General features: G+C 34.4%; 1 protein-coding gene across 1 annotated transcript; it reads left to right on the plus strand.

Moving 5' to 3' along the window:
* The first annotated feature begins 936 nt into the window (after nucleotides 1-936).
* On the plus strand, nucleotides 937-33,797 carry LOC149807740 (P-selectin-like). The gene is made up of 7 exons (XM_089969970.1): nucleotides 937-1,051; nucleotides 1,500-1,619; nucleotides 5,200-5,391; nucleotides 11,226-11,417; nucleotides 20,648-20,839; nucleotides 27,724-27,912; nucleotides 29,371-33,797. The coding sequence occupies exons 3-7, from the start codon at nucleotides 5,211-5,213 to the stop codon at nucleotides 29,448-29,450; spliced, it is 834 nt and encodes a 277-aa protein (XP_089826096.1). The 5' UTR covers nucleotides 937-1,051; nucleotides 1,500-1,619; nucleotides 5,200-5,210; the 3' UTR covers nucleotides 29,451-33,797.
* Nucleotides 33,798-72,089: the final 38,292 nt, after the last annotated feature.

Raw genomic sequence — 72,089 nt, forward strand, 5'->3', positions numbered from 1 at the left:
ATAAACCTGACATTATCGTTCAATTAGGCCAGTTATGGCAACCTTCGAAACTGTGTTTCGGCACGTTTGTTACATATAACTGAAATCGATTTAAGAGATAAGAAACTATATGACCCATTTCCATAGCAGCTCAATCCATGCTATCTACCAATATATCCTCCAAGAAGCTAGTTAGGGCTAACATAATAATGATGACGCAGTGGTTGAAAAATAGGTCCCTACAATCCATATTAAGGAAGATAAAGATGCCTTATAATTGCAGGTTTACAAATTGTAGCATATAATGAAATACTGACACAAGATGTTAATGTCCGTTAGCATAATGTATTGAATCATGGCCTCTCATGAAAACCGATGATATTAAGCTGAAAACTCGTTGCACTGAGCAACGTCTGTGTACAAAAATAATACTGATAGTTTGTGAAATCACACTCTTACAAAAGATAGAATATGGGCTGTCGGAGGTCAAAATAAAAAACTTTCAATCGACATCTGAATAATATCGCTAAACAATTTAGATTTTAACTACTAAAGGAAGTCTGCAAAGCTTCGTTGTAATTATAAACATTGATATATGTGTGGTCATTAAAAATTAAAAACTAGCATGACCAGCACTTTATGGTGATATCATTGTATTATAATATATATTAATATTGCCACAAAGATAGAAATTTATATTTATTTTTAATAAATGTTAAGCAATACTTACTCATATGACGCTCCTAACATGGATTAAGGCAAGAAAGGATTGGGTCGAAGTACAAATAAGCAACTTAGCAGCTTTATTTACCAAGTTCAAAAATATATTAATTTCTATGGATACCATTAATTACTACTAATACTTTACAAGTATACAGCACTCTCAAGGAATAAGACAGAAAATATAGTTTGAGGACAGAAAATGAAGCTGTATTCATATTTGTTTTTCCAGACGTAGATGAATGCAGACATGGAAACAGTTTTTGTAACAACAGCGGAAAATGCCATAATACTCCAGGAAGTTTCAGATGCGATTGCTATAGAGGTTTCACTGGAATAAATTGTGAAACAGGTATTACTTTGTCTTCGTGCAAATCTATCTGAGTTAGTTCGAACTAGTTTCTTGTTAAAGAAAATACATCACAGTTGACTTACAGACGTATAAATATTAAATATATAGACATATGAATTGAAATTAATTAAATCGATATAAACCATGTGATAAGAAAGACAATATTTATTCTAGATCTTTAATCAATTACAAAGAATTCACATTAGAGAATTTACGATATCACCTCATATATGACTTATACGTTAGTAGTGAAGAAATTTAGAGCTTTATATTTACAAAATAATGTTTACGATGAAAGTACATTGTTTGTCGGGCACGACATTTGCAAGGTATGTAAATTTGTATTAATTATCTGAGTGAAACTGCAGAAAATATCAGAGAAGACACACATGATGGATTGTATACAAAATATTAATATCACAATCAAAACTTCTCTTTCGTTTTCCAGACATAGATGAGTGCAACGGTCGTAGGAATATCTGTAGCGGACGCGGAAGATGTATCAACAGTGTCGGAAGTTTTACATGCCAGTGCCATGATGGATACACCGGACAAATATGCAACACAGGTATCATTTGTGCAAGTGCCAGTATAAGTTTGGGAGACATTCATTCATTTATAAATCAGAAAAAGACATGAAAAAAGAGTTTTGACATATCTCCCCTGCTCAAGAGTAAAATGACAATCAGAGCCCTTAACATGAAATATAATCAATAAGAAATCGAGCAAAACAATCGAATTCCTATCAAGATCACAATGTTCCAAAACCATTTTGAAAACGAATACAGTGTTTGAAATCAAATATGTATTATATTTTGAAAATGAAACATATTAACGTGATTCTACTCAGTAAACCAACCGCGCAATCTTAGTTTCGTTTTCCAAATTCAACGGTCCAATCCTCATCCAACCAATCCGAAAAAATAATCATACTTCTGTACTCGTTTACAAACCCATTAGAAGCAAAAAGTAGCATATGTGACATCAGACTACTCTCTGTCATACAGAGAAAAAGCAACACTGTAACCTAAACGCCAGCAATGCAACTATATTTCTTCTTTTAACAAGCAAAGGATCCTAACTCACACAAAGCAAATGATGTTAAATGGTCTGGTTGGAGAATCAGCAGCAAAATTCCTCATTTTAATTTTGCAGTTACATAGCTCCCACCCTACACCTTAGGAGTAACGAAGTACCTTGCTTCTTCTCTTATCAGTGGCATATCTTTATCATCACTAAATTAGAGCCTGGTTGCATAGAACTTAAAAAGTCATACTCAGCATTACATACAATGTACAATTTGTTACTACTTTATAGGTTTAAACTAAACAACAAACAAAAAGAGGGAAAACGAACATATTTAACAAATAACTTATTTACCTTGAATGCAATTTATACTTTACATAAAACTTACACTGTTCTAAATAAATATAAAATAGTTCTAACAGTTCTGGAGCAATTGCAACACTATAGGTTAATCCGATTGAATTCAACCGGAATTCCGAAGTATTTTCATGATATAATGCTTTTATGTGCGAATAATGTGATATAGTATCCACGCATAAATAGTGCTGACGTATTTTAATGGAACAATCCAAAACGTCCTTGAATACGTTCAAACTTAATCTAAAATATTGGTTTAGTCCTAAAATCTAAGAACACATTGTTATTCCAGTGAATAATTCAAATAAATAAATCATCTCAAATTAAAACTGAGACAACTAAAATTGATCCCACTTAGACTGAAGAAAAGATATGGAATAAGTAACTCTGTCTTTGACTACCTTAATATACAAAATAACATATAATAACAGCAACAGGGAGAGAGTAATTTTCCCATTAAATTTATTTGCAGAACATTTTACGTTGTAAACACGGTCAGATCCCTTAGTAAATATTTAGTAAAGAAATTATTTAACATCAGGAAGAGCAGGTATTTCCTATGGATATCACCCATTTCCTTGACTAGGATCCAAGTAAAAATGTTTAACTTCGAGTAATATTCTTAATACATAATCAACAATCAACAATTACGGACAATTATTAGCTATGCAACATATTCCTTGCAAAAAAGACATTGGTCAGGAAGTCAAAAACTTATATATATATATATATATATATATATATATATATATATATATATATATATATATATATATATATATATATATATATATATATATATATATATATATATGTGTGTGTGTGTGTGTGTGTGTGTGTGTGCATCTATATATCCTAAGACTTGGACGAACGCCAAGACACAATACAGATTGGTTATAATTCTCTTTCTTCTGCCTCTGTAAATCCTATATCCAAATATCAAATGTAATAAGTGTCATTACAGTGACAAATGACAACTAAAGGCATGATGCAGCTATTTGCAAAATGGAATGGAGATTTAGAACGATAACATGTAGTTCACTTACCCTTGTGCAACGCATTTCAGCTCCCCAATTAGCATATGAATTACAAACTCATACAAGGAAAAGAAAGAAATTGAAAAACGCATTTATTTGAATTTGATCCATGCCTGTTGATTTAATGATCACGTCTAAACAACATATGGCATAGCTAAATTTTGCCCATGATTGAAGATTGCATTTTAATATAGTTATGCCTGACATAGATTTCTAAATCAGATTTCATTTCGAAACCCAGTCTCGATAATGGTCTTGGCTACAGTTTATGTTAATTTTCCATTGGTGTGTTTGTATTGCGTAGGAAAGTCAGGTAGGAGGGTTTTGCGAAGTAGATTCGTAACAAAATCCTGGGAATTTATATAATTCGGAAGAAGTGTACAAGTATCCAGTTTTATCTATATTAATGGTCTTATTTTGTTTTCACTCTGCGTGAATATGTAATGTTATGCGGTATTAAATCTGAGATGAATCACTATTTAAATTATGTATTGAAATTTCAGAGTGCTCATGTAACTGTCTGACGTAAACCTATTTTAGCATTATTGTGAATTGATTCAAAAGAATAATGGACAATGTTATTAGGATACTTCAAGACTGTAGATATCTCATCACATTAAATACCAATGTTACATAATAGACAATAATAATGTGGACTTGGTACAGCATCTATTCTTTAGAAGCTATATGCGCGTTACAATATTAGATAACACGTAAAACGTATAGAACTACACGATTACAAAAGAAAGCTTTATGAAATTACAAAATCAAAAACATGCTAACAATAATAAGGGAAGTATACAGTATTAAGTTGAAATGCTTATTATAGCAGCATTTTCAAGAACCGGAATGTAGTAGGAACGATCATTCTTTAGGACGTGTGATCAAAGTTTCAGGATTACTTTGGATTTAACTCACAATATTTGAAATGCCTCTTAATTTCTTTATTTTATCACTTAGAAAATGAATTTATTTGTTACATCTTACTAAATTTGTTCGTGTTTCTTATTCTGGTTATTTATTTTGTTAATATAGGGTTATAACAACGGGAAGATATTTTCTTTGATAAATATTGTTTAAACGAAATGCTGTTAAAACTTTGATGTAAGCTTACACTAGTCGGACTTCATTTTGTTGGCATTAACGGATAAATAATCTATTACTGGACATTTTATAATCTTCGAAGTCGGATATGATTGGAATATTATTTTAAATGTACTTAATAGCGTGATCATTTGAACAGAAAACACGTATAACAACCACTTGAAGACTATAATTATTATATAACGTCAAAGTTGAACAAATGGATTGTTCATAATATAGACGTTAACGAAGGTAATACTAACGCCATGTAAATTATGCATTTTCAGATGCACACGTCTGTTGTTAGAATACCCGACAAAATCGTTATCAACATGTCCACTGAACCTTTGGAACCAACACTTAAAATTAAATAGGAGTAAGATACGACTCTAATCATAATGATTGCAATGAATACATCCAGATTAGTGCAAATATCGCAACTGCTAAGAAATGGTAATATTTTTTCCATTAGGTAGGTCTTGACATTGTTTCATATTCATATTTATTTCATCCATATTCGTATATTTGTTGAACATTATGTGCACCAATGTCAATGTCTCCACCAAGTGTCATACAGAAGTCAAACTAATCTAATACCCGTGGTATAGATTTCATTTAATGAATATATGCCTAAAACAATTTCAGCAATACAGTGTATGGATCTTGTACCACCAACCCATGGCAATCTAAGATATGAAAACGGGATTGAATATAGGACAAAAACATTCAATTCGACGGTTTTTATGACATGTGCTAAGGGATACCAATCATTTGGAGACACACTTCTGCATTGCCTTGAGTCTGGACTATGGAGCGGATCTTTTGGACATTGCATTGGTAAATACAGCCTTTTATCCCTGATGGGTAGTTTAAACTGTTGCCAAGTTATTATATAACAGAACGTATAATTTAATAAAGCTTCCTTAAATTTGTATTTGCACGAAGTTTATTGTATTTCGATATAGCACATTTTCATATTAAACTTCGTAGAGTATGTTTGGCGTAAACTATTTTTTTTACGTTCAATTTATTGCCACAGTAATTAATTAGCGTTTTTATATGTCTCCTTAAGGGTTTGATATCTGATTCCTATGTAGCTCGTTGTTTGTCTGGGGACTTGCTGTTCTTTTCTACGTCTTAGATCATGTAAAGGTTGACGCTTTGTCGTTGATGGTGTATTATATTTAGGCCGTGGAGGGTTTGATACCTTTTTCCATAATGAACATCATCAAATATGGTTAGTTGTTACATATCCATCGTCGATCGTTTAATAATATTTCACATTTAGGGCAGGCCTTCTGTGATACGTTGATTGCATACAAGGCATTATATATGAACAGCAGCCGACACATCTACTTTAATATAGATAAAAGTACATGCATGCATACACACATACATACATACATACATACATACATACATTCATAGGTCAGTTCATTTTATTTTACAATTATAAAGTTTTGCTTTGAAGATGGTACTGTCTTTATTTGTATAGATCTAGTAAGGTATACCTTTCATTTTACGCGCATAGTTTCGACAAAAGTCATCCTCTATTCGTAAATGAAACTTCCAGTGTCTGGATTTTATTTCCTGGGTATTATTTGGCAATAATTAATTAAAACTCGTGCAATTTGACACTCATGAGAGAAAGATGTACACAAGAGGAGTATTAACGCATGTTGCTTATATACCGCGCATGATATTGTGTACAATAAAAATACAAGGATATAAACTATTAATCATCTCCGCTGGATAAAAGGCCATTTCATGGAATCATATTCATAAAACCAACCATTCTGATATCGCAACGATGGGTGCGCATATGTTCAGTACATTACTATAATCATCTTGTCCATTTAATGGTATATATAATGCTAAGCACGATTCAAAATGAATTCGTGTCTTTATTAAAGGATATCCGTGAATTACCCGCTTAACACTGATGGCTCGAAGCAATGTGAAGCACAAGGAAGCGATAAGAAGAATATGATTTGTGTCCTTAGGCCTGATTAAAATGCATATTAAGCTCTCACCATGAAACGTAATTCGCCAACTTATGTGCTACTTACAGATTGAAATGTAGACAGGTTCTACTCAGGTTCTTACAAGCATTACATCATATTCACCGTTACAACGATATGATGTAACTGTGTTCTGATCTTGATGGTCAGGCGTGATGGCATATGGAACAATGTGCTTCGTGAATTATTGCAAGTCATATGATGTTGATATAATAGTTAATGCTACATCAGTTTCTTTTGCGTCTTTGTTTAAATTACCATCGATATTAACCGACCGAATGGTGAATGTCCAATGAAACACTGGGTGCTGATTCCTTTGAAACAAATATTGAATAAGAGATCAGTTTTCATGACTGTGGTATAGTAGCTTTGAATTGCATTTTATCGATGTTTTTGAAGCATACTATAAAGTTTGAACAGATACCCAATTTCAACCCCGTGAATTGATATGCAAAGTCTAAGCCTGTTATCAATTTCGTGTCGGTTTAGAATTTTCTGGTAGCAATAACAGTCAACTTTTTTTTTTAAGTGTAAGTTGCATGGAAAGTGCAAATTAAAATTTCGTTAATGATCTTTTCTGGGTAAGAATACGCTGTATTGTAAATTTCCCATTTGCTTATTTTCGTAAATCACTACCGCATTGTGGTGTAAATCAATTGTTCTCTTTGTATAAACCGTATGCCAACATATCCTGACCAGTATGCTTGAGAAATAAGCCTACATTACGTCTGTATAAAGTTTTAGTATATTATACATTGACATGTAAAATTTTTTATATAAAGAACATGCTGTTTACTTGAGAAGTTAAAAGGTTCCTTATTAAATAAACTGAGTGATAAAAGAGGAAATTTAAACCTGACGTATTTGATAACGGAGGGTAGTAATAAAACAATTGCACTAAACAATCTTGAATCTTTGATATCTGAAATAGATTTACATGGGGTTAGAAAAGACAAATAACGCTGAGGCTACTAAAAGCATTTTGTTTTATATTTGGTGTTGCTGACTCTTTGCTTCTGACAAACGCTTCATTCCGTCCAATCGTCATTTTTTTGGTAATCTGAACCCATTGTATACTTATTGAGGGAAGAGTGATCACATTAGTCTATTATACATCTTGCCTATTTCGTAGAGGCTATAAATATGACTTTTAAGTATTTTAGTACAATGATTCATATGAGAAAGAATGCCTCAAACGAAAAGGAAAGGTTTGGGTAAAACATAAACAAAGCAGATCCATTATCATTGAGTGAATCAGGAAGAGAACATGCAGGGCAGTGCTACTGGTTCTTTTTTCTCCTTTATCAGTTGATTCATATTTCTTTCATTACAGATGAGCCATATTGCTGAAGTTTTATTAGAATCTATATTTCGTCTAAATATTTATGTTAAAAACGTTGGACATAATTTTATATTTGTTTTAAACATTGTGTAAAAATTGGAATACAATTATGCAAACTATGGCGACGTACAAACATTTGTCTTTCTATACAGCTATATTGGCCACAAAGATCGTATTTGCCAAAATTTCTATATTATCTGATAATGTAAGGGAGGGTAGTACACAAGTCACGAAAGAAAATCTTCTCATGAAGAGGATCCCTTATTTCGAGCAGCACTTAAATTTTTTATGAAATGCTTGATGATCAATATTACACTAAATAAATACCCAAAAACCAAAAGGTAAATAAACAGACAGCAGCGGCTACAGATGCGAACCTATATATGGAGGCAAGAAATATAATATAATGTTTTCCAGTGTAAATTTATCATAATACAACATGGAGTTGTAAATTAACATAAATTTGTGCGATTTTCGCATTTCATATTATACGTATACCTATAATCAGGCAAAAAAATATTGTAGAATCCATCCAAGCTGTTTCATATTCCAAACTAAGAGGAAAACTAATTTCCTTTATTGTTTTAAGTAGCCACGTATCTCTCATATACCATGGCTAATGAGTTCTGTTTTATTCTTGTTTTGCATCCTAGCATGAACGTAAATCTCCCATTGCACTTTGTACACCTTTGTACCAGGGAGATGGGGGATGAGAGATGGAATAAAAGAGCCATGTCGCAGTTGATTCTAATTTTCCTCAAGGATATTCTGACACCTTGTCTGGGATCGGTCACATAAATGCCCTACCTCGTGTAAGCAACAGCACGTGCCCCAAACAATGATTTCGTTTTAATGAAATAATGAGCTCTGAGTATTCGGCGCCTTGAAATCAGGAATGACAAACTGAAATAGAAATTCATTTGCATTTCCTTGTACTATTGGACCCAAATTAAAATTGCACCGGATGGTGCTTGCAAATATGCAAGATGCGCTGGCCTTAAATGTTATTGCACGTGATAGTTCTCGTCCAATGCCTTCTATTCAGAGTTTTGTTTCAGACTATCAGAGACATCAGATGTTTGCTTTCAGAACTGCATCCCACTGACTTATCATACCACACTTATCTTCATGAGGCAGTTCAATAATTAAGACAATTCGCAGTATGAGCAAATACAGTATAGCAAATGAACTTGTTAAATGACCTCACTGAAATCTTCTTTACTTTTGAACTATGGACATATACAACATTTATGCAGCCAAGGCAGAGTTGGTTAATTTTAAGTAATATTGTTTCCCTTTGTACAACCTATGGTTTCGATCTCTGTAGAATGGATGAAACTGAATTGAGTAGCATGTCATACATACCTTGTTAAATAAACATTTTGTGAAGGTTACATTTCATAAAGAAACAATTAGTTTTCAACTGTATTTAATGGCTTTATTTGACAGGTGACTCCCAATATGTCTGTCCAATCAAGCACTGCAAATATATGCATGCTTTATAAGTGTACCTATATATTCATGTATGTGACTGTTCTTGTGTGTGTTTGTTTGTGTGCGTTCGCGTGTGTGTGTAAGAATGAGTGCTTTTAATGGCATTTTTGTTGATAAAGTATATGCATTAAACTTTGTTACAAAAGGAAATTTAAAACATTAATTTGAATACAATGCAATTATGATTTCGTCCTGAAATGAGAGACCATATTTTGTCGATCAGTATTGACGATATTTAGTGTACAATTGTAACACAGCATCAAGTCTATATTTCAACTTTAAATACATTACATCACACTAACTGTATGCCAAGTTATCTAGTATATAATGTCAGACACTCGCAACATCTAAGCATGTTCCAATAGATTGTACTTGTATCTATTTCGCTTTATTACACTTTTCTTGCCTCATACACATTATTAGTACCACATTCATCGTGCAATCACCATTTTATATATGCTGTTTCATGTCTTCTCTTGATATCGAGTACCTGCAATGGAAAACAGGCTCAAAATAATAAAATTCATAATGTTAATGCAACACTTCATAATTTAGTATATAATCTCCACCGTGGAATTGAATCATCATTGTTTGCCTTTAAGTGGTAAAGGAACGAAAATAAGAGTCACAAACGTGTTTCAAAAATGTTTTGTTTAAGCCATTGATTGCAGTTTCTGTCTTGCCATACATCAACATTATTCCATTCGTGTCACTGACCTCACTCTTTTTAAACATGTTGGGGATTTAGATAATACCCTTAACCTAGCTAGGATAATAAAATATTTTGACATCATGTATGTATTAGGAACATCCAGGAAAAACATGATTACTTCTAAAGTATTGAACTGTCTCAGTTTAATGTTTTGGCGAAACACATCTGAAGTCTAGAATCCATATGTTTAATTTAAACCGTTTAATATACACATAAATTGTCCACCATGGCATAGTAATGTGATAAACTAAGAAACAAATGTCCGATTTATTTGAGCTTTCTCGGACATAAGATTGAACCTATGTGGATTCAGACTATGTTAGCTTGTTATAATGTAGCCGATGGTGTAGTATATAGGTCAAATTACTTTGCTTCTGAGAAGAGTTGGAAACTTCAAAGTGACACGGCTTCTTTGTTGCTAATTTAACTGAAATAATCTCAAGATACTGTCTAAGAAATAGTACAATACATTCTAAACGTAATAACTTTTAATACCAAAGCCTTCATTAATCCAGTATTTTCAAGTCGTGGTGTAACTATATTAGGAACTGACATTTGAAAAATTGACAAATACTTTTGTGACCATGAAGCTCCTAGTGCATGAATCAGTATTAATGGCATCATCCAGGCGGCCATTAAGTACTGTGTCTAGATTTATAACAATTCTTCTAAAGTACCTTAATGAAAATAAATCTCCAGATGAAATGGACCGTTGAATCACAAGAACATTTAATTAAATTCATGATATACAGGAATATTTAATCACATAATCACATTCATGACCGCTTAACTATTAAATACATAACAGATTTAATACAAAACGGGGCAGCAATACAGTCAATTATATATTGCCTTTAAAACTTCGGCGTTGAATATTATTTTGTACCTTATGTAATTAGACATTCTATAATCATTTTCATATCAACATATTTATGATTAAAAACTATTGTATCTGAGTTTTAGTCAATGTTGTTGTAGCAAATGTATGGCTGAAAGTTTGAATTTATAAATAATAACGAACATATGTATTGTATATTTTACATAAGAAAGTGAAATATGTATTACAAAAAAGTGTTATATCTGAATAAGTCGTTTATTTCAGTGATACATTGTACCGAACAGCTTGCTCAACCAGACCACAGTGAACTCATTTACATTGGGGGCATTGAGGGCAGTAGAACTTACAATACTGTGGTAACAGCCAGATGCAAGGAAGGTTATAATTTGACCGACATATTCCAGATTCGTTGTAATGAACAGGGGGAATGGGAAGGACCAAGCGGAACTTGCTCGGGTAAATACAATTTATACGCATTTGTACACATATCATTCGAGCAACAATTGTTACATGAAAAGAAAAGAAAAACATATCTTATAACTATTGAGGAAACTACAATAACTAGTTTTTCGTGCCTTTGTAGAAAGTTAATTACAGTTTCCCTAACAATGTCACGATTGCATATGTGCGTAGGTATATATATATATATATATATATATATATATATATATATATATATATATATATATATATATATATATATATATATATATATATATATATGTATATATATACTTTTTGTTTAATAGATATAAGTATAACAATTATGGTTCGGTACGCAAACAACACGTGTTACTTTTAGGCCATTTAAACCGCTGAGATCTGAATATGATGGTGGTACGAGACCGTTTTCGAGTACTCGAAGAAACTCTAATAGAATGGGTATTGTCGTGAATGAGTTATTTAGATTCCAAAATGTCGTCGACTTTAAGCTTACTGAAGTTCTCATACAACTCATTGACAACGCCGAAAAATATCACAACATTTTTTGCTTGTATTATTCATACCGGTCCGTTCATCAACGCGGTATACATTTTGGTGTCCGGATTAGCAATATAGTCTAAACAGAGTAGCACAAGCAAGCATACCGTTGAGATCTTGGTGTATTACTCGGCGAAATTTTTCAAATTTACGAAGTCAACCTGGCGTTTTTCCACCTATAGATTTATCAGAATCGTCTCCGTCGTGTTGAATCAAATAATTGAAAACGTTTTATTTTGGATCGAAAATACAAATACTTCACGTCAGCGACGTGTTGGTGGTGTCTGTAAATCGTAGCGCAAAGGCCTCAATTGTTTAATTAATATCATATATAACGACGATGAATCCCACAATTTTACAGATATAATCAAGCACGTGCGTGTAAGGCATCGCATACAAAATAATAGACGAGTACACGACAAAACAAAGAGGTACAGCAGACGATAATCATCATCGACAATATTGTACATGCGGTGCCTTTACTGGTAGTTGGTGCAACGAAGTTAATATGTACATTATCAGCTACGCCCGTGAAATCGCCTGAGATTGGAATCGGTGTCGCTGTTTTGTCAGTGTTGACTGTGTCCTTAATATTAAGACGAAAAAGCAATGAACATGTGCTCGTTAGAATTTAAATGAACGCACAGAAATATCGTAGGTGACGATGCACGCATGTAAAAATATATCATCGATACACTCAACGGGTTTAAACGATGGTGTAATATTAAAGAGTGAATTTGCTGGAACTGGTTATACTTATTATCTGTATCACAACATAGACGTTAGCGAAAATGTCTTCAAGGAGACAACGTTGCCATATTTAGAATACGTAAGAATAAAATCATGACCGCAGACATAACTAAGCGACTGGAGTAGATTATCGCTAATACAACAAAACCGAGAACCACGATTATATCAGTGACGTAAATGCAGCCGGAATTCGATACTGGTTTCCAGCCCCGATAGAGGAACATAGTTGTCGGTCTTTGAGATCGCACCGGCATAAGTATGACTATTATAGTTGACCAAATATCAGATCAAACTCAATTGGCGTATTAGACGCTTATAATTCACTGGCGTTTGTTTACAAGAGTTGAGAGGGATCCGATTATCCACCGGATTTGAATATCGTGTGAATTTCAACATGATTATATCCAACTGAACAAATCAGTGAGGAATTTAAGCATAGAATTAAATCTATGATGGGAAGATAATCAAAGGACTCTGTCAAAGTACATAAGACAACGCTAAGCTCCCCCATTGAAATATCAGCGCCGGAATCCTATAATTCCCACTGGGTTGTTTACATATATAGGTCGTCGATTCGAACTGTCTTTGGGAGGCCGATGGTAGCACCGGCTTTTGTTGGACCACCACAACCAGAACGATCTGATTTAATTATCGGGCAAGCAAATGAGCATAAGAATTTCAGAGTATATAAGACGACATCTGCAGTGGATAACTAGGGAGAACCGTGATATGTGGGTGATGGTTATATCACAATGTAAGAATGACGGAATCAGAATTAGGTGAAACACATATGTTAGCGGTTTCTAATAAAATACTTATCGATACAATAATTCAAGAGCAAACAAAAACACAAGATGATCTGAAATCTATGGCGTAGCAGTATATACATCACCATTCGAACGATGATTTTAAACCAAACATCATTAAGACAGCACAATATCTGAACCTAGTGAAATCTGATGCAGAATTCGTTAATGCATTTTTGCTAGACATAATAATTCACAAGGGTAATGTTAGGATAGTAAGAAACATAGTATGACATAGAAAGTTATTTCTTGACTTTTCACCAAAATTCAACTGCTTACGTTCAAACTACCCCATCTGGATATAGATAAAATGCAGCAGGATCTCAACAACATAATTCACGAATATTGTCTGAAGATCTTTGAGGTATTGGTTAAAATAAGAGGCCCTACATATATTCTCCGACAACGATCCAACAAGTCGCCGGGCATAGTTATTATCCCGTCGATGATTTATGAAAAGCATGGTTGTGATGCTATAGTTGGTAACTATACCGTCGGTGGGGGGCTCGCCCAGCACGGATATGTTCCTTATAGCTTTTTTTCCAGAGAACCCACCCCGAGGCATTTGATTGTATCGGTATTTACTAAACTTGTTTATTTACGATGTCATTATCCATCGTTGTCACGAATATGATTTAGCTTGACAGACCAGGTTTTCAACTGATTGACATCCTCGGGAAGATACAGAACGTCAATTTGTATTTGAGTAACAGACTGTGAAAAAATAATATATAATGTATCTTGTTTTTATATCCCATCGTATTTTTGACGTAGTGATCGCTTGATATGGATGCCTAATTCAAGCAATCCAAAACAGGTGGTCTTAGTTTTCATGCACTTTCGCCTACCGCCGTTCGATGTTTATATTGACGAGACATATCAAATCTGATTCTCGTAATGGCTCTAGCCATTGGAACAAATTTAGCAATCTCGCTATCATTGTTGACACTGGCGGGTAAACCAGCCAGGAACAATACCATTTCGCGCTGAAGTAATTTGGTAATTATATATTCTGCCGCTAGTGTATATCAACCCTCTTCCATTCGCTGCTGTATCTTTTCAAAGTCGTCGTTAATTTTGCTAGCAATAACTTCACGAGCGAGACCGACTTGTAATTTCACACTCGTGGAGATATTTGTGTTAATATTGTCTTGAATCTTTTTATAGTAAAATATTTTGTTAATAATAGGAGACTCCACCACGGCGGGCTTAGACAAATATTATAAAGTTACTCTACGATAAACGTATTGTTGGATCATGTAAATTGGTTGTAATGAATCCATGTGGCGTTTTCTGAGCGTGTGCAAATAAGTTTTTAAACTTATTAGTGTCCATGTCGCCGGGACAACAAGTTTGATGAATATTTCGCAGTTTAAGTTCATAAACGCCGTTGAAGATAACCACACAGGTGCAGTTATCTCTGTTCAGTTTCGGAATCTGTGCGTACCGCTGTGTAACTTAAATGATAGCTGTGTTTCTATTCTGCCTGGTGAAAACATTCTTGCTGGATTTCTTTGTTAAGCATGGCATCATCAAAATCCATAGGATTAGTAATGCTAGCATTAAGATCTTTGATCGATGGTACGACATTGATGCCGGTGATAAATTCGACAGTACCTGAATTCTCCGCGTCTTCATTGAATTTCTTAAGATTATCATAACATCACTGGTCGTCTGTGGAAATCGCTACTAATTAAAGTGTGTCCCGTTTGAACCACCCCATTATCACGTCCAGCAGAAATGGACTTTTAACAGGCCTTGACGGACCAATGATAATGACTTGAATACAGTTTGGAAACGACGGATCATGTTTGAAGGGTGCTTGCTTCAAAGGTCAATTACGTTCATATTGGAGGAATATATATTATTAATGGTCATAAGGATATATTGTGTCCCATACAAGGCTGTCACGGATACGACTACCTTAATTAAGAGCAACATCGACGAGGAATAACAGGCAAGCTCTTACAGGCAAGTGTGTTCAATGTGACTTAAAAATATAAGTTTGTACGAGGCGATGAATGACCACCGGTACCAGTGGGTGATATCTCCGCGACACTCGGAAAATTGCCAGGAACTGCATGGTTTTCTATCCTGGTGAGAAACATGTTCCGGGAGATAATTGCTATGATCCTGGAACCCGACTTCACATCAGACTTGACCAAAATAATCAGCCAAACACGAGCAAATTTCCAGTAAATGCGATTGATCAAGCGCGTCATACTCATAATATCGCGTAAAAAAAACAAGGTCTCCAACAATGAAATATAGCTGATGTCAATAATAAATCATGCGAATATAGGTCACTAACTGGTGGATGATATCAGCTATTTCCTCAGAGGCAGGGAAATAATTGTCCGATAATTTTACTAATGGAATTGATTTGTTATAGACCAGACAGAAAAAGGATGATGGAAAGTTACAGTAGCGATTATCAAACTCACCGTTGCCTCAGGCCTCTCGATTGATTGTCTCGACAAGCAATATGGCAAAAGCACATTCCGCCGTCTATGAGGATTCAACATAGTTTTATGTGAATACTCCCAACGAAGTTACTCAGACAGAAATTGTGTTTTTACTACATGTCACTATTACCGGCACATCACGCAAACGACAGAATCGTACATCCAAATTCGCGTTGACAGTCATTGACGTTGCAGTCAGATACAAACTAGCTGAACCGCTATCGACTAATGCATCAAGTGAATTCTCCACTGCGTTTAAACAAATGTATTACCGTTCATTCGGGCTTCCTGTCAGACTTCTGGTCATGATTGCTGCAGGTTGATCAGGGCAAAAACTTTATTGGTGCAGCATGATCGCTGATGCAACAACATAACGTGGCAATCAGAGGCGGAAACGCCACTGGACATCTTGATCAGGCAAATGGTGAACGATTTAAGCGAGCACCTTTTGAAAGATTGTTTGGAAATCAATACGCTCAGGAATTACTGAGCAACGGAAGATATCTTGAATGTGTTGCGAGACTGCCTCGCTTTATAGCCGCGTAAGCCAACGAAGTCACGTAAGGAACTGCAATGGAATAATCGATGCAATCGCGTCAAGAAACACATACCGGCTAAGCGTGAGCTACTCGGGGATGATATCTGTGCTTGGCAGCAATGTTACAATGCGATATTTATGCGAATTTTGTAAAGTTGCAGGTGGTTGAAAAGAGGAATCGATCTTATTTGGAGATTAACCACACATAAAATTTCCAGCCTGGTAATAACTTCGGTAGCCCCACAATCGACAGACTAGATTCGGTTGATCCTCATGGTGGATTTGACATTGAACGATTGCAGATAATTCCTGAAAACATACTATTACCCCATACTGTATTCACGATAGCAACAAAGGACACTATCTAATCCACGTCGGTTACACGGATGGTGCTTGCAAATATGCAAGATGCACTGACCTTAAATGTTGTTGCACGTGATAGTTCTCGTCCAATGCCTTTTGTGCAGGGTTTTCTTTCAGACGATCAGAGAAATCAGATGCTTGTACGACTCCAAAAGCTTTTCGGAGTTCGTTTGGAAAGGCTTTCAGAACTGCTTCCTACTGACTTATCATACCACATTTATCTTCTTGAGGCAGTTCAATAATTTAGACAATTCGTAGCATGAGCAAATACAGTATAGCAAATGAAGTTATTAAATGACCTCACTGCAACCTTATTTACTTTTGAAATATGGATATATACAGCATTCATGCCGCCAAGGAAGCGTTGGTTAATTTTAAATAATATTGTTTTCCTTTGTACAACCTATGGTTTCGATCTCTGTAGTATGGATGAAATTGAATTGAGTAACACATCATACATTCCTTGTTAAATACACTTATTTGTGAAGGTTCCATTTCATAAAGAAACAATTAGTTTTCAACTGTATTTAATGGCTTTATTTGACAGGTGACTCCCAATATGTCTGTCCAATCAAGCACTGCAAATATATGCATGCTTTATAAGTGTACCTATATATTCATGTATGTGACTGTTCTTGTGTGTGTTTGTTTGTGTGCGTTCGCGTGTGTGTGTAAGAATGAGTGCTTTTAATGGCATTTTTGTTGATAAAGTATATGCATTAAACTTTGTTACAAAAGGAAAGTTAAAACATTAATTTAAATACAATGCAATTATGATTTCGTCCTGAAATGAGAGACCATATTTTGTCGATCAGTATTGACGATATGTAGTGTACAATTTGAAACACCGCATCAAGTTTATATTTCAACTTTAAATACATTACATCAACCTAACTGTATGCAACGATATCTAGTAAATAATGTAAATCACTCGCAACATCTAAGCATGTTCAAATAAATTGTACTGTCATCTATTTCGCTTTATTGCTTTTTTTTGCCTCATACACATTATCAGTACCACGTTCATCATGCAATCACCATTTTATATATGATGTTTCATGTCTTGTCTTCATATCGAGTACCTGCAATGGAGAACAGGCTCAAAATAATAAAATTCATAATGTTAATGCAACACTTCATAATTTAGTATATAATCTCCACCGTGGAATTGAATCATCATTGTTTGCCTTTAAGTGGTAAATGGACGAAAATAAGAGTCACAAACGTGTTTCAAAAATGTTTTATTAAAGCCATTGATTGCAGTTTCTGTCTTGCCATACATCAACATTATTCCATTCGTGTCATTGACCTCACGCTTTTTAAACATGTTGGGGATTTAGATAATACCATTGACCTTTTCAGGATAATAAAATATTTTGACATCATGTATGTATTAGGAGGATCCAAGAAAAAACATGATTACTTCTAAAGTATTGAACTGTCTCAGTTTAATGTTTTGGCGAAACACATCTGAAGTCTAGAATCCATGTGTTTAATTTAAACAGTTTAATATACACAGAAATTGTCCACCATGACAAAGTAGTTTGATAAACTAAGAAACAAATGTCCGATTTATTTGAGCTTTTTCGGACATAAGATTGAACCTATGTGGATTCAAACTATGTTAGCTTGGTATAATGTAGCCGATGGTGTAGTATATAGGTCAAATTACTTTGCTTCTGAGGAGAGTTGGAAACTTCAAAGTGACACGGCTTCTTTGTTGCTAATTTAACTGAAATAATCTCAAGATACTGTCTAAGAAATATTACAATACATTCTAAACGTAATAACTTTTAATACCAAAGCCTTCATTAATCCAGTATTTTCAAGTCGTGGTGTAACTATATTAGGAACTGATATTTGAGAAATTGACAAATAATTTCTGATATTTGAAAAATTGACAAATAATTTTGTGACCATGGAGCTCCTAGTGCATGAATCAGTATTAATGGCATCATCCAGGCGGCCATTAAGTACTGTGTCTAGATTTATAACAATTCTTCTAAAGTACCTTAATGAAAATAAATCTCCAGATGAAATGGACCATTGAATCACAAGAACATTTAATTAAATTCATGACATACAGGAATATGTGATCAAATAATCACCTTAATGACTGCTTAACTATTAAATACATAACAGATTTAATACAAAACGGGGCAGCAATACAATCAGTTATATATTGCCTTTAAAACGTCTGCGTTGAATATTATTTTGTACCTTATGTAATTAGACATTCTATAATCATTTTCATATCAACATATTTATGATTAAAAACTATTGTATCTGAGTTTTAATCAAAGTTGTTGTAGCAAATGCATGGCTGAAAGTTTGCATTTATCAATAATTGTATGATGGCATCCGTTAGTCTCGAGAGACGATGGAACTAGGCCCATGAGAAATGTCCCGGTTAGTGGTTGTTCAGCGTCCGCTGTGGCTATGTAGTCCATTGCGGGAGTGGCAGTCCCGGCTGCACTTGCTGCACTTGACGGTTGCGTCTGGTGTTGGTTGGAACTGCTTCTTCTTCCTCTACGATCGTCTTTCATCATCTAGCAAGCGTTGCTTGTCCTCTCCGGCTTTCAGACCAGTGATCATAGCATGTCGCCAGCTTGATCTGTCTAGAGTGAGCTCTTCCCAGGTGTTGACATCGATATCAAGGGCTTTCATGTCGTGCTTACAGATATCCTTGAATCGGAGATGTGGCCGTCTGATCGACATTTTGCCAAAGGCGAGTTCCGACTAAAGGATGTCTTGGGGATCCGTCCGTCATCCATCCGAGATACATGGCCCAGCCATCTGATGCGGCGTTGGCGGAGGAGTGTGATCATTCTGGGAATCTTGGCACGCTCAAGCACCCCGTTGTTTGTTACTCGATCGCTCCAGGTGATCCCGAGTATGCGTCGGAGGCAGCGCATGTGAAAGGATCTCAGTCTTTTCTCTTATAAGGCGTACAGAGTCCAGGTTTCAATGGCGTACATAAGAGTGCTTAGTACCCATGCAAGTACACGGTGATCTTAGTGTTCAAGGTCAGCATGCTATTGTTCCACACTCTCTGCGACAACCTGGAGAGAGTTGTTGATGCCTTGTTGAGCTCAGCATCGAGCGAGAGGTTGTTGGTGATGGTAGAGCCGAGGTACATGAACTGACTCACCACCTCAAGTTCGTAATTTTTGATGAAGATGCTTGGGGGTTCCGCGTACTGAAGCATCACGTTTGTTTTCTTTAGGCTTATGGTTAACCCAAGCTCATCGCATGCTTTAGCAAATCGGGCCATTAGGCGCTGAAGCTCAACTTATGTGTGCGTGGCTAGAGCAGCATCGTCTGCGAAGAGCATGTCCCTGATGGTTACTTCACGCACTTTGCTCTTTGCCTTCAATCGTGGCAGGTTAAAGAGTCTACCATCTGATCGTGTGTGCAGGTAAATCCCTTCTGTGGACGTCCCAAAGGCGTGCTTGAGCAGGACTTCGGAGAAGATGCCGAAGAGCGTGGGGGCAAGGACACAGCCCTGTTTAACTCCACTGCGGATGTCAAAGGGGTCGGATATTGAGCCATCGTACTGCACTGTGCCTTTCATGTCATCGTGGAAGGACTGGATCATGCTTAGCAGCTTTGGAGGGCAACCAATTTTCGCCACGATTGTGAAAAGTCCGTGTTTGCTGACCAGATCGCGCTAATCTCTGCGCTTTGCAATAATGACCAACATATTTATTGTATATTTTACATACGAAAGTGTAACATTTATTACAAAAAAAGTGTTATATCTGCATAAGTCGTTTATTTCAGTGATACATTGTACCAAACAGCTTGCTCAACCGGACCACGGTGAACTCACTTACATTGGAGGTATTGAGGGCAGTAGAACTTACAATACGGTAGTAACAGCCAGATGCAAGGAAGGATATAATCTAACCGAAGTATCCCAGATTCGTTGCAATGAACAGGGGAAATGGGAGGGAGCAAGCGGAACATGCTCGGGTAAATACAATTTATTCGCATTTGTACACATATCATTTGAGCAACAGTTGTTAAATGAAAAGAAAAGACAAACAGATTTTATAACTATTGAGGAAACTACAATAACTAATTTTCTAATTTTTCCTGCCTTAGTAGGAAGTTAATTCCAGTTTCCGTATCAATGTCATATATATATATATATATATATATATATATATATATATATATATATATATATATATATATATATATATATATATATATATATATACTTTTTGTTTAATATATATAAGTATTACAAATATGGTCCGGTACGCTAATAACACGTGTTATGTATTGGCCATTTCAACAGAAATACGTCACTAGGTATTTACATGTTGTATGAATCATTGCACCGAAGGGTTACGGTACGTCGTAGTGGTTAAAATGTACGGTACATTACTATATATACTGAAATAATGTATATCCAATGACCCGTGATGCGTAATTAAATCATTCTTGTGCTAATAATATAATGACTTGTTCTGCGCTAACAATGAAAGTTTGAACATCCAAGATAGCACATTAATTAGAGTAACTTAAAAAATATGACCCCGATTCACGCTTCTGTCAAACTAACTTCAACTGCAACAACATCACGAATCTCAAATGGAATTTACAGAAGGTATAGATCAGTCATTTTAACCAATTGTTGAGCCAACCCCAATAATTCTTGCAACAATCAAGGCAACACAAAAAGGTCTTACGTTACCCTGGAAAAGTGCTGATGGTCTACAAATCAGGCTATAATGGATGTAATTACCGACGATTACGAAAGCGATTGATCAATTAGATCGACGATAAGAAAATAACATGCTTTTACACAATGTTCAACTTGGACCTGAAACAGTCAAGAAGATCATTTCACGATTGCCAGTATATACAATTATCTACGGAGATGAGATTGGTAATGAGTGTTGTTCAAGGTTTATTTCGAAGGCGCCCCAAAAGAGATCACGATTGCAAAACAATTAGACTGTTGGTCGAACTAAGGGTTTTGGCGATTTTGGTGATACCACTGATAAAGCATTCTAGTCGATCCGAGAGAGTCTTATGCGATTAATACGACGAAAGATTAATACGACGAAAGGTTAATGCGACGAAAGGTTAATACGACGAAAAAATCAGTCCCAGCACCAAAGTGCTACGAGCAAGTGTCAGTAAAATAATAAGTCAAGCCGCAAATGAGCGGCTGAAAGAATTAGTTGGCGTACTGTCACTCAGGTTGCCGCTGACAAAACAAGCTGCTGATATATAAAAAACTATACGTGTTCAATTTTGTCTTAGATGATTTCAATATTATTGCAACTATGACACCATCATCCACTAGAGTACAACGTCGCCGCTATTTCATGGATAGCGGTGGTAAGTCGACATGGTTGACAATTACCAATGACTCAGTTACAAGCACATCACATTTATTTGCATGGCACAAAGCAGCTGAACAGGTAATTTCTGCGCCACGACATACATTCGTTGCATTTCAAGCGAACGCAATATTGGAATATCAAATATGAAACCCCAGGTGTTTTTGAGGTTTAAGGGTGTCTACGATTTCACTAGGGATAAACGGAAACCAGCAACACATCCGAAGACAAAATATTGAATTTCGAACATAACAAAGTAGCTTTTGCGTGCAATAGTTAGATGCCATGTATTTGGTGTTATCAAAAAATTGATACTGGTCTGCATATATATTAGCGTGATTCCTCATCTTTGTATCCATTCTATCATTTATGACAGGAACATTTCGATATTTTCAGACAATCTGTCGTTGACATACACGTGCGAGATACTGTTGATAATATACCGCTTGGTCTTGGTGGTTATAGCGCAATCGCTGTCATATTATCAGACAACACAATAAACAATATAGTTCGAAATGGTTGGTGGACGAAAGAGGGTCGTAGATGCACTAGTATAGAATATGAGTTCACCGTCGACATTGTAATTCAATAATTCATACTATTATTACTGATAGTATTAAGTCATGTAAACAAGTCAATATAACCCTAACACTTGGTCAGATTTAAAAAGCTACAATCGGCATTAAAGAGAACTGTGGAACAATTAAATCAACGGAGTTGCTAAGCCCTAATGTAATGTCGCTTACCTGACGTCAGCTCAGAAACTACATTGACTCAAAAAATTAATGGATGGCGTGCGATCTGTGATACAGCAAAGATTGGTGGTATATTTTCAGTTCTGTCGCGATATCGGCGCTGATAACTGCTAAAGCCTCACCTGTAAATAAAGCAGCCTCACTCGGTTCACTTGGAACGACTGCCAGCATAGCATTGAAAAAGCGACTGGAAACGGGTTAAAAAATCAAAACCAAGAACGGGATTTTAGATTACCATGAACACGGTACGGCCAATTTCCATGACTGCCAGGACAGTTTCGCTAAAACTCCCCATGTCTAATTTTGATTTACTTGATGCAGCTCGGCTAATAAACATAAAAATCTTCAGAGGTATTTCATGCCTGATGAGAGGTAGAAACAACTAAACCGTGTTGTTGCTGAAATAATGAATCTCGACGGCCGTCCTGGTCCAGGTACTCAGTTGGTTGAAGACGCGGTTTATCCATGTGGTGTAGCTTATTTCGATTCGGATATGTCAGTGGTACTGCCCTTTCCCCCAACTGGTATTCAATATTACTAACGCATACATTAACGGATCCACCCACATGCGGTCCAGAAGTATTTACTGTACTTACCGCCCTGTCAATGTCATCAGCGCCGCAGTATAATCTCGTGCATGAGTACCCCAGCGGTCGTTTGAAACAGACTAGGAGTTTATAATGATAAATATTTAGGGAAGATCTGATAAAAGCAAGGTCTCCGGTGACATTGATTTGTCAGGGTATGAAACACGAGATGAACTTCCTGATCTTATGACCGGAGTTGATCAATGTGATGTTGCGGAGTTTCAGTTTCAACATGGGCAGATAAAGACGGGCAGTATTACGTGGTACGACCAGCGATAATTTCCCGGTGTAGACTGATAGTGGACATTTCAGAGTCTCAAACATCAATCAAATGATGTCACTAAAAGCTTTGCTAAACCATGCGATACAATGACTGGTGAATTCAACATGAAAGGAAACATAATTGTTATTCTAAGAGTACCAACATCATACTATGACGCTGTTACGAAGACATACGTAATCACTACCATCTTAACTACAACGAGTGATACAAATAACTACGCTGAGATCTGAATATGATGGTGGTACGAGATCGTTTTCGTTTCTGAATGCAACTATCAGATCATTAGGGTGCCATGAGTTCCAGAAGTCATTGGTCGATGTCTATGGAATTACACTGCGGATTATCTCACACTGAATCTTTTCGGCTGAATTCTAATTAACGCTTTTAGTTCTCGTAATGTTTCATCACTTGTTCGGTGATCTATCAACATTTCCTCGTAATAATTGATATGTCTTGATTAGCCAGCTGTGTGGTGATTCTCCCGTAAACGGAGGAGGTCGCCCATTATCGCCGCACATGATAGCACAATTTTGTTTCGTTTCTAAATAAGCAATAAAATATTTCTAACATTTCTTTGCACACAAACATATTTCGTCCCAAATGATGATTTTGGGAATGTTTCTCCTCTCTCATCCGAATTGGCGTCTACGCATCTCCCTTCCAGCTGAAGGAGCTGTGATACATGTGAGATTTAACACCTCTATGTTTCATCTCCCTGCCAAACCGGTGAGCTGGTGTTAGCATTATCATATCGGAATTTATAAATGATTTTAACACACTCTTTGTTTTACCAGAACCACTAGGACCATTAATGTGTATCTATTTATGTCGTGAAATGCGAACATGACGGTTGTGGTAATTTACGGCTACAGTAATACTCAAGATGAAGTTTATAATCTGCAAATTTATAAACATTACGTGTAACCGGACGAATGTTTGCTGCAAACTCAAATGATTCAGTCTCGGCAAATCCATTAAGATCCGTTGACGGCAACTCTGGTCATTTCATGTTTTAGATGACCAAACCGTGAGAAATACGGCTCACATTCATCAACTCCAGGAAAAGTAGCGGGCACATAACATCAACGCAAAGTGCATCAATGAGATTATATTTTTGTTCCAAAGGCCTCTTTGCCAAAATTAAATATATGAACCCGATTTATCATCATGTAATCTCCGCGCTGTTTAGCGGCATGAATTGTTTTTCTTCGGCCACACAAGCAACCATAGACGAAATTGTAAAATAATTATTCAGCAAAACATCTGCGACATTTATGTCGTCGGTGTATTTTAGAACCACCTGTTTAATTTGAGCAGGGAGAGATTCTTCGCGATAAAGTTTACTTGACGAAACAGGAATTGATAAAACCAAGATGTGAATCCTGATTCCGATTCTGGATCAATCTGAAACCAGCCAGACTGATACAGTATCTTGCTGACTAATATTAAAAATTTATTCAAAACTATTACCACGTGGTAAATTCTAGCCGTTTATTTTTCGACGAATATTTTGGTACGTTTGCCGTCCACGCATGGGCGGTCTGGTCAACTAACACTATCTGGGATCCTGTTTTGCGATAGTTATCGGAAACTGTAATCGCTTTTCCAAAATGTCGATGTCTTCCATGCTGGCGTCATTGTCTTTAACACGATGTGTCCATTTGGTTATATTTTCGTGTTTCTGTCAGTCCATTTCCATGTCATCGTAAGGCGTTCATAAAATGTTGTGATCATTTGAGCCACATAATTTAAGAAGTTCGTATCGGTTGAAGAGCATTAATATCCAGCTCGTTTCAACAATAAAGTGCGTAAACAACAGTAGTCGCACGAAATGAGTTTTCATAACATGGCTAGTCAATGTCTTTCAGCATTCTCGGTTCATAATTTTTATCTGCGAAAGTGATATGCTGGACACGTGCTAGTAATTATTGAACAAAGGCTAGTTTATCCCGGATATTACATGTTGGCTATCCTGGCTGCCATCTCGTTCGACAATATATTTAATTAACTAAATCCCTTTCATCATCATCTAAACGGTCAATAATCAGCTCTGCCCATCGGTAATTTATCGCAGCATCAATGAACATACCGTCATAATCTGTTCGTGTAATTGTAAATCAAACCGTGGGTGTTTTTTCTTATTGGCTACTCGATCGAAACGAAACCTGACCGCCGTTGGTTTAATCATGGATAATCTTATATAGTCTTTCCCGGTAGTTTCAAACGATTTAACCTGATTTCGAAAATAATTCTAGGTCCGTTTTTGACTTAACAAAGGGTTGCCTATTACCGGTGAGATTATGATACTGTTCATGCCATCTGTTTCTGCTACAGTGCACCTGCCCATTGTATAATTAAGGCAAGTTTTCTCCAAAATTGATCATTATCACCGAATATTTTTTCATAATGTTACGAGCCAAAAATACGTGTAAGCGGCTTATGATTGTATTGAAAACAACTTGCTTAAAAGATGCTTTAATGCGTTTTGTATATCTCATTTAGCGAGTGTCGGGCGAGTAGGTTAAGGGAAACAACCATGAGCGGAATGCGGAATGGGGGTGAGGTGCAAATTCAAACATTGTTTTCCTTGTAGTGGTAGAAAATACAGATAGCTAAAACGATACTATGAACGACGACGAACCACAACAAAAGAAGTTAAAGATTATCTAAGTTGAAACTCATAGATTTTTCATGCTTGAAAACCGGTCTTATTTAGTACCAAGAAAATTCGGATCTATCGAAACGGTATAATAAAAAACGTCTGTTTTCAGTATAGATATGTAATATACCGTATTTGTTTACCTACTAAACGACCCACTGGAACATCTTGCGGATAAATTTATATGACACTTCCAATAATAACAAGAAATTACCCAGATGTGCGTATCCGGTTCAATGTCCTCTCGAGGCTAACAATAGCACACGTCATTATCAGAACAGTGGTATAGTCCGATACAAACAGATGTACTGATAAAAGCCGGGCTAGAAAAACACTAATAAATCACAGTGATATATACACATATGTGTTCGAATGATATCTTAATTAAGTGCATCACGTTTGAAACATGCATATTGTGTTAATGACGCAGTAGGTGTCTATATGAATCTCAAAATATATTTCTTACAACTAGCTAGTTTAGCAAGGTTGGAAGTTTTTTCAGAGGCCCGTTGGTCGCCAAGTGGAAACTGTGTTTGTGTTCGAGTCAAGCGACGGATAATTTGTCAGCGTTTCTCAAAATAAATATTATAATTGGGTGGACGGCAGCGTTCGGCTGAGAAGGTGTTAAAATATCAATGGGCGGGTAATTGAAAAACTCATAATTTAGTCCAGGTGAAACTTGCTTCGGTCTCCCCCAACCCAATAGGGTGTTCATTTCGCACCCTTGGTTCACTTAAGCGGATGCTTGATTACAAATTAATAATTATAGCTATTAACAATAAATGTAACAATTACTCGTGAAATAGATTATGAAACCACATTCAGATGGGGGTGGTCATTTTGTTTTGCCAATTAATTATTTGTTTTTGTTTTGTAGCCAGCCAAGCTTACATACGAGACCAAGAGTGACTAATAGCAATGAAAAAATTAACATATCCCATGGAACGGATGGGGGGGGGGACGAACTTTGGCCCGGGATCAGTAGATTTTCGCCCCGATAAAAGGTCGGTGGACACACCTTATAAACCCCTGCTGCTCGTGTGCATGCTTTAACATTTCTAACGTTTGAGCTTCTTTACGTTTTTTCAACTTAAAGGTTTGACGAAGGTAAATTAAAGGCTCCAACCAGTCGTTAATGCAGTCAAATATTCTGTTTTAATTCCGCATAGAATGTGTATTGTACGATATATTAGTAATTTTGGAATCTTATTTCAGTGATATTTTGCCAAGGGCTTATACGGCCAAATAATAGCATACTCTCCATAGATGCAGGTATTGAAGGCAACTGGACATATAATACAACCGCTACTATTGCGTGCGACCAAGGTTATACTCTGATCGGAAACAAAACGGTTGGTTGTGCCCATTCCAGTCAGTGGAATGGGTCTATCGGCTACTGTGTAGGTACGTATGTTGTATTGTTTGACAGCGTATTGCATGCATACTATAATATTGGTGCTGCTATTGTAAACCACTAAATAGGGATCAGGATATATCGTTTGTTTTTACAAATGTTTATACTTCGTTCTAACCATATCTACTTACTTATTATCTATGCTTGATATCATGGTGATTGTAGTTTAATTATGACAAGAAAGCCGAGCGAAAAGCAGAACCGCATAATAGTTTTTTTAAGTCCATTGCTATCTGACGCTTTGCTTAATTTAAAGTCTCACACAACATATATTCGTCGTGGGAAATATATGGAATTAACTATATTCGTAAACAAATGCTATAATTGTGCCTTTCCTTTTTAAACTGGACTCCTTCGTATCTGTACCACAGTCGAAATGCCCGAAATGTTAATATTCTTGCACAAATCGATATGCATACCAATCCTGTACAATCAAAAGGGATTTAACTGTTACAAACAGTCATTCTTATTAGAGTCAAAAGTTTCAACACACGCTTAAAGACACAATAGTGCAGCTGAGGCTGTATTTTTATGATTGTATTGTGACATTTATGTAAACTAATTGATTAAATATTATGTAACAGAAAAATTTTGATTAATATGAAGCACTTAGAGTTTCTCATTATGAAATACGAGTGCTCAGATATCTTCATAATTAGCATTAACAAATACGTCGTCTCCATCTTCATCCGCGCCCGGCAATGATCGGCAGATCCGGGGAAGAATGATTGTAAGCTAAATTTGCATATTTATATGCTATATATTGTGTACACCGAAGCCGATGACGTGCAAAACAACCACGCTACAAACCCCGAAACATGTCAACAACGGTGAGTACGATATTCTTCTGTTTCTGATTCCTCTCTTATTTACTTTATATTTTGAGAGGAAGCATTGAAATTTATTTAGTAGTAATTTTCATACTTATCATTAAATAAAGTTATTGTTACTCAATTTGTTATTGTCTTCCAGAACATTCCATTTAATACCAAATTAATTAGAAATCATGTGAGCCCAAAATCTCCTAACAGGAAACCCATGACCTGAACTCAGATCCCATGAATTTCGACAACAATATTAAATTTTCACCATGAAGGTTCTAAGGAAACAAAAACATATTTACTCAAATGAAATTGCCTCATCCGAAAACCACATTTCCAGTGGACACAATTAGCTTTTTAATATACTGTTCACTCAATGACCCATGCATAATAGTACTTGAAGCTGTCCATCTTAACGTAAACTGTTGTGATGGAACTCGCAATACTCATATCAAAATAACAACTTTGTTCAATTTGAATCCCATATATTGATCCATGTTTATTTTAAAGTAGAATCTGGTGAACGAACATGAACAACATTTGAATAAGTGCATATTTATGTTATTGGTGTTATTTATATTCTTTTATATTTTATGAATATCATATTAAATCAAAATAATTCTTCAGTATTTTCAAGTTCTCAACATGGATTGGGCTCTCCTTGCCATAGCCAGTGTGTATTGATGGGATACTCTAGTCGTAGATGATGCGGTTGTTATGATGAGTGACAATAGACATGCTTCCTGTAGGCAGTTCGTACTACGACAGCGTGATAAGGTTTGCTCTGGGGAACTACCTGTAACTCTCTCATGTTGTGCCAAGCAGATACGTGACAAATATCCTAATGCTTTGTGACATTACCCTGGATTCTCCCCATCTAGGCTCGCATGCCAATTTACACTTTTGTGTTTAAAAATTTGTATATAAATGAATACAAGTGACATTTCTTTGTTCCGTTGTAACTGCACATAACATTACCTCTTTATTGCATCATACAATAACGCTTTCTTTCAGATTGTATAAAACACTAGTCTATTTCTGCCCTATAAACAATGTGAGAAACAAGGTAAGAAAAAAATCAATATATAAAGCTTTCAGTAATTGCCGATACTATGTAACACTTTGTTTTGAACTGCTGGACAGATATAATGTCCAGAATAATCTGCCGTAGCAGACACAATTTAATCCTGTATGTAGCTAATGTCAAAATCAAAATATCTTGAAAAAACTAAGGTTGATGGCAGTTCCTGAGGCGCCAGGTTTCTACTAATTCACCTGAGATCACGCCCCTTGCCTTCCCTTGTCCATCTCATACCCAGGTCGCCCTCACGTAGAGAGATATTTCAGTTATGTATAAGTTACCAAATATGGAATGTTTTATTCTTCTTGCAGACAATCTGCCAGTTTTATTGTTATTGCATTGATGATACCTGTTTGAAAGAGAATAATATCTGTTTTACGTTTGTCACAAATATCCTTGTGTCGACTCATAATGATTTTTCAATCAATATTAGAGCAATGCTTATTCAATATTTCACATTACACAGACATTTCAAGTAGATTGCTTCCAACAGACTACATACCAACAAGCCTTTGTGATGTATAAACATGTAAGAAATACGTATTAACATAATTCAGAAGATACAAATTATCAAATGTAACTTGTTTTTAATACAAGAAATATTACATCAGTATACATTTGAAAACGTTTACATGTATCTGTTCAAAATACAAGGAAAGAATTCTCTCCAAATACTGTTCATAGCTAGTGGCAGTCTTTCATAAAAGCTAAAAATGGTTTGTGATGTCTTTGGACCATTGTAACCATTGGAAAAAAAGGAAGATAAAATGAAGCAGAGATTGCGTGAACATTAGCCATGACGACATAAATAGTCTTCCAAGTGCAACGACTTTTTCAAAGGAATAAATGCCATTCTATACAGCTACTGGTTTGCTCAGCTAACCAATACGCTGCAATTGCCGACAAATATGATCATAAAGGAGTCAACGAAAAAATCAGTTGCTTCTTTTCGACAGTTCTGATCGTCTGGTGATGCTTATCTGGGCAAGTTCATAGTTCATAAAGCAAATGCATACATCACTGAATTAGTAATTCCTCCTTGTAGAGGCTGAATATTTTTTCCAATAACAGATTCCCAACATTTTATTCTAATTTAAGCTGATCTGGTATATAGCCACGTGAGTCTCAATAACTTCGTCAGGCACATTCAATATGAAATGCAGTATATATGAGGTAACTTAGATGTGCGTCCGAATAATATCCTGAAGTTGCAAAAACCATTTAGTGCAGTATATATCATGCAACATACTTAAATCTATATTTTAAAGTTACAGTTAAATTACTCACTCCTCTCTATCAATCTCAGACTTTCGACATCAACATCTAAATTATTCAACAGCATCAGGACTAATTATATGTATGTTTTCAAATGGAATAATAGCGGGCCACTCAAATAAATATCTTAAGTCCATGACCTCACTCTTCCAAAACTTTCAGCTGTTGACATGTTCAGTTTCAAGTAAATATGTTTAGGACAAGCATGTTCATATATGATCGTTTGCTAGCCCATGGGTTGCTTGGTATTGTAAAAAATATATTCAGTACTATTTGTTCTCTCAAGCTGAAGAATTCAAAAGCTAACCGCATTTCTCTTAAATATCCCAAGGCAGCTGACACAGGTTTTACACTGTACATTAAGTAATACAAGTACATACAATAATGTATATGTATAATTAACATCCATTCATTCAGAGAACAGACCATCTATGAAAACGGTAATAACAATAACGACTGTCACGGAATTGTGTAGGAGTTATATCAATATGTATATGTTGTCAAAAATGTACTCGGGTTTCGTTGCCGCGTACAGCGACACCCGAGGGTGGTATATTTTTTCGGCTTAGTTATTTCGAAATCCTGAGCGAAACTCAGACCATGCTGCACGAACAAATTGCCTTCAGCGGGGAAACTAAGTGTACCTAGCTGCGCGTATCTGTCACAGCTAGTGTACATATAGTGCAAATTCTCGATAAACAAATCACATTACGCCAAGTCTTGTCAGGACGCTTACCCCTTTACAGGAGCAAATCTCCAGCTGTAGAGCTGCCTAAATGCCATGCCTTGTATATGGCTTGATGTGGAGTCACCAGCTGTAGAGCTGCTTTATACATGCCTGCCATGCCTTGTACATCGTTTGATGTGGAGTTACAGAACTTTGTGTGGGTTCCTGTGACGTATACGCTGTGTTTTGGTGGCGTTGGGTCGGAAGAGTGGACTGGTTTTCTCGGTGCGAGGGACCAGGGCTTCGCGACCAACGGGTCTGTGATGTGAGGGATCCTTCAGCAGACTGAGAGGAGCGGACCATGCGTGGGTGCTTCTCTGGCCATTTATTGGAGCGCGTGGAACCGTAGTTTGACATCTTGGTCGTCAAATGGGCGCCACGAAAGTTGTAGTGTTCCATGTTATTTCCACAATTGCATTTATGTCATTCATTCCTATTGTTATGCCGTTATATGAACGATCGATAGGTTCATAATGTCATTCATCCCTATCGCTATGTCGTTATATGAACATCGATATGTTCATAATTCCATTCATTCCTATCGATATATCGTTATATGAACGATCGATAGGTTCATAATGTCAATCATTCCTAATAGGTAATTATATGAACGAACGATAGGTTCATCATTTCATCATTTCATTCATTCATATTCCTATTTCAATATCGGTTTACGATCGATAGGTCCATAATTACACGTATTGTTATATAGTTATATGAACGATCGATGGGTTCTTAATTACACGTATTGCTATATCTTTATGTGAACGATTGATAGGCTAATAATTTCATTCATTCATATAGTTATATGAACAATCGATAGGTTTATAATGTTATTAATTTCTATTGCTGTTGTTGTAGGGTTTAACGCCATTTTTCAGCACGCGATAGGCTATACATGGCGGCCAGTATTAATGGTGGAGGAAGAAACCTGGAAATCCCCGGAAAGAACCACCGACCCTCGAGAAGCTACTGGCAAGCTTTCTCACATATCCACATTGGCCGAATCCGAGACTCGAACCCACGCAGACAGAGGTGAGATGGCAGTGATCCGTAACGGTGAGCGCTTTAGACCACTCGGCCACTTGGGGCCCAATTTCTATTGCAATACCGTTGTGTGAACGATCGATAGGTTTATAATGTTATTCATTCCTATTGCAATGCCGTTGTGTGAACGATCGATAGGTTTATAATGTTATTCATTCCTATTGCAATGCCGTTGTGTGAACGATCGATAGGTTTATAATGTTATTCATTCCTATTGCAATGCCGTTGTGTGAACGATCGATAGGTTTATAATGTTATTCATTCCTATTGCAATGCCGTTGTGTGAACGATCGATAGGTTTATAATGTCATTCATTCCTATTGCAATGCCGTAGTGTGAACGATTGATAGGTTCATCGTTTCATTCATTCCTATTTCAATATCTGGTTACGATCGATAGGTTCGTAATTTGCACTGCTTTTCAATATCGTTTTATGAACGATAGGTTCGTAATTTGTACTGCTTTTCTAAATCGTTATTTGAACGATACATACTTACATTCTTTTCTAAATCGTTATTTGAACGATTCATAATTACATTCTTTTCAAATAGTTATTTTGAACGATACATTCATAATTACATTCTTTTCTAAATCGTTATCTGAATGAAACATTCAAGACTTTTTATATTGAGGTGTAGGTCACTTTTGTGTTGTTGATCGGTGATTGGAATTCACGTTTATTTTGAAATTCTAATTGTTAAATACATGTATTAAGAGTTTTTCCTCGTCGAGTTAATTGTTGATAGTACCATGTTAGGAACTTTATAATTTTCCTTATCTTTTTGTTTATAATGGTGTCAGATTTGTTTATATTTAAATTGAGTTTATAAATAAACATCTGGTAAACGCAGTTGCTTTTGGTGTCTTCTCTAATCCAGTCCCAACCCGGCTTCATCCCGTGACAACGACAGTAAAAAAAATAAACATTCGCAATGACATTCATTTATATATTTGTTGCAAAAGATTACTGAATTGTAAGAAGCTATTTAAAATTTGCATTTAATTATAATAGTAAATTGTCACCTAAATTGATTCTAGCAGTTCCTATCACCTCTAACCAGCGACACGTGGTTCACTGTAAACATGCAGAAAATCTTCATTACATATGTACAATTAATATCAGTCATATTAACAAAGCAGATTGTACCAGCTTCTTAGGGTGGTTGGGTTATATTTTGTTCTTTTTAATTATTGTCGTATGTGAGCTGAGGTGATAGATGGAAGGAGGGTGTTAACAGAGATTGAACGTGGGACATAGGTATAAATGTGGATCTGCATAAACAAACCATATTTGAACATTAAACACATTTTGAGAATGAATATTAATCACTGGTCTTCTAAGTACTGATATACTAGTCGTGACACGTGTGGGGGAAGTGGATGAATGGAGAAAAATAGCTGTCACTATCAGTGTAGCCGGCACAGTACACTGGAAACTATTCCTCTGATAAAAACAGTTACAGTAAAAGGGAAGAAACAGAATTCAGGGTAGTTTGCTTTCTTCTTACAAAGGAAAGTATATACGAGGAAATCAACCTTGCACATTATTTTAAAATCAACTTTATCAGTATGCATTTGATACATTAATGCATTCAGTGGAATGACAGTTGGAGCAACAAAAAGTAGTAAACTAAAATGTTACCATACGTTGTAATTATTACCTTCATTACTCATAGAAAACATTTTAGATACTCAGTGTGTCTTTAACACTGTGTATTGTAAACAAACTTGTGCAGGAGTTCATGTGAAATATGTTGAAGCAGTACCATTCGGTTCTGTTTTGCTTGGGTATATATGTTGCTACATTTGTTGTAACTTTGAAACTTAAAAGATGTAAGAAATTTTCATTTATTTATATTTTATAAATTAAATTTTTTTATGTTCTTTATTAAACATGTCAAAGCTTAAAACTGACTTATTTAATATTAGCAAGAGTACGGTATGGTAACAAATATGAATTTTTTTCATTTAAGAAAATTACCTTAGATGCAGCTCAAAATAATAGATATTAACATAAAAAGGCAGCATGTCAGATTTTATACTCTGATAAAACTATAACATCCTTTTTTATAATGTTTGGATATCCTTTCTTAATTGTTATTATGTTAATGCTTTATAATGAATTTACTAGTAGTTGAAATATGTACAATAAATCTTATCATCCAGTGTCTCCTAAACGGGAGAGATGAAACATTTATAAAAGCAGTTTTACAGTCAGATCCAGAAAACCCTCTTCACAGCATGTTATTAACCTTTTGTGTAAGCAATGTTCTTGTCCCATTATTCTAAGGTGTGTGTGTGTGTGTACCACAGAGAGAGAGAGAGAGAGAGAGAGAGAGAGAGAGAGAGAGGGAGGAAGGAAGGGAGATAACATATGTACATGTATACACGTTTTCTGTCGTAATTTTAAGAACTGATCTCATGACGGGTGTGTACATGTGTACCAAAAGAAAAAAAAAAGACCTGCACGCTGTTAGATACCTAGTGGTTAGAGGGTCCGCCTCGGATGAGGGAGGTCGTGGGTTCGAACCCCGGCCGAGACATACCAGAGACTTAAAAAATGGTACTAACGGCTGCCTCGCTTGGCGTTCAGTATTAAGAGGTTAGTGTTAGGACTGGTCGGCCTGGTATCAGGATAATGTGGCTGGGTGGGACATCATGCTACATGTCTGCGGCATGATGCCCCAGTGCTGGACATCACTATAAACTGCCACACTGCAGACATCGTTGCGATATGACTGAAAAATTGTTAAAGCTACGTTAAAAATAAAAATCCCATCCCATCAAATCACATGAAGAGTTTTGGAGTTTTGCAAAGCAAGTAAAATCATTGTCCAATGATATTAATAATAAAATTGATTTAAAACATTGCAACAAGACACATTACAAGTGAGGAACACTTTATAATGTAGATATTGGCATTCCTGTCCAACAACAATTTTGGCTTTCACTCTCGAATTACAGTTCTAACTTCCCATTGACCAAACTGGTCCCCAAGATGATATACTCCCTTAAGATTTTCTGACAACTATTCGACGTTTCTCTTCATAACGCCACCAAAGCTCGCGATCTTTACGTATTGTCGCGCTCGTGCGTACGCCATTTTTTTTACTGAATATATTGATATTATATCCACGTAACTCATAGCCCTCCCACTCGACGAAGATGAAGTATCCTTATATGTGGTTTCAATTAAATATATTTCATCTCCTTTATTTAAAAATTAACAAACCGAATATTCAAAAACCTTAGGTTTGTATGTATTATTTCAGCTTATAATTGTTTGCCAATTTAAGTCAGTTTCATGAACTTACAATGTTTACATACACTATGCACTAGTGTGTCCTTAAACAAGAATGGTACATATATTTTTGTAAACCATATATAATTTCAGTAAATCAGTGGTTTCGTTATGAAACGAATATTATTAAAACAATTTAGCGTGATCAGATTCTTGAATACAGATCCTGGCCTGTTCAAACAAATGAAATGTAAGCTCCTTCAGATACGTGCAAAATTAAGGAGACAAATGTTAACGACAAAAATAATACTCCTTCAAAGCTCTCTTACGTCAGAATCTTAATAATATTTTATATTTACTTATGCACTTATTATACCCAACATTTTTTTACAGTGTTGCATGGAAAGGGTGAAATATAAATAAGTTAAGATAATGACAGTTTATAATATTCGTTAATTTAATTATGTTATATAAGCGAAGGTAGAACATGCAAATACACCTCAGTTGAGGTAAACATTATCTAAGTATGCATTGTCAACATCTCATGATCCCAAAGTTCTTATGCAGTTCTAAATCGTAACGTCAGCATCTTAACATATATATGATGTTCAGAGATGCTGAGAGTGTCTGAAAGCAACTTCTCGAATTCGTAATAAAGGCATAAAACAGTATTTAATAATGCCACAAATTTAGACTCATTTAATAATTTTAAAATAGTTAATGTGTTGGTCAACTTCATATTTGTGTTTCCCATTACGAGGTAGTCTCCTTTATCAAGCTAACACTTATAAACTTGTAGCAGGCATAAATAAAGTCTCGAACATGTCAGAGATTGCAGATTATCTAGACAGAATGAATTCCATCGAATAGGAAAAATGTTTGAAATATAAATAACTAGCAGAGGATTTCGTACATTCATTATTTCTATGTCTGTGTGAAATGATATATAATTCTACCTGGAAGAACGTGAGTATTCTGAGCTGCGTTTGACATACATGGAGAATGTGCCGAATGAAAGAGTTTCGTCGATTACGATCTGCACTATATTACCATATTGGTATGTTGAAGATAATATGGCATCAAAATTGGGTCCAAAACTAAGCTGGGTTGTCCCATCCCAGTCAAAACCTAAATACCATCAGTCGTACAATTACGTTGTTCTGGCATGTGCTTTCACATAAAACGAATGTTACACTTTAAACAATAAATTAATTGTTATCAACTCAAATCCATGATTATTCGGTCATCTGATGGGCAGTAAATTGCACTAATTTATTGTATCAAAAATGAAAACACCGGTACCACAAGGAACCAATGACTGTGTCAACCATATTATTAATATATATCAAACCTACGCGGATTGTAATGGACTCAGTGGTGTGTACATGTGTTAGTAGTATTAAATCAATACTTAATAGTCACCCTGTACCATTGCCGAAGCGTCTGATGTAAATGTATGGTACAATGTCATCCGACCACCTGAAAATTTGTTAATTAAAAAGTTCAATAAAAATCGTCAAAGGGTTTCACGTGGTCATGCATTGAAAGAAAATACATTTTTTTAAAAATTAAAATGAAACCAAATGCATTGACTCTATCAAGGATTTATACAAGTATATTCAAAACTAGATGCTTCTTAGGGTTGTGCCAGTAATAAATCATATCCCATCTTGTTTCGCTTGTTTTCATAAATTCACCGAATTATATTGCTTATTCTAACACATTCGAGCACTGGAACACCCACGCTCTGTGAATACATCACGCACTCCTCCCAACACTCAAATGCATCCGCAGAGATTAACCATCAAGCAAACATTGTCATAAAGGTAATCAAAACGCAAACACTCTAACAAACACAGTTTGCGGTATGCAGGAAAACAATTACGGAAGTAGTCAATCTTCCTGGAATAATTTAACTTTTTTAAATATAATAATTATATCGTGGAATGTTTTAGCCGAATGACTCATTATTAATTAGTAGATTGGCATATCCTATCCAGATGTCACTTGTTTAGACAAATTGGGAGATTACAATGGGTATTGAAATTAACAGTACAATGATGAGAAACATGGTTTATTTGACAAAGAAAGCCAGTTGAAGGAGAAATATAGACATAAAGATAAAACGTATATCAACAAGGAAATACAGAGTCAAAGAGAATATTTGGAGACTCTTTTACACTCATCCTATTTGCGAACTAAAATATAGTAAGCATTATAGTTTATGAAGGCTTAAGGATTAAAGAACTGATTAAGACTACATCTAAAACGCAATTTTATTTGAAAACAATGTCACATATGTGGTCAATGTTTCTTGTTCGAAGAGTTATCGTTTTGTTAAATATATAATCAACATTTGTTCATTGTCACGATGGATTAATGCACAATTTGCATCACAACGTAAAATACAACGAACTGTTGCGTTACATATGTGTCAAGCAAACAGACTAAACTTGACGAAGTAACCCACACAACTATATACAAACAATTAAAATAGCATTTGCTTTAACCTTTTTAGTACTGAACAACATATGAGACATCGAAAATATTTCGAAACTAAAATATCATCAAGGTTGCAACATTTTAACTGTCACATAGTTAATCTATTTGGGTTGTTTAAATTGTATCTTGTTTTTCTTAATCCAAAGTTATATGAAGCTAATTTCAGAACTTTCACTTAATTTGTAATCTGTGACTACACATTTGTGAAGTAATTAAATATGTATGCCTAAATGTTTGTAAGTTTTATTTAGACATACATTAACGTATACAGTATCATTGTCACTGATGGTCATGTGTTTCCGCATATATGTATATATATCTATATATATATATATATCTATATATATATATATATATATATATATATATATATATATATATATATATATATATATATATATATATATATATATATATATATATATATCTGTGGGTCTAGCAGTGAGAGCTTTCCTTTTTAAATCGTTCTTTGAAATTATTGTAATCTGTTTGATCTGAGCTCCTACGATGAAGCGCACAAAGGAACCTCTCATGAACCACATTTATTCCAAACAACACTCAATAACGATCAGATGTCACTGTAAAACATATATGGTTCATGGATTATGCGTGTCACGTACCGGTAATTGAAATCGACCTTGCATAACCACTTTGAATTATCATGTTCATATTGCACAATATTAGGTTATTAGGGTATTCTAATTGATAAAGAAGAACATGTCTGTGAGGGCGGTGCTTCACTTTTTATTTCTGCGTTTGATAAAAAGACACTTTGGCTTTCGAAACCATTGTCTGTGTAATTACAGTAAATAAAAACTGGCATTTTAGGTTAATACATATTTTGAAAACATGCGAGATACACCTCCTCGTAAGAAGTTAATATCGGAAAAATATTCCATCTTAAATAACCATTTATGAAATTATGCATATCCACAACCCCGTTTAATAATAAGCGGGCGTAATAATGGTTATAGTAAATTTAGGTTTATTAGTTATTGCCAGAGGGTTCAGTCTAAAAATGTCAAGTATTTTCCAGCAATAGCAAAACAAACTTTGCTATATACAGTGCAGATATCAACTTGCAACTTTCTCGGATGTTGATTAGAAAAGTATAATACTATAGAGAAAGAAAGTTGATAATAAATATTGAACATAGCTGGAATTTTAAAACAAAATACCACAGAACCGCTACAACAAATCTAACTTTAAAATATCGTTTCAAACACTTGTGTGATCTAGAATATGAATTAAAGAAGTCAAACCCTAATTCAGATTGCATACGTCCTCTTTCACAAGTGCAATGGATGTGTCTTTATACGTCCTCTTTCACAAGTGCAATGGATGTATCTTTGAAAACGAAATTGGTTTTAGCTTTTTTATTAAATTACACGCATTAAAGAAACATTGTGTCCATTTTCGCCAATCAGCAAGACCTCTTTATACTTAATTAGTACTGTTTGGGTCATTTGCTTTTTTAATGATCAAGATCAATAGTTTCAATGTTAAACGGTGATGAGCAATCTCTACATTGGCGTCTGATAAGCACTGATACTTCGAAAGAATGCAAGAGAGAGTGAGAGAGAGATTAATAGAGTATACATCCACTAATTCTTGAGATATTTATCCCATCGTTACATCTTGTCGTTGTGATTAAGAAACAAAGGTAAAACGCCTAGACACAGGTATGCCATGAGATAATTATTGACTTAATATGTGACACCTTTAAAGTGGTATAAATTTGCTAAGTTTAGACATTACTTGTATGTTAGTGGTAAATATGATCCATTTTCACTGAACTTTGAAGCAATATCGAAAGGTTTCTCTTGCTTAGGTCACTTAGACAACTAAATGTAACTACTGAATGATCGTTGTAGGAAACGTTTCATTTTTCGTACAATTTTCTAACTTATTATGCATACTGTTTCTGATCTGCATTGTCGTTATTGTGTTTAGTCAGTTATCCTTTGTGAGTGTTTTTGTCTGTTGAGTGATGATGATGTTAATTATGTCTGCCTTCATACATCCCATTAGCGTTTTCAAACAGGCTTGGCGACTGGTTTCTCTTAGACGTAGAAAACATATATCTAATTGTTTTCTTATATAATGCATTAGAACACAGTCTATACAAATTGATGAAATAAGAACTCCAGATTATTTGATGGATACATTCCCTCCATTAAGATTCTCAAGTGTGTATGTTTTCCTTAACTTGGAGTATTAAATCATTCGTTTACAAGAAATCAGAATCGTGTAAAATTGCATTACCTAAAAGTGTGACGATCATATAGAAAGTACTAACAGATCTTGAATATAGTGAAAAATCAAATTTGAACAGCCATTCCTTCATAAACCACGACAGCTTCAAAGAAGAGTAACAGTGGTTTATATCTATTCTGATTACTAACATAAATTACTGTGGCTATATGTATACCTTAAATATGAAATAAAATTGAAGACCACGAGCTGGTTATTACCAGTAGCTAGTCGTTGAATTACAAAAACAGCCTCAATTCATTGGACCTCTGTACATATTGATTTAAAATATCTTAATGCGATATTCTCCATCATCTTACCGTGTTTCTTCATTTGTCGATTTCGGAGTTTACACACGGGATTTCACTATGACCTTTCCGTTGTACCAATATCTTGTAGTCTATATTATCAGTGTTTTGCTCTTCTTTAGATTCAGATTGGGAGATATGCCAAATGTATTACCAATGTAAGCATTATTACCACCCATAGAACAACATCATTAGCTTAGGTCGCAAACGCTCAACACAAAGAACAATTCTCTGATAGTAGACAACAAATAGTAGAAACATGTTCGAAGACGGCAGCAAAAACATCTACATTATTAACAGAGTATAGTTTAATTTGGCAACAGCTTCAGATGGAATGGTTACAGCAGCTGCTCGTTTAGAAATCAGAAGAATAACAAGACTCTTTCTGGTACGACAAGCGTTTATTATATTTGATACAAGTTTGGTAGAGTTTGTAGCAAAATCTTTCAGTTAAAATCTAGTGGGTAATCAACATTGAAAGTTGTATTATAGGCAAACGCAAAAAAGATTGATATAATGTATACATAAATAAAAACGTAGGGAAAGATTTCCACATAAGCATGTTGTATTATAATAGCAGAAGTAAAAAGGCTAATTTAAAATATATATGTATTAATTTTTGAAACGTTAACTGTTTCCTTTTTTTGTAACATAAATGAAAAGAGCCATAATCACAGCTGGGAAACCATACAAATGCTCGTATTTTATAAATCTGTTTGACAACAGGGATGGCAAAGTATAACATTTATTTCAGCGCGTAGCTCTTGTCATCGGTTATTAAGATATTTCGTACTATGAGAAACGCAATGTTATATTACAATAATAACAATAATGAAATATACACCATATTCATTTCACCGCTCAGGTGGCCTAGTGGTTAAAGCTTTCGCCTCAGGAACGGGAGGTCGTGGGTTCGATCCCTGGGCGAGTCATACCAAGACGTTCAAAAATGGTACTAACAGCTGCCTCGCTTGGCACTCAGCATTAAGAGGTTACTGTTAGGACTAGTCGGCCTGGTGTCAGGATAACATTCCTGGGTGGGACATCATGCTACATGTCTGCGGCATGATGCCCCAGTGCTAGACATCACTATAAACTGCCACACTGCAGACATCGTAGCGATATGACTGGAAAATTGTTAAAGCTACGTTAACAATCTAAGTCACACACACACACATCATATAAATTCATGCCTGATTGTATGACTCTGAAATGTCTGCGATCAATGAGAGATGGAATGACTGATGCTAAAATAGTCAAATTTATTATTGTTGGGTGTTTAAAACCACATTTTCAAGTTATTGTCATTCATTGTAAATATAAGGCAGACTATGTAACGCATTACAAATCCTAGTTGGTAGAATTCAATAACTAACCATATCTAGAAGCAATTATTTATTCCGAAACATTTTGTGAAAGGTTCAAGCTTTAAAGTTAAGTACTTTATTAGACAAACAGATGACACCAATACTTACGGCAACGTAACGGGACATATTTGAAAGAGTCGTTCTCTTTTAAATGTTTTCACTATAATGTTGTATCATATGCCGTAAATACCACATACCAACATGTCCAAATTGGAAACGTGCATGCGTTGAATATCGGCATTATAAGTGGAGAAATCAAGGCGATAATTTTCCACAGTAGTAAGGTCAGTCAAATTATTTTTCAGTGTCGCATTTAGTATAGTGAAAACCGCCATGTTCGGTTTTAAGTTTTTAAAGGGTTCCCGCAAAATTATGCATTAGTGATAAACATATGTGATAAACATAGCATGCAAAATGCGTTTCAAAGTTTGATGTGAGCATACTTTTCTATGACAGTTTATGATATAAATATAAACTTTGGTTAGACATTTGAGATGTTGCCTTATATGAAACAAAATACAATAACTGAGACCTAAACAACCAACGAATTACACATATAGCAGATGCTATTGAACATTTTGATCCAGTTGGTAAAATAATTATTTCGAAATGGACATGTCCAAATGAAACGCACATGTTTTGAAGGATAATACATTGATAGGTACAAACCAAGAGGAGAGTAAGTTGACAAGACAATACTCTAGAATAAAAAACATAAAATAATCATGACAGAACTGCAGAATCACATCAGTGATCGTGAAGATTGCAGTTGTTCAAAATGTATTTATTGAGATATTAATTACTGCCTCCCAGAGCAGTATACGTTTTGCAAACTTTTAATGTGATAAATACCCAAAACATGGCTGTAGGTAAGCAGTGTGATAACTGCCTTAGAGACGGACATGGATAAAACTGAAATATCTTCTAGGTGTTACAATACGCTGCATGTGAATCTCCAATATCAACAACAAGACTTAAACATCTAGAAAAATAAAAAATGACTAAGGCATTTAAATGTTAGTTGACGACAATACAGCTGGTGCAACAACGTTGGAGATAAACGGGCGGCTAATGTCAATACATAATCGTAGTTACCAAACAAAAGAACACAATATTATAGCAGAGCTAGCCAGAAGGACGGATAACAACCAACAAAAGCACAAAATATGTGTGATTCAATTTATATAAACATCAACAACAAAAAAATATGACTAAGTCAGCTACAAAATCACAAAATATATGTTATTCAGTTTATGATAAGATCTAAAATAGGGACTTATGATTTATATATTGCTAATTTGTGTGAGAAAAATATAAACGTTAATGTCAGCCAAATTTAAATATTACAATTGATGTTTTTATTTGATGCACAAAGACTAGCCTTACACTTTCGCCCCAATTAGCCAAATACTGCATTTTACCGAACCATTTGCGAACATTCAGATGTTCGCATAACACATAATTGAAGAGATAAGCAAAGTTATAGCTCAATATCATACAAAAATTCTTCTCTCAAAAATACTAAGATATTGGATGGGTTCTGGAGTTCAGTCTAGATCCATTGGTTAACCCATTGGTATCTTTGAATTAAAACACTATCGTTTTTGGTGTTTTCCCTCAACATATTATATCCCTTTTCCTCCTGTGACAAACCTCACATTATCGTCATAAATAGGCCGATTTCGTCAACTTTCGATATTGTGTTTCGACACTTTTGTTTTACATATAACTGAAATGGATACAAGAGATAAGAAAATATATGACCAATTTCCATAACATTTTATTTAAGAAACCACGTGTTTCATTGGTCAAACAAAGGCCGCAGCTCAATCCATGTTATCTACTCAATATATACTCCAAGAAGCTAATTAGAGCTAACATTTTAATGATGACTCAGTTGTTAAAAAAAGGTACTTACAATCCATATTAAGGACGATCAACATGCCTTCTGATTTTAAGTTACAAACTTGTATTATATTATGATATAATGGTACGAAATGTAAAAGTCCTTTAGCATAATGTCTTCAATCATTGCCTCTCATGTACACCGATTATACTAAACTGAGCTGTCATGTCACTTAGCAACGTCTGTGCACAACTACATTGCCCATATATTGTGATATCACTCTCTTAAAAAAGATGGGACATGGGTTATCAGTGGTTAAAATAAGACACAGTCAAACGTCCATCTGAATATCAACGCTAAACAATTTAGTTTTTAATTACTGAAGGTTTATAACATTTGTCAGCTTATGCTAAATATTAGTGCAAAGGAAGTCGTCAAAGATACGTAGTAATTATTGACAGTGATATATATGTGGTCATTAGAAATTTAAAACTAGCATAACCAGCACTTCATGATGATATCTTGTTCTAAAACATATATCAATATAGCCAGAAAGATAGAAATTTATGTTTGTGTGGGACAAAATGTCAAGCATTTTATATAACGCTCCTGACGTGGATTAAGACGAGAAAGAAATGGGTTGAAGTACAAATAAACAACTTTGCAGCTTTATTTACCATAAACAAAACATATTTATTTATACGGATAACATTTGTTACCAATTATACTTTACAAGTATACAGTACTCTCATGGAATAAGACGGAAGCTATAGTTTGAAGACAGAAAATGAAGCTCTATTCATATATATTTTTCCAGACGTGGATGAATGCAAACACGGAGACAGTTTTTGTAACAACAACGGAAAATGCATAAATACTCAAGGAAGTTTCAGCTGCGATTGCTATGGAGGTTTCACTGGAAAACATTGTGAAACAGGTGTTATTTTGTCTTTATGCAAACCTTTTTGAGTTAGTTTGAAGTAGTTTCTGGTTGAAGAAAATACGTCTCTGTTGAATTACAGACGTATAAATATATAAACATATAGACATCTGAATTGCAATTAATTAAATCGATATAAACCAGTTGATACGGAAGACAATATTTCTTTTTGATCTTTAATCAATTGAAAAGGCTTTATGTGACAACATTTAAGGTATCCCCTCTTATTTGACTTATACGTTATTAGTGAATTCATTTAGAGCTAAATATTTTCACATAAATAACATTCCATGACTATATTGGGTTAGAAGTGATATCTTTGAAGTAGGAAGATAAATCAATCGTGCTCAGAAACCTACGATTGTATCTAAAGTGGTCTCGACTTCTGGAAATTTAAAATACTGAGACAAATATGTCATACAAAACATAATATATTTATGAAACATTTCATTGTTAGTTTGCATTATTTTGTGTAATATTTCCTAGTTTTACTATTTAGTTTATCTCCTTGTGTTATTCCTATTTTTATCTTTTCTTTGACTTGTTTAATATTATGTATGGCTAAATCCATGTATTTGATAATGTAGGAAGAGGAAGAGGGTCTATTAAATTATCCTTCTATCTCAAGCAAAACAAAACAATTATATCTCTTAATGTGAAGTTCAAAATAATGTTTATGAAAGTACATTCCTAGTCTGGCAAGGTACGTAAATTTGTAATATTTATCTAAGATAAAACCGCATAAATGTAAAAAATATCAGAGAAGACACACATGATCGATTATGTATTATTTGACACATATAACAATGGTTATTATACTTTCTTAATGGATGCTTTTCCTGCCAAACTAAAATCAGATATTTATCAATATGATTAATAGAAAGATGATGGATACATATAAATAGCGTTGATAACTATTAAGTCTATTTAGCAAATAAATTTGGAATTGATTTATGACATTAAACACCACCAAATCAAGGTAATCTCAAATGCAGAAAAGTTTGAAATGTCATTTAATTTCTTTGCAAATGTGCAGCAGTCTGTGATCATGGACTTGAAAATGATTTTGTGAATAGATGTACACCTTTTGAACGATTTTAATTGTTTTCCTTTCCCTGAAGTGTAATTTTTGTAAATAGGATGAAAGAGACTTCATTGCTGTGTAACGTATTCTAAAGAACAATTATATGAATCGTTAAGGGAACGCTATGCTACTAATGTGTAAATGAGGCCAATATAAATTTAAATAAGAGTACCCCGAATGAATTTAAGCGGAATTCTGAATTAATTCTAATTTGGAATGCATTTATGTCCGAATAATATGACATAGTATTGACGTAAAAATAGTGCTCGCATATGTTAATAGCATAATCCAAAACGTCATTGAAAACGTTCAAAATAAATCTAGAATATTGATTTAGTCCTAAAATCAAGTAGCACATTGTAATTACATTTAAAAATTTAAATACAAAATCCTCTCAAATTAAAACTGGGACAACTAAAAATAATCACACTAGTAATGATGAGACGATATGGAATGAGTAACTTTGTTTATGACTACCTTTATATACAAAATTAAATATAATGTCAGCAAGAGGGGGAGGGCAATGTTCCAATAAAAATCATTTACATAATATTTTACGTTCTAAACAAGGTCAGGCCCTTACTAAACATTTAGAAAAGAACGTGTAAAACATAGGAAGAGCAGGTATCTCTCATGGATATTACCCATTTCCTTGATTCGGATCCAAGCAAAAATGTTTACCACCATAACAACGGGACGATATTTTCTTTAATAAATATTTTTTAAACGAAATGTCGTTAAAACTTTGATGTAATTTTACACTAGTCGGACTTCATTTTGAGGGCATTAACGGTTATATAATCTATTAATGGACATTTTATAATCTTCGAAGTCGGATATGATTGGAATATTATTTTAATCGTACTTAATAGCCTCTCCGTTTGAACAGAAAACATGAATACCCACCACTTGAAGACTAGAATTATTATATAACGTGAAAGCTAAACAAATGAATTGTTCATATTACAGACGTTAAAGAAGGTAATGTTAACGCCATGGAATTATGAATTTTCAGACCGCACGTATGTCGTTAGAATGCCCGACAAAAACGATATCAACATATCAACTGAACCTTTAGAACCAATACTTAAAATTCAATAGGACTAGGATACGACCCTAATCATAATAATTGCAATTAATACTTTTAGATTATTGAAAATATCACAATTGCTGGGAAATGGTAGTTTTCTTTTTCATTCGGAATGTCTTCACGTTGTTTCATATTAATATTTATTTCAGTATTTCTTCGTGTATTTGTTGAACATTATGTGCACCATTGTTAATGCCTGCACCATGTATCATATAGAACACATAGGAATATAATATTCGTGGTATGTATTTCATTTTAATGAATATATGCATAAAATAATTTAAGCAATACAGTGCATGGATCTAATGGCACCAACTCATGGCAATCTCAGATATGAAAATGGGATTGAGGGGAAGAGAAAGACATTCAATTCGACAGTTCTGATGACATGTGCTAAGGGATACCAATCATTTGGAGACACATTTCTGCGTTGCCTTGAGTCTGGATCATGGAACGGATATCTTGGACGTTGCACTGGTAAATGCAGTCGTTTTATAATTTCATAATGCTTCGGGTTCCTATCAGTATCAAAATGATCCAAAAAGGAAATGTATAGAATAAATAATATTTTGTTTGAAATAAAATATTTGTGATTCGTTGAAAATGAAAAGAATTGTCGTAATATTCTACGCAGTTCACCCAACACTAAATTTTAGTTTCCTTTTGGTCCAATCGTCACCCAACCGATCCGAAAAAGGAATAATTCTTAAGTACTCGTTTAGAAATCTATTAGAAGCGAAAATTAATTCTTCAAAAGCAAATGCCTAGCATATATGTCACCAACACATTTATTGTCGTACCGAAATAAAGGAACACATAAACCTTAATGCCCACAATGCAACTATATTTGTTTTCTTTTATCAAACAAAGGATCCTAACTCCCACAATGCAGATCATGTTAGAAAACAAGGTTGATAAATCAGCCGGAAAATACATTATTTTAATTTTGCACTGACTTAACCCCCACCCCGTACCTTAGCAGTAACGAAGTATCTTGCGTCTTCTCTTATCAGATGCAATTTTGTAGCATCGTTAAATTAGAAACTGGTCGCATAGACCTTACGAAGTCATATAAAGCAATCCATGCAATGTACATTTTGATACTACTTTATGGGCTTAAACTAAATAACACAAAGAGCAATCAAGAACAAATTCAAGAAACAATTTACTTATCTTAAATGCAAATTTAAACTTTAAAACGAACTTACTCTATTCTGAATTAATCTCAAATAGTCATAATAGCTATAGCGGAAGTACAACACTATATAGGTACTCCGAATGCATTCTAGCGGAATTCCGAATTAATTCCAATTTAGAATGTGTTTATGTGCAAACAATCTGATATAATGTTGACTTAATAATAGTGCTAGCATACTTAGATGGCATAATCCAAAACCGCATTGAATACGTTCAAAAAATATAAAACATTGCTTTAGACATACAATCAAAGAGCACATTGTAATTACAGTAAATATTTCAAATAAATAAATCCTCTCAAATTAAAACCGGGAAAACTAAACTGATACCAGTAAGACTGATGATACTGTAATTGTATTTGTTATTGAAGAATAACTGCAGAAGGCGTTCTATACTATTTATAAAATACAAGACGTCAAATACAGCTCGTAAGGGGAGTAAAGACTGCCCTGAGGGTATATTTCCCACAGAACTTAAAGCCTCGTGAATGTATAACATAAACCCATAAACCAGCTGTTGGTGTTTAATATCTGATTACTTTTGCTGTCAAGTGATATTTCAAAGCTAATTAAATTAAGGCTTACACTACATCTCTCCTCCTTGGAAGTTTACATTAAAACGAAACATGATCTGTTAACCACATTTCTAAACAAGCTACATCAGCTTCAATTTTACAAGTTTAGTCTCTCAGGTGGTTTTCACAATCTTCCCGAACACGTGAAATATCGGTTTGGACTAGCTGGCACTGCTTCGCTTTCATCTGAGTCATTCAATGTATCAGTGTTTCATAGTCACTTTTATAGGTTCCGATAATGTAGTAGGCATGGGAATTAAATTTCTCCTATTACGCAACCATTTTCGTCAACAACGTGCCCAATAAACCTAATGGATCGTCTCGAAAATTCACGTTTCAGCGTTCAAAGTGATGCCGGCCTTTTGAATTGATTTCATGACAATTTCTAGTCTTTCGTCATGCTGTATTTGATTTTCCGCAAAAACAAGAACATCGTCCGTGTGACAGAGTGTTCCGTCATGTCGCTCCAGAGTATCTGACATCCTTTTCTGAAACAAATTCAGGCGCGGAACTGATTCCGAAAGGAAGGTGATTCAAATAAAACCTACCAAAAGGAGTAATGAAAGTTGTAAAGCGACGTGAATTTTCTGACAGGTTTATCTGCCAAAAGTCTTAGTTTGCATCAAGTTTGGTTAAATACTTTGCACCTGATAGTTTTGCAAGGGAATATTCAACTGATGGTAGTGGGTGGTTCTGTCTTTTAACTGTTCTTTCAGTTTTGTTAGATCCACGCAAATTCTACCGTTTGGTTTCGGAAAGACAACCATTGCCGCGCACCACTCAGTGGACTCATCTACCTTTGAAATAACACGCATTTTTTCCATTCTATCCAACTCCTCTTGAACTTTATTCAATAAAGGGATATGAACCTTTCTTGGGGTAGGTAAGGCATAAGGTTTGGCATTTTTGTTCCAGAGTTATGTTATATACCCATTTTGTTTTCCCTAGAATTTTAGGCAAATTTAGATATTTATCGTGATAATCCCTATCTAAATTTATAGATTTATCATGAATTTTACTTGCATTTTGTGAGTTTTTTTCTGAGACATTTACTCAAGATATATTTACCTGTTCAATAATATTGAGAGCCCGAATCGCGGGCGTGCGTAAAAGTGCCTGATTCAGTCGCTTTTCAACAAATATGTCTTGTACACTAAACGCATTGTTTGATTCCGGTCCACATGTAAATTTACCCAGCACTTTAAGTTCAGAGTTTCCAGGCCCATACAGTTTTTGGTCTCCGATGTTTTGTAAATCCCTCTCAGGAATTACAGTCACATCAGCTGCGCTATTGACAGACAGCGTTTTGCGTAGTGTCCTCTTTTCTTACACTTGTGGTATTCTGCTTCTTTTTCTGTACATTGGTCTCGAGAATGATTAACTTTCTTTCCACATCTCTTGCATCCTCTTCTGCTGTCATCATTTTTTTAAACATTTAAGATTCTATGTTGTTGTTTCCCATATTTCAGTGAAGACGCTTTTGCTGAATCCATTTCAGTCATTAGTTCTCCACTTGCTCGTATAGTTGTTCGTTGCTTTTTCACATCTTCATATTGTCGAGCTTGACTGACGGTACACTCTAGAGTTAGATTCACATCTAACTGCAATTTTTCTCACAGTTTTGAATCTCGCAGTCCAACTACGAGTCGATCTCTGATCATTTCATCATATAGCGGCCCGAAATTACATCTATCTGCTAACACGTAGATAGTTGTAGCAAAACTGTCCACTATTTTCCCTCTTCCTGTTTTCTTTGATTAAATGTTGCCCTTCAAAAATTACATTCATTTTTGGAATGAAATAGCACACGAACCTATCTGTCACGGGCTTCCACTTATTTTGATCTTCCTCTGTCAGGTTGAACGAAGACCAGATTTAATCAGCCTCACTTCCCATGGAATAAATCAAGGTATTCACCTGAATTTCTTCCTCTTTTTAACCAGGTCCAGACGCTTGACGAAAGCGTTCAAAACGCTGAAACCACTTTTCCCAAGTTTCAGGTCTCGAAAAGTAAAATTTGTCCGGATTTGTAAATTGAAATTAAGCCACTTGCAACTCTGATAATTTTAATCCTGTGCTTTTACTGCTGCCACCATGTAATGTTATTTGCTATTGAAGAATAACTGCAGAAGGCATTCTATACTATTTATTAAATACAAGACATCAATACAACTTGGAAGGGGAGTAAATACTGCCCCCAGAGTATATTTCCCATGTAACTTAAACCCTTAAAACACGGCATGTGTAACTTTGTCAATGATTACCTTTCTATACAAAATAAAATATAAAAACAGCAACTGGTGGACAGTCATTTTCCCTATCATTTCGTTTGCAGAATATTTTACGTTTTAAAAAAGATCAGGTATCTTACTAAACATGTAGCAAAGAACGTGTAAAAGATTAGGGAGATCAGGTATTTCCCCTGGATATTAGCCATGTCCTTGACTCGTATCCAAGTAAACACGTTTACCTCCAAGTAGTAATCTTGACATATAATCTACAATCATACACGTATATTAGCTATATAATATAATCCATCCAGAAACGACACTAGTCAAGTAGTCAAAATCTCATAAACGCAAATATGGATAAAGTTGATTAACACAATGCAAATTAAAAGTACATAACCAAAGACATGAACAAAATCCAAGACATAATACAGATAAAATATGCATACCAAATTATAATGTTCTTTTGTCTACGTCTGCAAATGTAATACCCATATTTCAAAGTTAATAATTGTCATCTCACTGACAACTGACAACTATATTCATCATGCACACAGCTATTATTTGATCAAATGATCATGGTTGGGTGTTTATCGATTTGTAAATTTATCTCATCACTCACAAATGTTAACTTTGTGAGTGATTAGATCAAATGTACACATCGATAAATACCCAGCCATGATAATTTAATACTTATAATTCCAATTCCTTTCTTTCCTCCAATCCACTTATTCCATCAACAATGCATTCCAATTTATGTTGCGCGTACTTTCTTTTCATTCGCCGCTTCACATCGCTCCATAATACATAACCCGTACAGAATCACACGAACATATTGACTACTGTCACAGTTACGTTTATTCAGAAACTTTATATTTTGCATCATGGTTGATGTCTACGATGGTTTCAACACATTTAGTTTATTTACAACAGTCTTGTTCAATTTTCGTATCGTCTGCTACGTCAGATGACCATGACCTTATATAATAAAAGCTAATACGAAACGAACAAGTGTGCTAGATTAAATTTCCAATCAAACCTGAAATAACATTGCATGTTATCAATGAACAACATGGAAATACGAAAACGATGATGATATCGCTTACTAACATAAAGAAAACAATTAAATAAATTGTATAAATGATTAACATTTTATATCATTCTCAACAGCGTTAATGCTTGTGAAGACCCGTTCAGAGATATAATGTCAAATGAAATTTAACTACTGTCACATTTACGTTTATTCTACAACTTCATACTTCACATCTAAGCCAATGGTTACCCGTGATGTAAGCACATTTCTTTTCATATAAAACTATCGTTCATTTTTAATTTCAGTATCACCTAAACAGGAATAAGATGTTATATCTTTTTCATCACCGCTAACACTTGACAAGACCCTTTCAGTTATCTATATGCAATTGAATGTGCAGTTGTTAAATGTAGAGTTGCTCGCACAACCAGCCATGTTTTGTTTAGCTGCATAGTTGAGTGCTGGAGTGCTGGAAGGAATTAATGACTACAGATCCAAAGTAATTTAAATTAGCGAAACAATCACATTTATGGATTATTATATACATTTTGTAACGGTGTTAAGTCAAATTGGTGGAGATGTTAGTTTTACTATTTATAAACCTTATGATGTCTTTGAATAATGGTCTCATAAATATTTGTTTTTAGTTTTGTGTATGTTGTAGTATTTATCATAGAAACAACAGCCGCACACGTTTCGTAAATAAGCGAACAAATTTAAAATAAAAAATAAAACAATACCATTGAAAACGCCAATGCCCCATTTTATGTTTCGTTTAGTAGCCTCTGAGTATTGATTTATTTCAATAGATTTTAACTTCTTTTCAGATAATTTCTCGAATCTTGGTTTATATCCCTCAGCGGCCTCAAACATAACCGGCCCAGTTCCCATGCTGTTATTGTTGTTGTTGTGTATGGTTAGGCTAAGTGAGCTCATCGGGTGCTGTGTGATTGAATTTTTAATCTTTGGTTGTTCTGTTTCATTTTCAGCGTTTGTAACATCTATCGCATTATTGTCAAATCCATCTTCATCTGTTTCAATCGCTCCTATTATTTCTTTTAACTCCTTGTCATCTAATTGTTCAAAAATTCCGCTGAAAATTGCAAAATAACCGTAATCGGCCATTTTGCGTGACTATATAGTAAACGAACGCCAAATTGTAAAATATGCATTTCAATCAAAGAATATTTGAAAAAAATATTAAAAAACGGTATAATATATATAATTATTTTTAGAATACAACATTTAAAAGATGAGTCAGTAGTATTACAATTATGGGTCTGCATTGTTTAGGTATATTTAAAAAAAGTATAAAAAACGAAAATAGTCTCAGAATTTATCGATGGGTAAAATTTTCAAATCAATATGAGATGATTGTTTACAGCCAATCGTATTGCAGAAACTCCGTTTCATTTATAAACAAATTGGAATTATTGTTAATTGGAAATAATATATCTATAGTTAAAAAGTAGTGAACTTACCCTTGTGCAACGCAATTCAGCACCCCAGTTCGTAAAGAAATGGCAAAGACATATAAGGAAAATATGTAATGCTGTATGTAATTTGAGATGAATCACGATTTAAATTATGTATTGGAATTACAAAGTGCTGATATAATTGTTTGACCTACACAATATTTTGGGATCATTTTTAGATAATAAATAAAACCGTATACGATTACAAAAGAAAACTCCGTGAAATTACATATCATAAACATGCTAACAATAATAACGGAAGCAAACATTATTAAGTTGAAATGCTTATTACATCAGCATTTTCTTGAACCGGATGTATTCGGAAAGTTCATTCTTTAGGACGTGTGATGTAAGTTTCAGGATTACTTTGGATTTAACTCACAATACTGGAAGTTCCTCCTAAATTCTCCATTTCATCACCTAGAAAATTAAAATATTTGTTACGTTTTATTAAATTGTTTGGTTTTTCTTATTTCAGTTAGTTGTTCCTTATTTTAGGGTCAAAACAATGGGACGATATTTTTTTAATAAAAATTGTTTCAACAAAATGTCAAATCTTTGATGTAAGTTTACAATAATAGGAATTCATTTTGTTGACATTAACAGATGTATAATCTATTAATGGACATTTTATAATCTTCCACGTTGGGTACGATTTGAAGACTAGAATTAGTATATAACGTATAGCTGAACAAATGGATAGTTAATAATACAGACGTTAACAAAGGTAATAATAACACCATGTAAATTATGCATTTTCAGATGCACACGTCTATCGTTAGAATACCCGACAATAACGATATGAACATATCAGCTGGATCTTTGGAACCAATACTTAAAATGAAACAGGACTAGGATACGACCCTAATCATAATGATTGCAATTAAAACCTGTAGATTATTACAAACATCACAATTGTGTAGGTGCAACACTATAGAGTACTCCGAATGAATTGAAGGGGAATTCTGAATTAATTCCAATCTGGAATGAGTTTATGTGTGGTCATTATAAACTCAAACTTCGCATGACCAGCACTTCATGATGATATCTTCGTACTAAAATATATGTTAATATTGCCAAAAAGATAGAAATGTATGGTAATTTGGGACAAGATGTCAAGCAATACCTACTCAAGAGACGATCCTGAGGTGGATTAAGTCTGGAACGTATGGGTCGAAGTACAAATAAGCAACTTTGCAGCTTTATTCACCAAATGCAAAAATATATTAATTTGTACGGATAACATTAATTACCAACTATACTTTGCAAGTATACAGCAGTCTCAAGATATAAGACAGGAAACATAGCTTGAAGACAGAAAATGAAGCTGTATTTATATTTGTTCTTCCAGACGTAGATGAATGCCGACATGGAAACAGTTTTTGTAACAACAGCGGAAAATGCTATAATACTCAAGGAAGTTTCAGATGCGATTGCTATAGAGGTTTCACTGGAACAAATTGTGAAACAGGTATTATTTTCTCTTTCTGCAAACCTTTTTGAGTTAGTTTGAAGTAGTTTCTGGTTAAAGAAAATACGTCTCTGTTGAATTACAGACGTATAAATATATAAACATATAGACATCTGAACTGCAATTAATTAAATCGATATAAACCAGTTGATATGGAAGACAATATTTCTTCTTGATCTTTAATCAATTAAAAAGGCTTCATGTGAGAACATTTAAGGTATCCCCTCTTATTTGACTTATACGTTATTAGTGAATTTATTTAGAGCTAAATATTTTCACATAAATAACATTCCATGACTACTTTGGGTTAGAAGTGATATCTTTGAAATAGGAAGCTACACATCAACCATACTCAAAAATCGACGCGAATATCTAAAGTGGTCTCGATGACGTTTGGAATCAACACATGTCGATACAAACATGTCATACTAGAAAAAATGTATTTAAGAAACATTTCATTGTTTGTTTGCATTATTTTGTGTAACATTTCCTACTTTTACCATTTAGTTGATCTCCTTGTGTTATTCATATTTGTATCTATTCTTTGATGTGTTAAATCTTATGTAATTGCTAAATCCCTGTCTTTTATAATGTAGGAAGAGGAAGAGGGTCTATTAAATTATCCTTCTATCTCAAGCGAAACAAAACAATTGTATCTCTTAATGTGAAGTTCAAAATAATGTTTACGATGAAAGTGCATTGCTAATCTTATACGACATTTGCAAGGTATATACATTTGTATTAATTATATAAGGCAAAACCGCATAGATTATTTACAAATTATTATTATCACAATCGAAACTTATCTTTCATTTTCCAGACGTGGATGAGTGCAAGGGTCGTTCAAATATCTGTAGCGGACGCGGAAGATGTAGCAACACTTTGGGAAGTTTTACTTGCCATTGCTATGATGGTTACGCTGGAGAAATATGTAATGCAGGTAGCAATGGTCATTACACTTTTTATGGATGCTCTTCATGCCAAACTAAAATCAGACACATATAAAACTGTCTAATAGAAACTTGATGGATACATATAAATAGCGTTGATCATAACTAATTAGTCAATTTAGCAAATACATTTAGAATAAATTTTTTATATTAAACGCCACTAGACCAAGTTAATATCAAATGAAGAAAAGTTTGAAGTGTCATTTAATTTCTTTGCAAATTTGCAGCAGTCCGCAATCATGGACTTGCCAATTTTGTATGGACAGATGTATATATTTTGAACGATTTTGATTGCTTTCCTTTCCTTGTAGTGTAATTCTCGTAACTAGTACGAACGACACTTCATAACTGTGCCACATACCCTAAGGTGCAATTATAGGAATCATTAGGGGAATGCTACAAATGTGCAAATGAGGCCAATATTAATTTGGTAGACATTCATTCATTTATAAATCAGAAAAAGACTTCAAAGAAGCGGTTTGACTCATCTTTCCTGCGCAAGAATAAAATAACTATCAGAGCCTTTAAGACGAAGTATGATATGAAACCTAGCAAGACAATCAGATTTCTATCAATATCAAAATATTCCACACAAAAAATTTGGAAAACGAACACAGCGTTTCAAATCAAATATGAATGATATTTTGAAAATGTACAATATTAACGTGATTCCACACAATTCACCAACCACGAATTCTTAGTTTCGTTTTCCAAATACAACGGTCCAATCCCCATCCAACCGATCCAAAAAGTATAATACAATCAGTACTCGATTATAAATCCATTAGCAGCAAATATTATTCCTTCATGGCAAATGCACGGAATACGTGACACCAGCACCTTTACTGTCATACCGACATAAAGCAACACTGTACCTTAAATGCCCACTATGCAACTATATTTTTTATGTTATCAAACAAAGGATCCTAACTCTCACAATGCAAATGATGTTAGATAGTATAGTGCGTGAATCAGCCGCAAAATACCTTATTTAAATTGTGCACTGACATAACACCCTCCCAACACCTTAGCAATAACGAAGTATTTTACGTCTTTATTTTTGTCAGTGGCATATCTTTATCATCGCTTAATTAGCGGCTAGTTACATAGCCACCACGTATTTATATTGATAAATATATCCAATGTACAATTTGTTACTACTTCCTCGGCCTAAACTAAATAATGAAAAGAACGTAAAAGAACAAATTCAACAAATAACTTATTTAACTTGAATGCACATTTAGACGTTAGAAAGAACTTACACTATTCAGAATTAATCTCAAATAGTCCTAATGCTTATAATGCAAGTGCAACACTATAGAGTAATGGGAATGAATTAAAGCGGAATTCTGAATTAATTCCAATTTGGAATGTGTTTGTATGTGAATAATATGTTGCCGTAAAAATATGTTCATGTATTTCAATGACATAATCCAAAATGTCCATCAAAACGTTCAAAATAATTCTACAATATTGGTTTAATCCTAAATTCAAAGAACAGATTGCAATTCCAGTGAATAATTCAAATAAATTAATTCTCTCAAATCAAACCTGGGACAAATAAAAATGATCCCACTAATAATAATGGACGATATGGAATGAGTAACTTTGTTTATGACTACCTTTCTATACAAAATAAGATATAATGACAGCAAGAGGGGCAGAGTAATGTTCCCATAAAATTCATTTACATAATATTTTACGTTCTAAACAAGGTCAGGTCCCTTACTAAACATTTAGTAAAGAACATGTAAAACATCAGGAAGATTAGGTATCTCCCATGGATATTACCCATTTCCTTGACTCGGACCCAAGTAAAAATATTTACCACCGTAACAACGGGACGATATTTTCTTTAATAAATATTTTTAAACGTTATGTCGTTAAAATTTGGATGTAAGTTTAAACTAGTCGAACTTCATTTTGAGGGCATTAACGTATATATGATCTATAACAGGACATTTTATATTCTTCGAAGTCGGATTTAACTGGAATATTATTTTCAACGTACTTAATAGTCTGACCGTTTGAACAGAAAACATGAATATCCACCACTTGAAGGCTAGAATTACTATATAACGTGAAAGCTAAACAAATGAATTGTTCATATTACAGACGTTAAAGAAGGTAATGCTAACGCCATGGAATTATGAATTTTCAGACCATACGTATGTCGTTAGAATGCCCGACAAAAACGATATCAACATATCAACTGAATCTTTAGAACCAATGCTTAAAATTAAATAGGACTAGGATACGACCCTGATTATAATAATTGCAATTAATACCTGTAAATTATTGAAAACATCAGAATTGGTGCGAAATGGTAATTTTTCTTTCCATTCGGAATGTCTTTCACATTGTTTCATATCAATATTTACTTCAGTATTTCTTCGTGTATATTTTGAATATTATGTGCATCAGTGTCAATGTCTCCACCATGTATCATATAGAACACATAGGAATATAATATTCGTGGCATAGAGTTCATGTTATTGAATATTTCCGTAACACAATTTCAGCAATACAGTGCGTGGATCTTGTGACACCAACTAATGGCAATCTAAGATATGAAAATGGTATTGAGGGGATGAGAAAGGCATTCAATTCGACAGTTTTGATGACATGTGCTAAGGGATACCAATCATCTGGAGACACGCTTCTGCGTTGCCTTGAGTCTGGATTATGGAACGGATCTCTTGGAAGTTGCACTGGTAAATGCAGTCGTTTTATAATTTCATAATGCTTCCGGTTCCTATCAGTACCAAATGATCCTAAAAGCAAATGTATATAATAAATAATATTTTGTTTGAAATAAAATATTTGTGATTCTTTGAAAATGAACAAAATTGTCGTAATATTCTACGCAGTTCACCCAACACTAAATCTTAGTTTCCTTTTCCAAATCCAATGGTCCAATCGTCACCCAACCGATTCGAAAAAAGAATAATACTTCAGTACTCGTTTAGAAATCCATTAGAAGCGAAAATTAATTCTTCAAAAACAAATGCCTACCATACATCACACGAGTATCTTTATTCTCGTGCCGAAACAAACAACACATAAACCTTAATGCCCACAATGCAAATGTATTTTTTTTTTATCAAACAACGGATCCTAACTCCAACAATGGAGGACATGTTAGAAAATATGGTTGATGAATCAGCCAGAAAATACATTATTTTAATTTTGCACTGACTTAACTACCACCCCATACCTTAGCAGTAACGAAGTATCTTGCGTCTTCTCTTATCGGTGGCATATTTGTATCATCGTTAAATTAGAAACTGGTCGCATAGACCTTACGAAGGCATATAAAGCAATCCATGCAATGTACATTTTGTTACTACTTTATGGGCTTAAACTAAATAACACAAAGAGCAATCAAGAACAAATTCAAGAGATAACTTACTTATCTTAAATGCAAATTTAAACTTTAAAAAGAACTTACTCTATTCTGAATTAATCTCAAATAGTCATAATATCTATAGCGGAAGTACAACACTATATAGGTAGTCCGAATGCATTCTAGCGGAATTCCGAATTAATTCCAATTTAGAATGTGTTTATGTGCAAACAATCTGATATAATGTTGACTTAATAATAGCGTTGCCATATTTAAATGGCATAATCCGAACGTCCTTGAATGCGTTCAAAATAAATCTAAAACATTGCTTTAGACATACAATCAAAGAACACATTGTAATTACAGTAAATATTTCAAGTAAATAAATCCTCTCAAATTAAAACCGGGAAAACTAAATTGATCCCATCAAGACTGATGATACTGTAATCTTATTTGTTATTGAAGAATAACTGCAGAAGGCGTTCTATGCTATTTATTAAATACAAGACATCAATACAGCTTGGAAGGGGAGTAAAGACTGCCCTGAGGGTATATTTACCATGGAACATAAAGCCTAGTGTCTGGATAACATAAACCAGCTGTTGGTTTGGAATATCGGATTACTTTTAATGTCATGTGATATTTCAAAGCTTATTAAATTAAGGTTTACACTACATCTCCCTTCCAGAGAAGTTTACATTTAAACGAAACATGATCTGTAGACTACATTTCTAAACAAGCTTCACTTTTACAAGTTTAGTCCCTCAGGTGGTTTTGAGAATCTTGCCGAAGGCGTGAAATATCCGCTTTCACTGGATGGCACTGCTTTGTTTTCATCTGAGTCAGTCCATGTATCAGGGTTTGATACAGTCAGTATTATAGTCTCTGATAATGTAGTAGGCATGGGAATTAAATTTTTCCTATTAGGCCTTTCGGTGTTTCCATATCAGTTATAGCTTTTACTTTATCCGGATCAGGTCGGCAACCATTTTTGGCAACAACTTGCCCAAGAAACCTAATGGATCGTCTCGAAAATTCACACTTTTCAACGCTTAAAGTGACGCCGGTCTTTTGAATTGATTTCATAACCATTTCTAGTCTTTCGTCATGCTGTTTTTGCCTTTCCCCAAAAACAAGAACATCGTCCATGTGACAGAGCGTACGGTCATGTCGCTCCTGCGTTTCTGACATCCTTTTCTAAAAAATATTCAGGCGCGGAACTGATTCCGAAAGGAAGGTGATTCAAATAAAGCATACCAAAAGGAATAATGAAAGTTGTAAGGCGGCGTGAATCTTCTGACAGGTTTACATGCCAAAAGCCTGAGTTTGCATCAAGTTTGGTGAAAAACTTTGCACCTGATAGTTTTGCAAGGGAATATTCAACTGATGGTATTGGATGGTTCTCTCTTTTAACCTATTCATTCAGTTTAGGTAGATCAACGCAAATTCTTACCGTACCGTTTGGCTTCGGAACGACAACCATTGCCGAGCACCATTCAGTGGGCTCATCTGCTACGAATTTCGAAATAGGAGGGATTCGCGAGGTAATATCATTTTGTCAGAAAGACTTCCAATAAGCACTCGCCTGGTAAATATATATCAATTGAGTTTACCACGATCTCTTCCACATCTCAACATGTCACATATTTTAGAAATCAAGTTTCTAAAAACTTTGATCAGAAATCCTTGTCTGATCATCTGTGTATCTATTGCAAGAAGAAAGGACACGTTATTTCTTATTGCTATCAATTGAGAAATAACAAAGAATCAACACAGACCTACTCAAACTGTATTTAGTTCGAAGAGGTGAACGTCACGGGCATATGTTGAAAATAATGCATTTGATTATAGAGAATTATCAACGACTGATGTCTATATCACTCTTCGTTGATTCTACCAACCCAATCCCTGTTAATATTTGAAGGGACACGGAAGATACTCAGAGTATTATGAGAATCCTTATGAGACCAAAACATCCAGTGAGGTAGCTATTGGTTACGGGTGAGAGTTAGCTGCCACAATGTGGCTCAAACATTATGTAGATAGGACGCTCCTTTGGATAGGCAGATAGGGATCAATACAACTTATCACACTATCTTGAATCTCGTATGTACAAAAATAAAAGTGATGTTATAAAAGTTCAAGATCTTGTCATAATTGTTAAATGTTTGAAAAACAAATCATTAGATCAAACGGCTGATTTACAGCCTGTTCCTGCATTTGACGAAACATTTAGCCGAATAAATGTAGAGTGTTTCTGTCATTTACCGATGAACATATCAATAAACCAATATTTGTTGACCTTAGTCTGTGCATTTATAAGATTTCGAGTAGCAATTCCTTTGATGAATATTACATCTAGAACAATACTATAAACTCTGATAAATTTGTATTGTCCACGATTTGGCCTTCTTAAATCTGTACACGTTAATTACGGGTCGAACCTTATGTCTGGACTTTTCAAGCAAGTTATGCATGAATTGGGCATCCAGCAGTTTGACATATGCCTCTCACCCTAAAAAGCACTGAACTTTAGAAAGATTTCATCTAACTTTGAAAACTAAGATTCGGTCTTATTATTTTGCGATAGAACAGAGTGGGGTGAAGTTGTTCACTTACTGTTGTTTGCTGTTAGGGACTCAGGATTTGGTCCCTTTCGACTAGATTCTGGAATTACGGACCGTGGAGCATTGAATATGTTGTCAGATAAACTTCTTTTAGATACAGAAAGTAATCTCCTCAGTTGTGTTTCTTATTATAAAGGCAAGTCGCCAAAGGATTGTGAGGCTGCTACAACTAGTCTACACTGTACGAAGCGAAAAACGAAATTAAGGTATGACAAGACTATGGGTTCGCTATTAGGATTATTAAATTTGCGTGAATCAAGGACATGGTGTTCATCGTGTTCTTTATTAAGATTGTATTAATAGACTTTCCGAATGTAATTAAGATTTTATCTTGTAAACATTGGGAACCTAATTATATTTGTGACTGAGCTCACGCAGAGGACTATACATTCTTGTCCATTGGTAATAGTATTTATTATAGTTATACGATCTCGAAACCGAATTATTGATGTGTCAATAATTTCAATTTTGGTGAAAACTTTTATTCAAAGTATTTAATTCAAGCTCTACTTCCCTTGAAATTGAAAGTTCAGCAATATATTATTATTTCAAAAAGGGACTTCATTCTTTAGTAAAAGTTCAAATAAGGATATATCATTCGGTTGTATTATTGTAATCCCAAAAATACTATTGGTACATCACTCCTACGTGGGTACAAGATGCCAACATTACTAGCGTTATATTTCATTTTGGAATACCGCTAAAGTCTATTCACAACTTTAATATTTATGACGCGTGTTAGTAATTCTAGGATTATTTGGGATTTCAATTCGCAATACCGCAATTTCATTTTATATTTCTCACTTTGCATTTTAGGGAAAGGAAATGTTTGTTTAATTTTACAAAGCTTGATGTTTCTCACTGTTTCCTGTGACTTATTTTAGAACCATAACTCCATTAATTTTTTGCATTTTTGTCTTATCTGCGATTATCACGCCCAAAACTTCTCACTCTGATGCGAGATAAGTATCAGTTAAATGTATTGAGATAGACTATTCGCTGCAATCTGGCTATTACATTTTATTAGTAGTCTATAATGTGTCAGCGACCTTTCAAGAACAAATTTATAAGTTCTTCTAGTTCATGATTGGTGGGGATAAGAATATAAAAAGGAGTTGTTCGGTCGTCTTAGTTACGATAAATGTCATAATTTATTCTGTATTCTGCTCCTCCTCATTATTTCTGTTTTGATGCACAAAAAGTATATATGTATCAACTCCTGACCCATATGTTCAACTTGCGTACTGGTTTACAACTCATGATTTTTACGACATAGTGAGATAACCAAATGCGTAATAAGGATAATATGTGATTTAACTCCAGAGTGTAAAAGTGTAAAATCGACGTGATTCAAGGAATCATATTTGCTAATAGTCAAGCGTCTTTGCCTGGTTTTTATGTTTATATGGGATATTTGGCTCTCGAACTCCTAATATACAACAATCGTTTTGAAATTTAAAATCATGTAAATGATTTTGCTGTGCTCATTCTTGCCAATATTCAACAACTTCTGTAGCAATAGCATATGCAATACATTTCTGGTTCATCACCATGTCGGCTATTAACTCCTCAAGCGCACATAATATCGCAAGTATGTCAACTGTTCTTGTACCTCTAGGTATTCCTACATTACTCTTACGTGCAATGTGTATCAGTTGTTGTGCTGTTATTGTATTAGCAACTATTGTTGTATTGGTAACTGATGGTGGAACAAGGCGATCAAGTGCAATTATCGGTCTTATCAATGTCCGATTATTACATACTGAGCAGCATTTGCATCCAATAGTGTAGTTCGATTTTGTTTCAGCTGAAGCACTGTCGGCATCGTCCTATAGACGAGAACTACATCTCTAATCAAGTAGTCCGCCAAGGACTTGATTTTTAATTGTATATTCTACCAGGATCGGAAACAATGATCGCTTCAATCCTAGTTTGTTTATTTTTGTTACATTTATTTCTGAATCTATTTTATTTATTCCTGTATGTTTTATTTAGTTTGATATCTGTTTTATTTATTCCTGTGCGTGTTCGTGTGATTGGAATTGGAATTTGAATGCTAATGAGCTAGACCTGGAATTTTGCGTACCACCTCTAGGATCATCAGTTGACGTATGTATCAGTACGTAACGATTTTGACTCTATAAGAGCATATAACATATATGCCTCCAAAACCACATATCGCATATTTCGAGCAAGTTTGATAAATTTACCTGATGCATTAAAACAAAACACCATTTTGTTTTTAAAGTACACGCTTAACAATCCAATCATTTAGGAGATTAACGGCAGTTTTGGGACCACCATTATTTTCTTCAAAATATGTTAAGACAAACAGATACTCGCCTTTATCTATCTATCTATCTTTCTCTCTCTCTCTGTCTCCCTCACTCTCTCTCTCTCTCTGTCTCTCTCTCTCTCTCTCTCTCTCTCTCTCTCTCTCTCTATATATATATATATATATATATATATATATATATATACATATATATATATATATATATATATATATATATATATATATATATATATATATATATATATATATATATATATATATATATATTTGTGGGTCTAGCAGTGAGAGCTTTCCTTTTTAAATCGTTCTTTGAAATTATTGTAATCTGTTTGATCTGAGCTCCTACGATGAAGCGCACAAAGGAACCTATCATGAACCACATTTATTCCAAACAACAGTCAATAACGATCAGATGTCACTGTAAAACATATATGGTTCATGGATTATGCGTGTCACGTACCGGTAATTGAAATCGACCTTGCATAGCCACTTTGAATTATCATGTTCATATTGCACAATATTAGGTAATTAGGGTATTCTAATTGATAAAGAAGAACATGTCTGTGAGGGCGGTGCTTCACTTTTTATTTCTGCGTTTGATAAAAAGACAATTTGGCTTTCGAAACCATTGTCTGCGTAATTACAGTAAATAAAAACTGGCATTTTAGGTTAATACATATTTTGAAAACATGCGAGATACACCTCCTTGTAAGAAGTTAATATCGGAAAAATATTCCATCTTTAATAACCATTTATGAAATTATGCATATCCACAACCCCGTTTAATAATAAGCGGGCGTAATAATGGTCATAGTAAATTTAGGTTTCTTAGTTATTGCCAGAGGGTTCAGTCTAAAAATGTCAAGTATTTTCCAGCATTAGCAAAACAAACTTTGCTATATACAGTGCAGATATCAACTTGCAACTTTCTCGGATGTTGATTAGAAAAGTATAATACTATAGAGAAAGAAAGTTGATAATAAATATTGAACTTAGCTGGAATTTTAAAACAAAATGCCACAGAACCGCAACATCAAATCTAACTTTAAAATATCGTTTCAAACACTTGTGTGATCTAGAATATGAATTAAAGAAGTCAAACCCTAATTCAGATTGCATACGTCCTCTTTCACAAGTGCAATGGATGTGTCTTTATACGTCCTCTTTCACAAGTGCAATGGATGTATCTTTGAAAACGAAATTGGTTTTAGCTTTTTTATTAAATTACACGCATTAAAGAAACATTGTGTCCATTTTCGCCAATCAGCAAGACCTCTTTATACTTAATTAGTACTGTTTGGGTCATTTGCTTTTTTAATGATCAAGATCAATAGTTTCAATGTTAAACGGTGATGAGCAATCTCTACATTGGCGTCTGATAAGCACTGATACTTCGAAAGAATGCAAGAGAGAGTGAGAGAGAGATTAATAGAGTATACATCCACTAATTCTTGAGATATTTATCCCATCGTTACATCTTGTCGTTGTGATTAAGAAACAAAGGTAAAACGCCTAGACACAGGTATGCCATGAGATAATTATTGACTAAATATATGACACCTTTAAAGTGGTATAAATTTGCTAAGTTTAGACATTACTTGTATGTTAGTGGTAAATATGATCCATTTTCACTGAACTTTGAAGCAATATCGAAAGGTTTCTCTTGCTTAGGTCACTTAGACAACTAAATGTAACTACTGAATGATCGTTGTAGGAAACGTTTCATTTTTCGTACAATTTTCTAACTTATTATGCATACTGTTTCTGATCTGCATTGTCGTTATTGTGTTTAGTCAGTTATCCTTTGTGAGTGTTTTTGTCTGTTGAGTGATGATGATGTTAATTATGTCTGCCTTCATACATCCCATTAGCGTTTTCAAACAGGCTTGGCGACTGGTTTCTCTTAGACGTAGAAAACATATATCTAATTGTTTTCTTATATAATGCATTAGAACACAGTCTATACAAATTGATGAAATAAGAACTCCAGATTATTTGATGGATACATTCCCTCCATTAAGATTCTCAAGTGTGTATGTTTTCCTTAACTTGGAGTATTAAATCATTCGTTTACAAGAAATCAGAATCGTGTAAAATTGCATTACCTAAAAGTGTGACGATCATATAGAAAGTACTAACAGATCTTGAATATAGTGAAAAATCAAATTTGAACAGCCATTCCTTCATAAACCACGACAGCTTCAAAGAAGAGTAACAGTGGTTTATATCTATTCTGATTACTAACATAAATTACTGTGGCTATATGTATACCTTAAATATGAAATAAAATTGAAGACCACGAGCTGGTTATTACCAGTAGCTAGTCGTTGAATTACAAAAACAGCCTCAATTCATTGGACCTCTGTACATATTGATTTAAAATATCTTAATGCGATATTCTCCATCATCTTACCGTGTTTCTTCATTTGTCGATTTCGGAGTTTACACACGGGATTTCACTATGACCTTTCCGTTGTACCAATATCTTGTAGTCTATATTATCAGTGTTTTGCTCTTCTTTAGATTCAGATTGGGAGATATGCCAAATGTATTACCAATGTAAGCATTATTATCACCCATAGAACAACATCATTAGCTTAGGTCGCAAACGCTCAACACAACGAACAATTCTCTGATAGTAGACAACAAATAGTAGAAACATGTTCGAAGACGGCATCAAAAACATCTACATTATTAACAGAGTATAGTTTAATTTGGCAACAGCTTCAGATGGAATGGTTACAGCAGCTGCTCGTTTAGAAATCAGAAGAATAACAAGACTCTTTCTGGTACGACAAGCGTTTATTATATTTGATACAAGTTTGGTAGAGTTTGTAGCAAAATCTTTCAGTTAAAATCTAGTGTGTAATCAACATTGAAAGTTGTATTATTGGCAAACGCAAAGAAGATTGATATAATGTATACATAAATAAAAACGTAGGGAAAGATTTCCACATAAGCATGTTGTATTATAATGGCAGAAGTAAAAAGGCTAATTTAAAATATATATGTATTAATTTTTGAAACGTTAACTGTTTCCTTTTTGTAACATAAATGAAAAGAGCCATAATCACAGCTGGGAAACCATACAAATGCTCGTATTTTATAAATCTGTTTGACAACAGGGATGGCAAAGTATAACATTTATTTCAGCGCGTAGCTCTTGTCATCGGTTATTAAGATATTTCGTACTATGAGAAACGCAATGTTATATTACAATAATAACACTAATGAAATATACACCATATTGATTTCACCGCTCAGGTGGCCTAGTGGTTAAAGCTTTCGCCTCAGGACCGGGAGGTCGTGGGTTCGATCCCTGGGCGAGTCATACCAAGACGTTCAAAAATGGTACTAACAGCTGCCTCGCTTGGCACTCAGCATTAAGAGGTTACTGTTAGGACTAGTCGGCCTGGTGTCAGGATAACATTCCTGGGTGGGACATCATGCTACAAGTCTGCGGCATGATGCTAGACATCACTATAAACTGCCACACTGCAGACATCGTAGCGATATGACTGGAACATTGTTAAAGCTACGTTAAAAATCTAAGTCACACACACACACACATCATATAAATTCATGGCTGATTGTATGACTCTGAAATGTCTGCGATCAATGAGAGATGGAATGACTGATGCTAAAATAGTCAAATTTATTATTGTTGGGTGTTTAAAACCACATTTTAAAGTTATTGTCATTGATTGTAAATATAAGGCAGACTATATAACACATTACAAATCCTAGTTGGTAGAATTCAATAACTAACCATATCTAGAAGCAATTATTTATTCCGAAACATTTTGTGAAAGGTTCAAGCTTTAAAGTTAAGTATTTTATTAGACAAACAGATGACACCAATAATTACTGCAACGTAACGGGACATATTTGAAAGAGTCGTTCTCTTTTAAACGTTTTCACTTTAATGTTGTATCATATGCCGTAAATACCACATACCAACATGTCCAAAGTGGAAACGTGCATGCGTTGAATATCGGCATTATAAGTGGAGAAATCAAGGCGATAAGTTTCCACAGTAGTAAGGTCAGGCAAATTATTTTTCAGTGTCGCATTTAGTATAGTGAAAGCCGCCATGTTCGGTTTTAAGTTTTTAAAGGGTTCCCGCAAAATTATGCATTAGTGATAAACATATGTGATAAACATAGCATGCAAAATGCGTATCAAAGTTTGATGTGAGCATACTTTTCTATGACAGTTTATGATATAAATATAAACTTTGGTTAGACATTTGAGATGTTGCATTATATGAAACAAAATACAATAACTGAGACCTAAACAATCAACGAATTACACATATAGCAGATGCTATTGAACATTTTGATCCAGTTGGTAAAATAATTATTTCGAAATGGACATGTCCAAATGAAACGCACATGTTTTGAAGGATAATACATTGATAGGTACAAACCAAGAGGAGAGTAAGTTGACAAGACAATATTCTAGAATCAAAAACATAAAATAATCATGACAGAACTGCAGAATCACATCAGTGATCGTGAAGATTGCAGTTGTTCAAAATGTATTTATTGAGATATTAATTACTGCCTCCCAGAGCAGTATACGTTTTGCAAACTTTTAATGTGATAAATACCCAAAACATGGCTGTAGGTAAGCAGTGTGATAACTGCCTTAGAGAAGGACATGGATAAAACTGAAATATCTTCTAGGTGTTACAATACGCTGCATGTGAATCTCCAATATCAACAACAAGACTTAAACATCTAGAAAAATAAAAAATGACTAAGGCATTTAAATGTTAGTTGACGACAATACAGCTGGTGCAACAACGTTGGAGATAAACGGGCGGCTAATGTCAATACATAATCGTAGTTACCAAACAAAAGAACACAATATTATAGCAGAGCTAGCCAGAAGGACGGATGACAACCAACAAAAGCACAAAATATGTGTGATTCAATTTATATAAACATCAACAAAAAAATATGACTATGTCAGCTACAAAATCACAAAATATATGTTATTCAGTTTATGATAAGATCTAAAATAGGGACTTATGATTTATATATTGCTAATTTGTGTGAGAAAAATATAAACGTTAATGTCAGCCAAATTTAAATATTACAATTGATGTTTTTATTTGATGCACAAAGACTAGCCTTACACTTTCGCCCCAATTAGCCAAATACTGCATTTTACCGAACCATTTGCGAACATTCAGATGTTCGCATAACACATAATAGAAGAGATAAGCAAAGTTATAGCTCAATATCATACAAAAATTCTTCTCTCAAAAATACTAAGATATTGGATGGGTTCTGGAGTTCAGTCTAGATCCATTGATTAACCCATTGGTATCTTTGAATTAAAACACTATCGCTTTCGGTGTTTTCCCTCAACATATTATATCCCTTTTCCTCCTGTGACAAACCTCACATTATCGTCATAAATAGGCCGATTACGTCAACTTTCGATGTTGTGTTTCGACACTTTTGTTTTACATATAACTGAAATGGATACAAGAGATAAGAAAATATATGACCAATTTCCATAAGATTTTATTTAAGAAACCACGTGTTTCATTGGTCAAACAAAGGCCGCAGCTCAATCCATGTTATCTACTCAATATATACTCCAAGAAGCTAATTAGAGCTAACATTTTAATGATGACTCAGTTGTTAAAAAAAGGTACTTACAATCCATATTAAGGACGATCAACATGCCTTGTGATTTTAAGTTACAAACTTGTATTATATCATGATATAATGGTACGAAATGTAAAAGTCCTTTAGCATAATGTCTTCAATCATTGCCTCTCATGTACACCGATTATACTAAACTGAGCTGTCATGTCACTTAGCAACGTCTGTGCACAACTACATTGCCCATATATTGTGATATCACTCTCTTAAAAAAGATGGGACATGGGTTATCAGTGGTTAAAATAAGACACAGTCAAACGTCCATCTGAATATCAACGCTAAACAATTTAGTTTTTAATTACTGAAGGTTTATAACATTTGTCAGCTTATGCTAAATATTAGTGCAAAGGAAGTCGTCAAAGATACGTAGTAATTATTGACAGTGATATATATGTGGTCATTAGAAATTTAAAACTAGCATAACCAGCACTTCATGATGATATCTTGTTCTAAAACATATATCAATATAGCCAGAAAGATAGAAATTTATGTTTGTGTGGGACAAAATGTCAAGCATTTTATATAACGCTCCTGACGTGGATTAAGACGAGAAAGAAATGGGTTGAAGTACAAATAAACAACTTTGCAGCTTTATTTACCATAAACAAAACATATTTATTTATACGGATAACATTTGTTACCAATTATACTTTACAAGTATACAGTACTCTCATGGAATAAGACGGAAACTATAGTTTGAAGACAGAAAATGAAGCTCTATTCATACATATTTTTCCAGACGTGGATGAATGCAAACACGGAGACTGTTTTTGTAACAACAACGGAAAATGCATAAATACTCAAGGAAGTTTCAGATGCGATTGCTATGGAGGTTTCACTGGAAAACATTGTGAAACAGGTGTTATTTTGTCTTTATGCAAACCTTTTTGAGTTAGTTTGAAGTAGTTTCTGGTTGAAGAAAATACGTCTCTGTTGAATTACAGACGTATAAATATATAAACATATAGACATCTGAATTGTAATTAATTAAATCGATATAAACCAGTTGATACGGAAGACAATATTTCTTTTTGATCTTTAATCAATTGAAAAGGCTTTATGTGACAACATTTAAGGTATCCCCTCTTATTTGACTTATACGTTATTAGTGAATTCATTTAGAGCTAAATATTTTCACATAAATAACATTCCATGACTATATTGGGTTAGAAGTGATATCTTTGAAGTAGGAAGCTAAATCAATCGTGCTCAGAAACCTACGATTGTATCTAAAGTGGTCTCGACTTCTGGAAATGTAAAATACTGAGACAAATATGTCATACTAGACATAATATATTTATGAAACATTTCATTGTTAGTTTGCATTATTTTGTGTAATATTTCCTAGTTTTACTATTTAGTTTATCTCCTTGTGTTATTCCTATTTTTTATCTTTTCTTTGACTTGTTTAATATTATGTACGGCTAAATCAATGTATTTGATAATGGAGGAAGAGGAAGAGGTCTATTAAATTATCCTTCTATCTCAAGCGAAACAAAACAATTATATCGCTTAATGTGAAGTTCAAAATAATGTTTATGAAAGTACATTCCTAGTCTGGCAAGGTACGTAAATTTGTAATATTTATCTAAGGTAAAACCGCATAAATGTAAAAAATATCAGTGAAGACACACATGATCGATTATGTATTATTTGACACAAATAACAATGGTTATTATACATTCTTAATGGATGCTTTTCCTGCCA

This window comes from Sinohyriopsis cumingii, chromosome 1, assembly GCF_028554795.1.
Source record: "Sinohyriopsis cumingii isolate HCF-2022 chromosome 1, ASM2855479v2, whole genome shotgun sequence".
Classification (NCBI taxonomy): Eukaryota; Metazoa; Mollusca; class Bivalvia; order Unionida; family Unionidae; genus Sinohyriopsis; species Sinohyriopsis cumingii.

Excerpts from the sequence above, each read along its gene's own strand:
- LOC149807740 (XM_089969970.1), top strand. The coding sequence starts at position 5,211 with ATGGATCTTGTACCACCAACCCATGGCAATCTAAGATATGAAAACGGG. Across the intron at positions 5,392-11,225 it reads ATCTTTTGGACATTGCATTG|TGATACATTGTACCGAACAG; the intron begins GTAAATACAGCC and ends CGTTTATTTCAG. Across the intron at positions 11,418-20,647 it reads ACCAAGCGGAACTTGCTCGG|TGATACATTGTACCAAACAG; the intron begins GTAAATACAATT and ends CGTTTATTTCAG.